This window comes from Haliotis asinina, chromosome 4 (assembly GCF_037392515.1).
Source record: "Haliotis asinina isolate JCU_RB_2024 chromosome 4, JCU_Hal_asi_v2, whole genome shotgun sequence".
Taxonomy (NCBI): Eukaryota; Metazoa; Mollusca; class Gastropoda; order Lepetellida; family Haliotidae; genus Haliotis; species Haliotis asinina.
The window spans coordinates 48,344,664-48,416,752 of NC_090283.1; the positions used below are offsets into that span (position 1 = coordinate 48,344,664).

The 72,089-nt window shown below is 39.4% G+C and overlaps 1 pseudogene; it reads left to right on the plus strand.

Moving 5' to 3' along the window:
- Nucleotides 1–23,121: 23,121 nt before the first annotated feature.
- On the plus strand, nt 23,122–30,376 carry LOC137280979 (putative nuclease HARBI1; annotated as a pseudogene).
- Nucleotides 30,377–72,089: the final 41,713 nt, after the last annotated feature.

The window sequence follows — 72,089 nt, forward strand, 5'->3', positions numbered from 1 at the left end:
GTCCCCATGTTCCTTATTGTGGTGATCCAACATCAGCTATGGCCAATTTCTACTCTCTCTTGTCATCTATAGTTAAAATATTCTAGATTTAATTAGTCGTTTTACATTTATATCTGTGATAGTCTTGCCGTATTGATTTACCTTTAATTATTACCATTATATACCTTGATTTAGTCACAACATGGTTGAAATATTGCTAACGTCACTTTCAATTTTGACCCATCGACTAAAGCTTTTTTGAATCGTTCATTTTCATGTCTCAATCTTGTTTGCACATGGTAAAGCAAAAACGTTTCATAGGCATGATTCACCGCTCATGTGAAAGCAGCACCTCTACATTTCTTGTGGTTTGTGTAGTTAGTAAGTGTTGTCTGTGTCATGTCGCACGTTTGGTTACTGTACTCGTTGTTCAGCTTGACCTGAGCTACTCTACATATGCATGACTCAGGAGGTCAAATGGCACAAATTGCTAATCGAATTAACTTCATTAAATAGGGGAGCAGAGAATGTTGTTGATACTGCGTTCCTGTGAAATATGCATACATGGACTCGTTAAAGAAAATAACTCTTCTGAGAAACCAATGATTTCATGTTTAAAGTAAATTGTTTTTAGTCATAAGCTATTAAGTTTGGTTTCCTACATTTGCAACGTAAAGTCAGTTACTTTCAGAATTCGATTCACTGCTTCAAACGGCGCCTAGTCTTTCGGACATGTCGACAATCAACTGACAAGGCGCACCCCTTCACAATAACAGATCCAAACCAGCTGTGACAAGGTTTCGCAGTGCATTAATATTCACTCGATCAGGTCACGCTGAACAACCTGTAAGCGTTGTCAGTAACTCTACTGGTTTATTTATAGGGAGAAGTGGTAACGCTCATTCCCGGAGAATATCTCATGTTCGTAAAAATTCAACTGACTGTGAAAATTATTTTGTTCCGTGTTATAGCGAGCACAAAAGCCCTCGGGCAATTAAAGAATCCGATAGCGATAGTGTTTATTCTACGGAAGCGTATTAGGGCCACGAGAAAATGAGTTTTAGTCTCATTATCTCCTAGGTAGGACTTACTCTCCTACGTAGGACTTGGTACTTAATATCTCCTACATAGGACTTATTATCACCTACGTAGGAGATGATTGATATATGTAAATATACGTTAATCTAAAATGGTCAACTTAATTCCCCCAGACACGAAAACCATTTCCATTTTCCCTGTTTCAGTCACTGTTAGAGTTTACAGCTAGGTGTTTCATTTACGTTTAGAGTCTACAGTTATGTGTTATATTTACCATTAGAGTCCACTATCATGTTTTTCATTTACTTTAAGAGTCTACTGTTTCCTTCACCATTAGACTCCAGTATTCCACTATACTACTCATCAAAAGTTCAGACACACTATTGTAAATGTAGCCGCATTCTTCACTCAACTGTTCTAAACTAGATTTTGAAGAATATTCCATACTGTTTAAAGGTTCTGTTTACACATGAACTGATGTATAGTAAAACAAGTAAGTAACGTTGACAAGATTATTGTCATGCGTTCAAGGAATGATGAAACTCGGTGAAAAATGGCAATTCTTATCAAAACACCAAAACGCAGTATTTCACATGCACGATATTTGCACACACTTTTCATCACGTTGATGAATCATCCTCCTGCAGTTTATCTGCATAAGGTTTGCAATTATTGTTTCCCCCAAGTAGGTGCAGAAATTCATCTATAACATATAGTGAGTGTTTTAAGTGTGTCTAGACTTATGAAGGGTAGTATAATTGTTGCACATTACTTTCATTTATCGGACCGACTGTTGTGCTTCACTGCCTCGCGTTCAGCTTGCTCTACTGTTAAGCGTTGCGGTTAGTTCACTGTTACATGTTGTACTTTGTTACATTTTTCTATTATACGCTGGATATTTCAGAGGTCGTTACACATTAGTCATAATGGAGGCGTGCCGTAGACCATCGGTGGCAATCTATGCATGCTTATTCCCTTATACTTTTACAAACAACTATAATGACAACCTTTTGCCTTTTGAAATTCCGTACTGCTTTACGCCGCATTCCCAACACTTTTCCACCCGAGTCCACTTTTAAACAATGACGAAAACACAAACCGCAAACGAGATTTATATGTGATCCAACCCAACCTCATAAAGACAAGCAAAACTTTCGGAGGAGTCATAGCGAGAATTTCATATAGGAAACTTTTCCCTCCTCCTCTGCCTGTGTGTGCGAGCGTGAGTGCGTGTGCGTGTGTGTGTGTGCGTGCGTGTGTGTGTGTGAGAGAGAGAGAGAGAGTGTGTGTGTGTGTGTGTGAGAGAGAGAGAGAGAGAGAGAGAGAGAATACCCATAACTGCGATTAGATCAAGGTCCACGCCATCCAAACGTAGCACACACAGTAACACTGCGTTAGTGTCATCAATATACATTGACCTGCATGTCTGCTGCCTAACGTCCTGCATAACTAGACATTTCTCAATTTAATAACCACACCTCATAATCCGAACATTTAAAAGGAGACAATCAGTACTATGTAGCAGATAGTATGTCCTACGTAGGACGTAGTATCTCCTTGTGACATCAAAAAAAGCAATTCACCGTGACCTTACAACACGCCCGTATTATACAGTAGTGGTATCCGTCTTTGAAAACCATAAAATGTAACAGCTGCGCTGGAAGGAGTACCTTTGAAAGTACTTTTGTTGAATGGCCTTCTGTTCCATACACATTTGTCACGACGTCGAGAAAAGATCAACTTAGACTTACTGTGTCTATACACACTGTAGTTTTATAACGACGTATATGGGAATGGTTTGTTGTCAAAAATGCATCTAACGTAGCGCACCTTGCTGGAACGTTTGTTAGTGTGAAATTATGTCTGCTGTTGTAATATGACTGAGATAAAAGTTGATTATTTCATTTTATTTCAATTTCTTGTAAATCCTGGAGCGAATTCCATTATGTTTGACAAGTGTTCCTATATACTATGTCCAATACTCTGATTATCAGCACCAGCTGTATATCCACCGGTATGTTGGTTGTCAATTGGCCAGATTTCCAGTAACTTTTAACATTTAGGGCGTGTGTGTGAGCGCACGCGAGTGTGTCTGTGTGCGTGCGTGCGTGCGTGTGCCATTGTACACCGTCATGGTGGCTTGTTACAGTTACAGTGCTGCGTTGTCGGAGTAAATGCAGTGACGCTTTATATTATCCTTCTCTATCTGATTGCCCATGTCGTCCTGGGAAAAACCAAGTAGTCAATATATTTGCATGGGTATCTGTACTTGTCCAAACCTTCGTCAGTTCTAGTGTTCAAGCCCATGCCGAAGTTTAACATGGGCACCCCACTGTCAGCACTTTTATTACAATGTCAGCCGAAGTCCTTTTATGTGTGCTTCTGTTTCGGTGCGGGTGTCATGTTCATCCGTTGGTGAAATGCTTCCGCATTTTCATTTGTGCTAAAACGGGCTCATCGAATTTGAATAAATTAAATCAGCAAAAGCATGTAAGCAATAAAAGTGCAAAACAATTACTGATATCAACTGTTCTCTGAGCAACGTATCCACGATATCTCCAGGGCACACGTTCCGACAACTCGCCAGTATATCCTAGATGCATCTACATCTCGGGTCGATGAATTTATTACCTCCCTTGGGTGGCATTTATCCAGTCAGGTGTTTATGCTGGAAAGTTGAGCGGCTTTTGTTCTGGTACTTTTTTCTTTGTTATGCAAAGAATGGGTCCTATGCACTGATGGGTCCTACATTAATCGGGTTCCAAATATCGTTTATACATCCTCGTATTAAGACCTATTTGCGCTTTCATGTTTTGGTCAAAACATGTATTTGTATGATTGTTTTGTTTATAAAGTTTGGACCCATGAAGGTCCCGGGGTAGAATAAGACTCCAGTAACCCCTGCTTGCCATTAAAGGCGACTGTGCGGGATCGGGTGGTCAGGCTCGCTGACTTGGTTGATGCATGTCGTCGGTTCCGAATTGTGCAGATCGATGCTCATGTTGTTCATCACTGGATTATCTGGCCCAGACTCCGCCATGTAGGGCACCCGTGGCCAGCCACCGCCTCGTGGTGGGTGCTGGGTAACGCCAAGAGCTCGAAGAAACCCCCGTTGTGGACCCGGGGGATATTTGGTCCACCAACCCGTTTGCCGTGGGTTGCGGCCCTGTGTCGGTGGAGGAGGGGATCCTGGTGGTTGAGGGCAATAGGGACCTGTAACCGTGTTCCTGTTGCTCAATACACCACTTTGGCCCTAACTTCGCCTAGACGGGTGGTCGAATGGGCCTGGGTCGACCAATCGGCTGGTCACGCCAAGCCTTGTGCATGGACGGTGTATGTGTCATTGCACAAATACTATTTGGAATTGTTTGAATTTTCTTGGCACTACTATTGATCTCTAACTTTTTGGATTGTGAAACATGATAATATGAACGTTGCCTAGAGTCTTATGCCAGAGGGCGGTGGCTCATGGGCCAATCTGGTGGATCAATTATTTATAATTCTTCTACTGGAGTATATCATCTGAGTATCCTTGGTGCTGCCAGTCGGAGGCCCACTTGTTTTTAGCATTGTCCTTGTGATACTCCATGGTGGGTGGGGAGCTCAGATGATGAACCATCTTAAAGTAACTATGGCTTACACAACTCCCATAAAAAGAAACAAGCGTCACCTTGACAATGATGATGATGAACTACGACTGTCTATTCCGACCGTTGAATACTGGCCACGATTTCTAGTGATCGAGACTCTTGACAAATCACCTTTCAAATTAAACCCATTTAAACCCATGAATCTAAAGGTATACATGGCATCGCAGGTGAGGTGCGAAATATCAGACGACTGCGTTCAGGTTCCCTACTTGTAGAATTTAGCAGGAAACAGCAATCAACCAACCTGTTGTCAACTGAGCTGTTTGTTGGAGTCCAGGTTTCAGTTACTCCACACAAGACTCTGAACACGAGCAAAGGGATTGTTAGAGATAGACTGAGTTTGACATCGTATCAGAAATGAAAGATCAAGGGGTGACTTTTGTTAAAAGATTTACAACTCGGATAAAATCAGAAACAAAACCTACCAACACATATCTCTTCCACTTCGCTTCTCCAAGTATTCCAAAATCAGTAAGAGCAGGATATTGTAACATCAGTGTTGATACTTACATCCCCAACCCGCTCAGGTGTTTTAAATGTCAGAAATATGGACACGGTGTAAATAGTTGCACATTGTCTGTTGTGTGTGCTCACTATGGTGAGAAAACACACACAACAGAAGATTGTGACAGTGACTTCAAAAAATGCACCAACTGCTAAGGCGATCATTCGTCATTTTCTAAACAGTGTCCAATTTGGAAAGAGAAAGAGCAAATGGAGATAAACAGACTAAAGTTTGCTCAAAATATCTCCTTTTCTGAGGCAATAAAAAATGGTAAAGAGATCTGATCTTCCAGAAAGTTATGCTACAGTAGCAAAAACATCATCTAGCTCTAAAAGAGCGAAATCATCCCCAGGTTGCCAAACTACCTTGACTTGGGTAAATTGCGATTCTCCTCAGCTTTTGTACCCTGCTATATCATCTCAGACTGAGGAATCACTTTCTAGTACATCAAAGTCTTCTTCTGATCACAAAGCATCATCATCTCAGTCACTCTCAAAGTCTCAATCGACAGCTGACAGTCAGCAACCTGTTAAAAGTAAACCTAAACCTAAGCCTGATGCTTCTAAATAACAAAGTGGCAGAGCTCCAAAAGGGTCACAGAATAGAATTCAATTGTTCAATATGGGTCTCTTGAAGACATGGACGTTTCTGAAAACGTCCATTCTAGGGCACATAGCTTGTCGCCCTCCAAAAGAGTGCGTGGTAGATCCCCAATAAATCCCCCGCCCCCCGCCAAAGATAGTTTATTCCAATAATATTGTACAGTGGAATTGCAGAGGATTGAGGACTAATTTACATGAATTACAGCTATTACATTTACATTACAGATACATTTGACCTTCGTCATTTTAATGCATATCATTGTTTTTCCCCTCCGGGTGATAGGGCCACTGGTGGATCATCCATTCTAGTCAGACAAAACGTTATTCAAAGCCCTGTTCCACTTAATACTAATATGCAGGCTGCTGCAGTGAGAATTACTTTACATGTAGCGTTTACACTATGCTCTCTTTATATTTCGCCGTCTTCGACGTTTGCCAAAACTGATCTTCAAGCTCTATATGACCAACTCCCGAAGCCCTGTATTATAATGGGAGATTTAAATGGGCACAACCCACTCTGGGGTAGTGTAACTACAAACACTAATGACAAATTGTTGGAGGACTTTTGTTCTGATAATGATTTATCTATTTATAATGATGGTTCCAACACATATTTACATCCTGGTACAGGGACCTATTCTGCTCTTGACTTGTCATTGACAAATTCTGAACTACTAAATGAATTCGAATGGTCAGTCCACGATGACCTCGGTGGAAGTGACCATTTACCTACTGTATTAGAAGCTGTAACTCCATCTGATGTTCCTCCATCCTCAAGGCGAAATTTTAAAAAGGCTAACTGGGCTTTATATGAAACACTGTGTGCTGAAAACCTGAAACCTGAACGTTTTGTTGACGTTCCTGATGCTATTAAATGCTTTTCTGATGAACTGAATTCCATAGCTGATGAGTGCATACCAAAGTCTTCTGCAGTTCCACACATAAGAAAACCATGGTTCTACGATGAGTGCAAACAAGCTAGAAAGGCAAGGAAAAAAACAGAACATTATTTCCGTCGCCATCCTACGGTGCATAATTTAAATAAATTTAAAATTTTAAATGCTAAAGCACGGCGTACTTCTAATCAGAACAAACGCCAATCTTGACAAAATTATGTCTCCGAACTAAATTCTCAGACACCCATGTCCAGGTTATGGAACATGATCCAGAAAAAATTAAAGGTAAAGGTACTAAATCTACTGTCCATCATCTTAAACATGGAGATCAGTTACTTACGGATAAATCAGATATCGCAAATAAACAGGGCGACACCCTCGCTAAACATTCTTCCTCTTCTAACTATTTACCTAAATTCCAGCAGTATCAAAATCAACAAGAAAAGAAAACTATTAATTTCTACTCCGATAATGGGGAAGATTATAACAAAACTTTTCTATTCATGAACTCCATACTGCTCTTGATCAAGCTCATGATACTGCTACAGGAGCTGATAACATACATTAACAACTCCTGAAGCATTTACCAGAGTCCTGCTTAGAGACTCTTCTAAATATTTTTGATGATATTTGGACATCGGGTAACTTTCCTCCCTCATGGCGTGACGCCATAGTAGTACCAATACCTAAACCTGGACGTGATCATACGAGTCCGTCCAATTATTGACCGATTTCACTAACTAGCTGTGTTTGCAAGACCATGGAACGCATGATGAATAATCGACTTGTTTGGTACTTGGAAACAAATAACCTTATCACAGACGTACAGTGTGGTTTGCGGAAAAACAGAAGTACTGTCGATCACTTAGTGCGACTGGAATCATTTGTTAAAAACACACTCATCAACAAACAACACGCTGTGTCTATCTTTTTTGATCTTGAAAAAGCATATGGCACTACTTGGAAATATGGCATTTTAAGAGATTTACATGACTTCGGGCTGCGACGTCGTTTCCCTGAATTTATAGTATTTAAATAACAGACAGTTCCAGGCCCGTGTGGGTTCTACCCTGTCTGATCATTACAATCAGGATCAGGGTGTTCCACAAGGACGTATTTTGTCAGTCACTCTTTTCAGCATCAAGATCAACAGTTTTAAACGATTCAATAGATGGATCTTTATTTGTGGATGATTTCAATATTTCTTGCCGTGGTAAAAATATGCATACTATTGAATGGCAACTGCAGCTGTGTTTAAACAAAATAGATAAATGGTGTCTTGAAAACGGCTTCAAATTTTCTAAATGAAAAACCAATTGTATACACTTCTGTCGTAAATACGAACCCCATAAAGACCCAGAACTATTTCTCAGTGGTACCCCAATCAACGTGGTCAAGGAGGCTAAATTCTTGGCACTTATTTTTGACTCACATTTGACCTTTTTGCCGCATATTAAATCCCTTAAAGCCAAATGCCTAAAAGGCACTCGATTTATTAAAGGTTGTTCCAAATTCAAAATGGGGAGGTAATCAATCTAGCCTCCTTCACTTAGAAAGATCACTGATCCGATCTAAACTTGATTACGGATCCATTGTATATGGTGGAGCTTGTCAAAGCAACCTAAAACTACTTGATCCTGTGCACCACCAAGGCCTAAGACTTTGTCTCGGTTCTTTTAGAACCTCTCCTATCGACAGTCTGTACGTCGAGGCTGATGAGCCTTCTCTCACGTTACGTCGTATCAAACTATCTTTACAATACATTACAAAATTAGCTTCTAATGAGTCTAATCCCGCATTTAATTGTGTCTTTAATACTCTCTATGAGGATTTGTATAACAAAACGTCTTCCCTTTTTCCGCCTCTTGGGCTCAGAATTAAGCCATTTCTTGCTGCTTCTAGCTTTGAGCTGGACAATATAGCTCCTTCCCGTCTTTTTTCTTCTCCTCCTTGGCAGTTGGTTAGGCCACAAGTGGACCATTGGACATTGGTTATACCCACTTGGGTTCTCAGTCAAGATTTGAAGAGGTCATACTACGACGATGTCGTATTGGCCACACGAGAAATACTCATGCATACCAGTTAAAAGGTGAGGATCTCCAATTTGGAACCCTGGTGATGAGAGAGTTACGGTCAAGCATATTCTCCTTGACTATGTTGAATTCTCCATCGCGAGGGATACGTTTTTTACAGTCAAAACAATGAAGGATCTTTTTACCAGCGTTAGTTTTCATTTGATTATTGGTTTTGTAAAAGAAACTGATTTTTTTTATTGAATTTTGGGCAATATGTTTCTGTAAAAAGATGTATTGTAATAATTGGTAGTTTGGATTCGTAACTAGAATTGTTAGTGGCTGTACTCTCAAAGGGGGTTGAAGTATTGTAAAAAATATTGTCCTCCTGAGAGGTTACGTAAGTCCGAAATCATTCAAAGTAAATTGAAGTCTACCACGTTTTCAACGTAGTATTCCTGTTGTTTAAATTCTGGCTAGCATATTGTACACTCGCCCGCAGCTGAAGGGATGATGTAAATCCAACTAGGGTCAATGCAGGTAGCAAAGGTACTGTAGGACCCCATGGTCCCTAGTATGGTGATCTACCTTCCGTTGTTGGCGATCTATAGCCTGTTTTTATATTGTGTTGTCTAAATATTGATCTTAATTTTAACTTTCCATGTTAGTTTTAATTCAAATTGTGATACTGTAGTTGTTTTACTGTCCTTTGTCGACAGGATTTTGTACCACACATATATTTCATTTCCGTGTTTTGTCCCCGTCACGATATGGCTGAAATATTGCCGATGTGACGTTAAATATTAACTCACTCACTCACTCACTCCGCCATGTAACTGGAATATTGCTGAGTGCGGTGTAAAACTAAAACTCACTTACTTATTTCATAAGGTTTGTGTTTGCTGTTCTTCACAGCACTGAGTGTCCAGTTACACGTTAAAGGAGACTTACACTGCACACAGTAAAGTCAAGCTTTATAAACTAGATGGTCTGATCAAGTCGATAGTCTGAAACAATGATAAGAATGAAGTACACACATACAAACATTTTTTTTCTGAAAAAGAGCCGATTGTGTGAACCTGACTAATTCAGAGGACTGTGTTAGAACTATTTTAATCTTAAAATAAGTAACATTTGTTGTAAATTCGAGTAATTTGACCCCTTTACAGAATGTTTTACGGTAGTGTACTTCTGTACCCATGTGCATTGATGCTTTGCAAGAGAGCACCATTTTCAAATCAATCTTGCTTGCATGGTAGACATCAAATTTTATTTTCTCCAGAAAGACACTTTTTCATACATCTAATCTTAACAACTGTAAGAATTCAATTTCCTAATGTCTGCCCTTATCGGGAGTCAAAGTTGAACGAGTGGTGAATGAAATCTTCAGTGTCCCTCTTGATTAACCGGTGTCTCCAGTACCTGTTGTCTCTGGAGCCGATTTTTATTCCTATTCAGTGTCAGTTATGTCCTGAAAATGGCAGTCACGACCACCAATACTGGAACAGGAACTAATCTGTAACCTTCAAAACCAGAGAACATGACTTCCTGTGATAATAAAGAAATATGTGGATGCGTGGCGGTGTGTGGCCATGTGCATAGAAACCATCAGAGTTAAGCATCGTTTGTTGCGGACAGTACTTGGAAGTCTTCCTTTGAAATGTGCGTTCTTTCAGATCCACTTCGTGCACGCCAGACGAAACACTATACGTCAGAACTATTGCAATATAAGTTGTTCACTGGTTACGAGGGGCCGGGCGCATGTGTTGTTGTATCCTCGATGTTTATTTATGTCCCCTTAGGCTGAGGGGTAAGGGGAACGTAACAAACAACTAGGATACGTCAGTCCGTGGACCCCGAATGACCAGTGAACAACGTATTTATCTTGGTGAACACCTCAATATTAACTTTGAACTGGTTAAAGCACGGGTATCAGATGGTACTCTTCAGTCAACCTGTGTGAATTCGAATCTTGCATCATGCTGTTTTAACGGTATTGTCTTAGTAAAGTCGTCGCGGTGTAATTCACCTTCTTTATATTCACATTCACGGTTTGTCAAACATTATTAATTGGAATGCGAGGCAAATCTTTTCGTAGCTGTCGCTAGATTTTGCAGACGACACACAAAAAACAGGTGTAGAGCTCTCTCCCTTCCATCGATTTGCATTCGCGAAACATCGGTAATTTCCGTTCATCCTCCGCGCTTAAATATTATTCGAGATAAAGAAGTACTGTCACGGAGTACCGAATGAACTGCCCTTGGCAGCGGGGTATATTCGTAGGTTCCTCGTTTGTAAGCGGGGTACATTGACAATAATAGGAGACCGCGTATCCAACCAGAAAACCACAATTTTTTTTGTGAGGTAAGATAAAGTACAATGTAACACAACCATTATAAGAAGGCACGCATTTCTATGTAAGCATCAACATCACTTACTCGTCATATCCAGATAGTTTGTTCTAAAAAGCTTGCATGGAAGTCATGGAAGTACTGTCAAGTCCGGCCTGAAGAAAGCTATACGATGTCAGTATTTGGAATTGAGCCTCAATCCAGTGAACCATGGGGCGTAAGGAACAATGCAGGTGTTACACTCATTACACCTGTTGATAAGTCGGGACCAGGAGACTCCTAATAAAGAACTAAATGTTACAGCAAATTCACACATGTACAGATATTTATGGTGATGATGAAACGTAGCATATTTGATATACTGTCATAATACGTACAACTGATTTCAGTCGTCTTATAAAGCAGTTCGTGTGCATACACGGTGCTCAGTTGTTGCAGGGCTGGTATTTTTACTTAAAATTAATAAAACGACAAAATATTTCAGATATTTAGTACACTGACTCAACAATATCTTTAACTTTCTTCTTATTCCACCTACCTGGTGTTCGACACTAAGGCGTCTTGCTTTCTCTGAGTTTGTACACAATGCCTTAGTGGGACAGCAAAGATATTCTGCAGCATGGTACTTAATCATCATCATAAAACATTTACATAACGCCAGTTCCACTGCGGCTCTGTGGCGCTCTCACAACAACTCCAGAAGGTATATCTTAGGTTTAGATTTGAAAATCTAATGAATTGTTGATTGTCCTTAAATCCAGTTGCAGTTTGTTCTGGATAGTATATGTTGCCACCTAAAATTATCGATCCCCAAACTTGGTATTGAACATAAAGTTTGGGACAACAAGGAGACCAAGTTTTTTTATAAAGGAGACGTCGATTAGGCTGATATCCGGTGACCAGGACATTTCGATACTTTGGAGTTTGATACAGTTGAAAACCAAAAAGGGTTGACTTTGTGTCTGATTCTGTCTGATATGGGAAGTCAGGGTAATGTTTGAAAAACCGGACTTATGTGAGAGTGTTTCTGTGATCTGGAGACATGTCTATCAGCAAACTGCTGTTAAAGAATAAGGGCAATGCGTACACTAGACGGATGCAGTAGCCCATCAGAGAAATATGAATAAACTAAGTCCTGGTTTACCATCCAACCCCGCTGCTATGTAACATCTTAAGGTGCATCACAGAAATGGTCGAAAACGAGACAATTACGCACACGTCTATCAATATATCCTATTTTAAAGGTCTCACAAGTATCGAAAGCTAGTGTCCACATTTCTGATGTGTGCAGGAGTCATATACACATGCTTTCCGTTGTCGGAGTTCATGTGTTGTTTTTCATTAAATCGCTGTGCCTGAAGTACGCAAAGTTAAGTCGACCATATTTCAGATGTGTGTAGGAGGCATTGTTCGATTTTCGATCACGTCACCATATTTGTCCGATGCATCTTTACATTTTATATACTAGGAATGATGGATAGTAAACCGGGACTCGGTTAATTCATTTTGTGCTCCGCAGTCGGGCCTATATTCCGTAGAATGCCTTTCTCCATACTGACTTAATATGATCATCCAGAAATAGTTGAGCGTCAAAAGTAACCCAAACGTTTCTTGCTTTAGGACTTGGGACAATGATATGACCGTCAATGTTGAAGTCTTTGGAGGAAGATGTTCAGCATCTCGCCTTGAGGTAATGATGAGAACGTCTCGATTCAGCTTCACCGGCCACAATCTGTGAAGCCCGTTTGTGATGTCCTCCGTCGTGATATTGCTGGAATAGTGCTGAAACGATATAAAACTCGTTGCCTCAAGGGCCAATATGCTTTCCTTCTAACTTATCATAGATGAATGTCATTATACATAAATAGCACAGCTGCAAAGCATATGACTGAGAACGCCAGTGATTTTTAGTATAGCCAGCCAGCAGTGCTAATCAAATCAAATATTTACTGTATATGAGGCATTCTGCCTATGTACAAAGGAATAGATTTTACAAATTCCGATGTACAATAAACTTTAACAGTCTGTTTCTTAGAGAAATTGCACTTTTATCATATGTAGCACTTTATATCACAGCTGAATAGAAATAAAAGCAGATACAGAAAAATTTGGGTATATACTTTTTTCTTTATATCACAACAAAGTGGGCTTAAACAGTTTATTCAAATTCCATGTACTAAATAGAAGATGGTCAGATACCTCTGGTGATTTTACCTGCATTGTCCCAGGTGTTTTAGTACGTCTGGCTACATATTTGTATTATCTTGCTTATGTTCAACTGTGACCCCAAAGCTATGTTAGCGTCTGCTCACCTTCCCTTGACAGTAGCCATTCAGCTTTTTCATGAACAGAATGTGATTTTTGTCTTCCTTTGTCACATTATCCAGATATACAGGACAAATTAAGTTTGGGGTATTGGTATTTTTATGAGTGATATTTTGTCGGTGTGTCAATGAATACGTAACTCTACAAAATTTCAAAATGTGCACATATCCCTAACTATCTTTTCAGTATAGGTTGATATATAAATGAAGACGTGAGCACGAAGAATATATCAATGAAATCAAATCAGACCCTGTAAGTAATTGTCTTTAATTCATGGAACATGTCTTTATCGATGATACTGATGCGGTTCTGCCTGGTAGATATATTACATTACAATGGAAGATCCACTGGGACCTAAAATGAACATCAGTCTCAGACACGAATGGTCAGTACTTACTATCTTCGTGTAGGACGAATAAATGAGTAAATGTACTACATATGAATATGATGTGTATATTTTATTGTAGCAAATATAGTCATTTAAATTAAAAAGGAGCACTGGGGAGAGGAGATATTGTAGACTTACTTTATTCAGGGCTTTGGAATTGCAGGGAGGACTGGGCAGTACTAAAATGTACGAGACAGACTAGAAGATGGGATACTATGAAAATTACCATCCGTAGTCGAGAAAAAAATTAGAGCTCGGCGCCGTAGTCATTTGCACATCTAACATTTGAGCGCAATAGTACAGTGATGTCTTCCTATCACGCTGAATGCCAGTGTTCGATCTCCGATGGAGGAAACTAGGTATGGGTCCCGAGGGGGGGCACATTTGAGAGTATCCTTGCACAAGATACATACATCCGCATTCTAAGATCATCCAGCTGTAAAATGGGTACCCGTGAGGATGTGCTGGCAATGTGAGTGATTAGTTGGTTGTGCCTGACAGCTGGCACCATGGCTGCATGATCCGTAGGAAGTTGAAAAAAAATATCGGAGAGTGCGATAGGGTCCTATAACCAAGGGTAGCATTGTGCGTGGTGCAGTGAGCTAGCAATGTGCCTGGACTTGAGCGGCATATACTCTAGGTATTACTAGATTTAACAACGAATTGGGTATGGAAGTAGCACATGTCATATTTTACACAAAAAAACGAGTATACAGTTACTGTGAGCGCAGGGGGTAGGGCTTATAAATTGCCGCGGCAGTTTTATGTGGTGTGTATGGTGAGTGCTATTTGGCTCATGTAATGTGTGGTGTGTGTAACATACAGTATTTGTAATGCCTGTCATGTGTGTATAGTGTGTGTTATGTGGTGTGTATTGTGTGTCATGTGGTGTGTGTAGTGTGTGGTACATGGTGTATGTGGTGTGCAGTGTGTCATGTGGCGTGCGAAGCGTGTTATATAGGGTGTGTGTATTGTGTGCTATCTTTAGTGTGTGTGGTCGCTGAGTCAGTCGTGTGCCATCTGTCATGATCCGTTTGGAGTGTTTACACGAGTGTATAATTGTGTCTGTACCTCTTTTACACAGGACCCCAGGAACCCTTCAGCACACAACTAAACTGATCTTCAACAACATGTTTCCGGTAATTTTCATGATTGTACCGTTCTAGTCTGTGGAGCCGAATCTATACCCTCTGTATGTTTCATATCACGTTGTATCAACATGATGTAGGGGAGTCATATAAGGGAGGCAACTCGTAAGGGAATACAGTTAATTGAACCCCGTTGACAGAATGCCTACAAACATGATGCTGACATGCTGACATGTTCAGCCGTTACAGTAGCTAATGTCCATCAGTGCACATTACTATAATTTTCCTAACCTCTAGAAACTTAAAACCTGCTTAGCTCAAAAAATGTGTCCGCATTAACAAAATGTCTAAATTTGTTGCAATATATGGCTGCATGTTAAGACGAATGTGTCGTTAACTGTCATGCCGATCATGTTATTTGCAATACTGATTTTGTAAATATATGCTCTTGTACCACCGCTGGTGGTTTGTGAGAATAAAAGCCTTGATCCCTGACATACCTAGTGTCTAGTGTCTAGTGTCTAATGCTGAATGTTATGTGGTATGTTTGGTTTGTGACGTGTGTGTGATGTCATGAGGTGTAATTGCTGCGTCGTATTTTCATGGCTTGGCATGGAGAGTGCGTGGTTTGTTATGTTGTATGTGCTACAGTCTGAGTAAGTTGTGCCATGGCATGTGGAGCGTGGCATCTGGCGTGCTTGATTTGGTGTTCGTGTGACTCACATTTGCCTGTGATTAAAATTATTTAAGTATGTGTCATTTTACTGATGAACCCACGCTGCGTAGTCGTTGTAGGGTATGCCAAGTAACTAAAACATATTACTGACAGTCGAGGTGAATTAGTTCAAATTGTCTACTTGCTCGGTATGCTATATATCACTTTGTGTCAACATGGCTTGGATGTATGATAGAAGGGAGGCAACTTGTACAGGTATACAGCTAAATATGTTCACAGAAATGTTGCTGAGAAGATGAGGTGAAATGGGGTTTAAAGCGAAGCAGAGCACTACCTCTGCTTCGCGTTTCTGTAAACATTTAGTGAACCGAGAGTATGTAGCTATATTCAAGTGTACAAGTTACCTCCCTTCTATCATACATCCAACTACATAATATATCGTTTATTCGTTAGTGACGATTATATATATTAGAGATATAGTGACTTCCAGTTACCCTGCAACCAAAACCACTCAATCGTCACTAACGAATAAACGAATAAGATGGCTTTTAAAAACAATCCAAATCTCGAATCAGTATCATAGTTTATTCCCACAGAGGGATAAAAGAAAATGAAAGACAGACAGGTGCACAATTCTTCAGTAATAATACCAGTGACATAACGAAACATGAGTGAGTGAGTGAGTGAGCTATAAGTTAACGTCACATCGGCAATATTTCAGCCATATCGTGACGAGAACAAACATGATTGTAAAACAAGTAGAGTACCACAATTCGAATTTAAAACCAGCACATGTAGTTAAAATTAGCAGCACAATTTCGACAAGACATAATATTAAAATGGGCTAAAGATCACCAACAGCTGAAGGTAGATCACCATTCTAGGGACCAAGGTCTTATGATTGTAAAGATACGAGTAACGATTTTGGTTAACACCGGCTGAAACGACAACCAAATTCCATAGGCCATTGTGTTAGGAATCAATATTTGAATCGAGTAACTAGAAATTAATCGAAGCATTTGAAAGAAACGAAAGAAATACTCGAAGTTACGAGAAAATTATTGAAATAACGAGGAAACACTCGAATCAACGCTTACATAATCGAGGTAACGAGAATTGTCTTTGAAAAATATATTTTACGCTACAAAAGTGGCAGCATTAGGCTTTCGTAAGAATGAACCCAAAACCTCTTGTTATTTTACTGTGATTTATCGATTTCATTTGTCATGCATGCTTATTCATGAGAGTTTGTATTGTATATTACTTCAGCAGTCCTTCGTTATAGAATCCCGAAACCACAATTATGTAATGACTGCAAAGGAGCAGAATCAAAGTTCCATTGCATTGAAACATCTATTATTCAACAGATAAAAAAAATATCACAAGAGCCATAATGTGTATGAAACCGTAATATGAAAACACAACATTTTGAAACCTGTTAATTGGTTCGGTATAATATTTTTTATGACGAACATGCTATAACAAATTGCTGTTTTGTAATAGACATAGGCTGTAAAGGCTTGAAATGCGCATGGCGAGATAAGCTTTGAGTTTGTTATAGCCGTATTTTACTGTCGAGTAAAACATTTCCTATTAACCATCTAATAGGAATGAATAATTCCTCATTAATACATTACTATGCATACATTATCGGGATGTGTGGAATGAATTAGAAAGGGCGTTTTCTTTGCACGTTATATATAGGCTTGTGACAGTGAAGGATTCTATGAAAATAGAGCGCGTGACAAGGTAATTGTTTAAGGGTTTGAAAATGTCTTCTCTTTTAATATCTGCAAACTACACACATATTTATATATGCGCTGACTCCAGTACATAAGGCACGCTCAAAGTTCAACAATATCAAGAACATACGAACAATTCAAACAGTTTTCATTGCATGAAATACTAGTATATTAGATTGTGCAATATTTTCAAAATGTTCTACAGCTTTGATATTACACACCTTAATACAGAGCAAGGGACTGGATAAAAAGACTGTTTGCTATAAAAGTCTAGTGATGTGCAAAAATGGGAATGTTGTCATGACGAAATAACATAAATACAACAGCAAAACATGAGAAAACACACATAGGCAACCTGGACCTTGAAAAATACTGAGATCGGGCTGTTTGCCTGTATCTCACAAGTTATCTAAAACTGAACAAAATCAAAATATGACCAACAAGTCTGACTGCAGTTCAAGAGTCTTTATTGAAAAAGGCAAGAATTGATAACGTCAATATATATAAATAATCAGTTGATTATTAATATCGTCTGTAACAGATATCAGAAATGATAACATCGTTGTAGATTACTTTTATGTCTGTATGTTTTACTATTATATAGATATAAGTACCTGAATAACATCAAGAGTAACATAATAGTAAGTTACATATACAATATAGGGTCTAATATTTCATATCATGACTTATAATAGAATAGGATATAACTTTATTAAGCGTACACGTTACATAAACGTTACCAGTGAATGTTTTAATCATACCTATTCAAGTAATACAATAAGAGTTATAAATTCAATCAGATATAAGTTCAAAATAATTCAAGTACAAATAGTAAGTACAACATCAACTTAGTAATGTTTCATAAATGAAACGTAAGTCAAGTAATACATACAAAAAATACAGAATGCAAGGTCTTACCTGAACAATATCAAAATATGACCAACAAGTCTGACTGCAGTTCAAGAGTGAAGATGAGGGGACGATACCCTGTATTTATGTGCAAGGAACATGCAGTCAAACCTGTTGAGGTGAGACCCGCGGCAATGTTTCACAATACCTGTTTTGGTTGAAGCTAAATGAACAATGCAGTAGTGTGGCATATTTACGCCGTAGACTTGTGTAATGTCACAGAGACTGGTAAAGGTAATTCAGAAACTTTAAACAATGGAGTGAGTCGTGCTCACGAGCTTAGCCAGAAGATAATGGGATACTGACCAGGAAGTGGGATACTGACCATGGCCGGAGGCTATACTGATGGGTATGCAGCGGTAGTTATTTTGACAAGCCGAGAGGGAAGCGATAGGGTTTAATTTATGGTTATTGAAAGGAGCTTATCTGAGGTGTGTATACCTTTGCAAGATGAATTTTCTAAAGTAACATTTAGTATACAGTAAATGAAATGTATGAATGGTCTTTATTTCAAACAATATAGAATGTAAAAACTGTACAAAACATATTCCACATTGTTACTCTATAACAATAACCCTCCATTTTGAGAAAGATCTTTCGTCCTCGAAAGAAATATTTGTTCAGTATACAAGGTAACTAGGTAACTAGGCATCTAGGTATAAGGACATTTCATACAATAGTGGCTTCAGAAAGCTCAATCGTTTGATACAGATCGTGGTGCTGTATTTCAATATTGGCATTGAAAGGTTGTGATATTATGGAGGTGATGCGTTTGGCAGTAATAGGAGAAATGTTTACAGTGCAAGGAATTCTAACGGGTTTATCAGTGAATTTGCTTATAATTTTGAAATCCGCCGAATCAACCGTTAAACGTGGAAACAGCCACCCAGAAACAGATACTTGATTGATTGACTGAGGCCTTTTTTATAAGAAAACAAGATGGACACTGATTCAAGCATAAAACTGGAACAAGCAGACATTCTGTCCCAGTGCTTAGTTCTAAATGTATGACAGTATTCACCCCAGTTGATTTACACAATTTGAAAAGGATTATGGCGAAAAAAACGAGAAACACTGCACACATAATAATTGGGAAATAATCGTAAAGATATGTTAGAAAATTGGTACTTATTGAAGTAGGAGTAGTACTTGGAGGTGTGGGGAAATGATACTCAAAAGGTGGTAGAGTCACAGCTTTCACGGGGTTTTGAAATAGGAGTAGGGCTGCTGTTATTGTTTTGAGTTTACAGATTAGCCAAATGATGATAAAAAAGGATAGGGTAGATAGGGTTAAGGAAACTATTGAAAGAATGGTTTTAACATCAAAAAGATTAGTTTTAATCTTAATTTGTCCATCTAAGAGTGATTCTGTTAGTGTTTTGAAGATAGTGTTGTTATTTTTGACACTTTGTACCATGCGTTTAAGCATTGTGGTCACTAGCAAGTATTGCCTGAAACTGGTGTGAGTACACATGAAACTTTGGAATTTTGACTCGAACAGTCTTTTGGTACAGAGTGTCTCCAGAAATAGCATCTAGGGAAGCACTTTTAAAGAAGTGTTGTAGAAGTGCAAGGTTGACAGGGTGGAGATAAGTGACCTTTTCAGTAGAGTTGCGGTGGCAGGTGCCTAAGTGTGCTGGTACTGTTAATGTTTGAGTGCTGAGGGAACAAAGGCAGGGTACCTGAATGATGCAAAATGTGCATCTTGTTACTACCTTTTGTCCTGACGGACAGTTTAGTGTTACAAGAGGTGTGCTGTGAACAAGTACCTTAAGGGGAGAGAGTTTAGTCAGTTGAGATTTTTGTTTATTAAGTAAAACACGAAAGTCACAATGAGAGAGAATATCGTTCTTGTTATTCATAAAGAGAGACAATTCACAGGCTGAAAGTTCAGTAGATGCTAAAGTAGGATGCAGATAACAGTGCAAATTGGTGTTACCGTAGCATTGAGATATTTGCTGAGAAGTGAGAGTTACATAATGAGTAGCAGTGTTATCTATAGCTATGTAGTGCGCAATGTTAAAGATTTGCGTAGCATGGGGAGCAGTTTCGTTAATAGGGACGGGAAGTGAAATAATCTTGTAAAGGCTAAAGGGGGTTTTGGAGGAAGCAATGGGAAACTTTATTGTGACATATAGATGATTGGAGTTACTTGAAAATATGAATTTGCCATGGCTGTAATAAAAATGTTGGACGAGAGTAAAGCCATGATACATAGACAAAGAAACAGTTTGACTATGGTTAATAGTTTGTCTAAGAATTTGGGAAGGGATAAGAAGTGGTGACAGTTTACCCTTCAATATGTCCAGAATACCTAGCCTATATTCTTCAATTTTATGTTCCAAAGTTGAAGCATGTAATGCTTAATGTGACTTGTTTAATTGCTTCATGGTTAAGTTTGATACCCTTAATGGCGTTTGTTAGCCTAGTATCAGTGTTTTTCACGAAAGATGAAAGTTTGTGTTCGTGCTCTATTACCGTGTTAGCAATAGAAATATCATGCTTTGTTAGCGCGTTGATGTGTTTAGCAAGAACATTGACATCTTCAGTAGTAGCTGTGCCAAATAAGCTTTTTGAGAAGTCGCCAATGAACCCTAGTAGTGCCCGTTTGGAACGTCTTCATGTAATGGGGCTCTGGGTAGTATCATGCTGTTGATTTGTTCCACAGTGTTGTTTAGTATTTGTTGAATTCGTGTTTTCAACGAGTTGAGTTGAGTGTGTAACATTCTAACAAGCTGACACGAGCCATTGTTGTTGGGACAGCCTGAGACTGTTTTCAGCTTGAAGCTTGATTTGGTATGTATGTAGCCAATACTCGTTTGAGAAGCGTACCTTAGCAGTAGGCTGGAATATGACGCCATAGTTCATGCGTTGTATGACGTCAGCATTGAGTGAGGAGGCAAGTGCACTGGATATAAGCATGAACCATGAGAATAAGAATGTCCAGAACGAAAGGGTGACTGTAAGGTAGGAGAAAACAACATGTTTGTAGGTTGAGATAAGTCTGAAAGTGAGTGGGCCCTACTCAACTTTCTAGCACTAGGAATACACAGTGTGCAGGGAGGCTTATCTCATCCTGTTGATATGTTACTATTGAGGGTAAAGATGGCAGATGGAAGAGTGATAAACAGTAGTGCAGTATAGGAGTGAATAGAGAGTGGGTCTTGTGATAGTGATAAGAGATTTTGTGCCTTAAGGCTTAAAAAATCTCTTTTTCTTCTTGCGTCCATTTGCATAGAAGTTTGCATTGAAGTTCTGACGATGCTGTTCTGGTATGTTGTCAGATGGTTCCCATGATGTGGAGCCATCAGACCATTTGATCTTGTACTGGGTTGTCTGTTGTCTTCTTCTTCGTTTGAGTATTTTCTCAAAGTTGTAAGTGTCCTGTGTGTTATCCGGTGTCGGAGAGTTGTGTTGGTTCATGGGTTGCTGTATGTTTTGAGGCAAGGTTATTTGAGGGGATGATGCTTGTCTGAGATGGTATGGTTTCAGTCTGTTGTGATGGACAAGATTTTTCCTCATAACCTGTGTTTCTATATTCCGAATCTTGTATGTAAAGTTTGGTCCAAGATCTTCTATGGTGAAGGGTCCTATGTACCTCTTGGTCAGTTTTGGCGTCAGGCCTTTCTGAACAACAGTAGTGTGAAGAAGTACGAGGTCTCCAACTTGGAAGTTGTTAGTATTCAACTTCTGATCGTATGTGCCTTTAGTCTTCTGCTGCTGTCTTGTAATATTGTCATCTGCAATTGCTCTGGCGGTCTTTAAGTTGTCCAGTAGTGTTGTCATATGAGTATGTACATTGTGTCCTAGGTTGTCTTTTGGAAGAATCGAAGTGTCGTATGGTAATGTCATTTCACGTCCAAAGAGTAGGTAGTGTGGTGAGAATCCGGTTGTCTGACATGGTGAGGTTCTAAGTCCCATCATAACAATGGGTAAGATGTTGTCCCAATTGTCCCGTTGTGGATTGCAGTAAGCTGTGATGATTTTGGCAATGTCCTTATTTCTTCTTTCACACACACCATTCGTCTGGGGATAATATGGAGTTGAGTAGTGATGCTTTACATTCATCAAATCACAGATGGCATTCACAAGGCTGGACGTAAATTGCCGGCCTCTGTCAGTGAGAAGGATCCTTGGTGCTCCATACCATGTGAAGACCTCCTTGACTAGAATGTCAGCAACTTCACTGGCTTCCATTGTTAACATGGGAAAGCTCTCCGTCCATTTTGTAAAGGAGTCTATGGCCAAAAGCAAGTACTTGTTTCCTTTCTTGGTCTTTGGCAGGGGGTCCTAAGATGTCGACATGTAGTCTCTCAAAGGTACCGACTGATGGCATTGGAACCATTGGCGCCTGACCAGGATGTTGACGTGTTTTGCTCTTCTGACATACATCACAGGATTTAACATAGTTTTCAACATCTTGGTACATATGTGGCCAGTAGTACTTCCTTCGGATTTTGCAAATGGTGGCATCTCTTCCCATGTGACACCCTCCGATTGGGGAATCATGATAAGCCTTGAGGAGTCCCTGTTTGCCTTGACACGGAACTGCCAGTTTTGGGGTCTATTGCTCAAGCTTTCTTGGGTCTGGGAAGTGAAAGAGTACTCGGTCTTTGATGTCAAACTCTATAGCATGTGCTTGGAGTCGTCGAATTTGGGCCTCTGTGTATTCTCCTGGAATGTCTTTGTTCAAAACGTAGTTGTAAATGACTCCTAACTTTGGACAAGCCTGCTGTCGCTCAGGAAGTCCTGGAGCCGTATTAATAAAGATTCTAAGAGTTAAAAAGAATTCTTAACTCAGTTTAATTCTTAGAAAAATTCATTTTTTAATCTTATATTTAAGTATTTTCTCAAATTAATAAAGTGATTTTACTCTTAGAAGTACTCTTAACTTTACAAAAAGTTAGGAGTCCTCAGCATGCACTCCTAGCAAGTTAAGAATTTTCCAACCTGAGAAAAGATGGCTGCCCAGCGTCACCACCTCAGAGTTTTTCGACCACGAAAAGACATATTTACGGTGTATAATGACACCGAATTGATATCTCGGTACCGCCTGGACAGTGGTGGCATGAAGTTTGTCACTGATTTGGTCAGAAATGAACTAACGTCTCCAACCAAGCGGAACATGGCCATAGACGCTGACAGCAAAGTTGCTATTACCCTTCGGTACTTAGCCACCGGAAAAATGCAACTTTGCAATGGAGATGATTTTGGAGTAAGCCAACCCACCGTTAGTAAGGTATCATTACAGATACCTTAAATGCTTTATGTACACCTCAACTTATTGCCCGATTCATTAGAATGCCCATAAACAGACAAGAAATACAGCACCATCAACGCCAATTTCATGCCATCGGTGGATTCCCGGGAGTTGTTGGGGTTATAGATGGCACCCATGTCCGGATAATTTCACCAACTGAGCATGAGAATGAATATGTTAATAGGAACAACTTCCATTCGTTGAATGTCCAAGTGGTTTTTGATTCCGACGACAGAATCTCGGACATAGCTGCGAAGTGGCCGGGCGCTACACACGACTCTCGCATCCTGAACGAAATTGGTGTCAGGTTATTGTTTGACCATGGAATCATACCTAATGGTTGCCATTTGCTTGGGGACAGTGGTTATCCATGTTGCAGGTGGCTTTTGACACCATTTATTAACCCGCAAGCTGGACAAGAGACAAGATGAAACAGGTAAATGACCGCTAAATATCATGCAAAGTGGTTGCATGAAGAATGAGAGTGACTTCCCTTGGTAATCGGGATAACCAAAAACATTAAATTTTACTGAAACGTAACAAATCCTTATAAATATAGTCCGGCACCCGTGGCGAGCCACCTCCTCGTGGTGGGTGCTGGGTAACGCCAAGAGCTCGCCGACACCCCCGTTGTGGACCCGGGGGTATATTTGGTCCACCAACCTGTTAGCCGTGGGTTGCGGCCCTGCGTCGGTGGAGGAGGGGATCCTGGTGGTTGAGGGCAATAGGGGCCTGGAACCTAACACACCACTTTGGCCCTGACTTCACCTAGACGGGTGGTAGAACGGGCCCGGTTCTATCAATCGGCTGGTCACGCCAAGCCCTGTGCATGGTGACTATTTTTGCACATTGTATTTGTTATTGGGTATTGGCACTTTTGACATCTATTGCATAAATTATAGTTTATATTATAATGCCTAGAGTCTTATGCCAGAAGGCGGTGGCTCATGGGCCAATCTGGTGATGTTGACCTCTGAATAATGTATGTCTTCAATTTCTTGTCAAGGTCCGGACCAGTCTGGCAACAAATTGGTTGACAAAATACAGCTATTCAAGTCATATTCTCCGGAGTATAACATCCCTGTATCCCTGGTGTCAGCACCTTGGATACCCGGTGCTTATTGACACCGTCCTTGTTGACGCTCCATGGCGGGTGGGGAGCAGGGGTGCCGAAACAATCCTTTTCACTATGTCTCAAAAACTCGCTGGTTCCAAGAGACGTCACTCAGATGCAAGTTCCTCAGATGATGACCATAACTCTACTGTAGATTCATGGGCTCGATTTATTGTAATTGAAGCTGCGGACCATACTCCCTTAAAATTGAACCCGTTCGCCATTTCTAAGGCTATTAATGGATGTTGTGGTGAGGTTAACAATGTTACTCGCCTCCGTTCTGGATCTTTGCTTGTTGAATGTTCTAGAAAGCAGCAATCTGTGAACCTTTTATCCATCAAGCAATTTGCCAATGTTCCAGTGGTGGTTACTGTACACAAAACACTGAATTCCTGTCGTGGAATCGTCCGTGATCGCGCTCGTTGTCTCTCCGACATGAGTGAAGACGAGATTGTCACTGAAATGAAACATCAAGGGGTCACGGCTGTGAAACGTTTCACTAGAAAACAAAATGATTCTATCATTAAGACCCACACTTATCTTTTTACGTTTTCTCTTTCCAAACTCCCTACATGTGTTAAAGCTGGATACTTCAATATCGGAGTGGACGTATATGTCCCAAACCCACTCCGATGTTATAACTGCCAAAAGTTCGGTCATGGAGTCAAGAACTGTCATCTCAATGTTACATGTTCTCGATGCAGTGGAGCTCATGAAAGTTCAGTGTGCACGAATGAGTCTCTGAAGTGTGCTAACTGCAGTGGTGACCATCTTGCTTCCTCAAAATCATGTCCCCGTTTCGTACATGAAGCCCAAATTCTTAAATACAAGTGTACTAACAATGTGTCCTATAATGAAGCCAAAAAACTAGTGTCATCACAGTCTCCCTGTTCAGCCAGAACATATTCAGCCGCAGTCTCGACCCCAACTTCAACTAAAGTTTCAGTATCATGTCAAACCGACATTTCATGGGTTAAAGGACATCTTACCCTTGAGGACTCTGATCTTCTTAATCACAGTGATTCACAAACATCAGCCTCTCAGACAGAAGTCCATCAGTCAAAAGCTTCGTCATCCAATGTTCAAAAGGACAATGATACAGTTCTGTGCACTGAGCATACAGGAAAAATTAAAAAACAATCAAAGAAGAAACACAGGTCCCTCCAACACTTGGAGGTTCCACCGTCCATCAAACCTACTGAGGTTCATAACACCTTTGAACTTCTTCAGATGGAAACCACTCCTACATTGCCTAACCTGGCGAGTGGAACTCCATCTCGATCTCGATCTCCCATTGAACCGCCATGAGTAGCTCAAATCATATCATTCAGTGGAACTGCAGAGGACTTCAGCATAATTTCCATGAACTCCAGTTATTAGCACAAGATCAACATCCATCAGCAGTTTGTTTACAAGAGACATACCTTAAACATACAGATAAGTGTGATATAAGACGTTATAGTCCTTTTCATTCTTTTTCACCACCGGGCGATAAAGCTACCGGTGGCGCATCTGTTCTTGTGCGACGGGACGTCATTCACAGTCCTGTTCCTCTTAACACTAACTTGCAAGCTGTAGCAGTCCGTCTCACACTACACATTACCTTCACACTCTGTTCCGTGTACCTTCCCCCGTCTTCCAATATTCAGAAGCCTGATCTTCAAAACTTGTGTGACCAGCTTCCAAAGCCCTTTATCATCATGGGCGATTTCAATGGACATAATCCTTTATGGGGAAGTTCAAGTATAAATCAGAAAGGCAGAATGATTGAGGATTTCATAGCTGACAATGACCTGTACATCTTTAATGATGATTCAGTAACATACCTGCATCCTGGTACAGGTACTTATTCATCCCTAGATCTGTCTCTTGCAGATTCAGCTATGTTGAGTGAATTCACATGGTCAGTTCACGATGACCTTTGTGGAAGTGACCACTTTCCTACAATTCTGAAACCTGTGTCACCATCTGATGTTCCCCCGTCATCACGATGGAATTTCAAAAAAGCTGACTGGCTTTTATATGAAACCCTGTGTCTTACCAAATTAAAACCTGCAATTTTCATGGACAGTCCTGATCCCATAAAATGTTTCTCTGAAGAATTAAATATAATAGCTGATGAATGTATCCCTAAGTCCTCTGTTGTTCCTCATATACGCAAACCATGGTTCAATGACAACTGCAAGCAAGCTAGGAAGGCAAGGAAAAAGGCTGAACGATATTTCCGTCGCCATCCAATGGTACATAATTTAAATAAATTTAAAATTTTAAATGCTAAAGCACAGCGTACTTTTAAACAGAACAAACGCCAATCTTGGCAAAATTATGTATCTAAAATAAATTCTCGGACACCCATGTCCAAGGTATGGAACATGGTCCAAAAAATTAAAGGTAAAGGTACTAAATCTAGTATCCATCATCTTAAACATGGAGATCAGTTACTTACTGATAAATCAGATATCGCAAATAAACTTGGCGAAATACTCGCTAAACACTCTTCCTCTTCTAATTATTTACCTAAATTCCAGCAGTATCAAGAACAACAAGAAATGAGAAATATTAATTTCAGCTCAGATAATGGGGAAGATTATAATGAAACTTTTTCTATTCATGAGCTCCATACTGCTCTTGAACAAGCTCATGATACTGCTACGGGAGCTGATAACATACATTATCAACTCCTGAAGCACTTACCAGAATCCTGTTTAGAGACGCTCTTAACAATTTTTGATGATATTTGGACTTCCGGGAAATTTCCTTCTTCATAGCGTGATGCCATAGTAGTACCAATACCTAAACCTGGACGTGATCATACGGATCCATCCAATTATCGTCCGATTTCATTAACTAGCTGTGTTTGCAAGACCATGGAACGCATGATAAATAATCGACTTGTTTGGTACTTGGAAACAAATAACCTCATAACAGATATCCAATGTGGTTTCCGTAAAAACAGAAGTACTGTCGATCACTTAGTGCGTTTAGAATCATTTGTTAAAAACGCGCTGATTAATAAACAACACGCTGTGTCTATCTTTTTTGATCTCGAGAAGGCATATGACACAACCTGGAAACATGGCATTTTGAGAGATTTACATGATTTCGGTTTGCGAGGTCGTTTGCCTGAATTCATAGGCAATTTTTTAAATAACAGACAATTTCAAGTCCGAGTGGGTTCTACCCTGTCTGATCATTACACTCAGGATCAGGGTGTTCCACAAGGCAGTATTTTGTCTGTCACACTTTTTAGTATAAACATAAATAGTTTATCAAAAGTTTTAAACGATTCAATTGATGGATCTTTATTTGTGGATGATTTTAATATTTCTTGTCGTGGGAAAAATATGCATACTATTCAACGGCAACTGCAGTTGTGTTTAAACAAAATAAATAAATGGTGTCTTGAAAACGGCTTCAAATTTTCTAAATCAAAAACCAATTGTATACATTTCTGCCGTAAATATAAACCTCATAAAGACCCAGAACTATTTCTAAGTGGCAACCCTATCAAGGTTGTTAAGGAGGCTAAATTCTTGGGACTGATTCACATTTGACCTATGAAATCCCTTAAAACCAAATGCTTGAAGGCACTCGATTTATTAAAGGTTGTTTCTAATTCAAAGTGGGGAGGGGATCAGACTACCCTCCTTCACTTGTATAGATCACTGATCCGGTCAAAACTTGATTATGGCTCCATCGTATATGGTGGAGCCTGTAAAAGCAACCTGAAACTATTAGATTCTGTCCATCACCAAGGTCTAAGACTTTGTCTTGGTTCCTTCAGAACTTCACCTATTGACAGTCTCTACGTTGAGGCTGATGAACCATCTCTTGAGCAGCGCCGTATTAAGTTAGCTTTACAATACATTACTAAAATATACTCTAATGAATCTAACCCTGCCTATAACTGCGTTTTCAATCCCCTTTGCAAGGATTTATACAATAAAAAATCTTCTCTTGTTCCACCTCTAGGACACAGAATTAAACCATTTCTTGCTGCTGCCGGCATTGAGCTGGAAAATATAGCTCCTTCCCGTCTTCTCTCTTCTCCTCCTTGGCAGTTGGTTAGGCCCCAAGTTGACCTAACACTGACCACATTTAAAAAAACAGAAACTAATGAATTACAGTATAAACAAGAATATAATCAATTAAAACATAAATATAGCAGTTATAAATCCTTATTTACAGATGGGTCCAAGGACGGTGGCGCAGTAGCTTGTGCCACTGTCATTGGATCCAGAACAATATCTTCTAGATTACCAGACAACAGTTCTATTTTTACCGCTGAGGCTTACGCCATATTAACAGCTCTTAAATATATTCAAAGACGCCATAAACATAAACAATATATAATCTATTCCGACTCTCTTTCTTGCCTTCAGGCTATTAAAAATCTTTCTTGTAAACATCCACTTTTAATAGAAATTATTGAATTATATAATGATCTTGCTACTGGCCAATACGACATCGTCTTCTGTTGGTTACCCAGCCACGTTGGCATTTCCGGTAACGCAATGGCCGATCTTGCTGCTAAGGCAGCACTTAACAAATCTGTGACACCACTTCGTATTCCTTATTCTGACTACAAAGCTAGCATTAGAGCTTACACTCGTGATCTGATGCAGAAGAAGTGGGACACCCAAGTAGGTATAAATAAACTACATGAAATAAAACCCTACATTGGTTATACATACTTGGGTTGTCAGTCCAGATTTGAAGAAGTCATTTTGCGACGATGTCGTATTGGCCATACAAGATACACTCATGCATACCTTTTAAAAGGTGAGGATCCTCCGTTTTGTATCCCTTGTGATGAGAGAGTCACGGTCAAGCATATTCTGCTTGACTGTGTTGAATTCTCCATCACAAGGGATAAATTTTTCAATGTCAAAACTATCAAGGACCTTTTTAGCACTGTTAGTTGTCATTTAATCATTGGTTTTTTAAAAGAAATTGATTTTTTGGTAGAATTTTGAAAATTATGTTGTGTAAATAGATGCATTTTAATGATTGGTAGTTTGAATTAGTAACTTGAATCGTTGGTGGCTGTACCCTCAAAGGGGGTTGAAGTATTGTAAAATTATTGTCCTCCTGAGAGGGTACGTAAGTCCACAAACATTCACAGTAAATTTAAATCTACCAGGATTTTAATCGTAGCATTCATGTTCTTTTAATTTCGGCTAACTTTTCATACAATCGCCAGCAGCTGAAGGGATGGTGTAAATCCAACTAGGGACCATGCAGGTAGCAAAGGTACTGTAAGTCCCCATGGTTCCTAGTGTGGTGATCTACCTTCTGTTGTTGGCGATCTATAGTCTGTTTTTATATTGTATTGTCTAAATAGTGCTATTAGTTTTAACTTTCCATGCTAGTTTTAATTGAAATGGTGATATTCTAGTTGTTTTACTGTCCTTCGTTGACGGGTTTTTGTGATTTATATATGCTCTTTTTCATTGTTGAATGTTCTCGTCACGATATGGCTGAGATATTGCCGATGTGACGTTAAGTATTAACTCACTCACTCACTATAAATATAGTCCAAATATATATCACGTATATACAGTAAATAATATTATAATATACAGTAAATAATATTAGAATAATAGCCCTGTAACATCTTTAAGTGTGAGATGTCACATACTTTTCAAGTAATGTGTATTACAGCTACTGATATTACAAAATGTTTTCAGTGCACACAAGGCCACCAGGTGTGTTGTTGAAAGAGGAATAAGGCAATTGAAAAGAAGATTTCATGTTCTTCACGGTGAAATTCGTCTCAAACCCCAAAAGGCAGCAAAGGTTTATAAAAGCTTTTTATGTCGTATCATGCATTCCCATTGATGAAAATTGATATTGTTACTCATGAAATGTTTGTAATCAACAGTTATACAGTAAATGTTATCACGTTACACAAAGATGACTGTGAAATGTATGTATTGAGATATTGAGATGTATTTCTCCAACTGCAGAATTCATTGTCATGTTAATCAAAAATAAGTAGGCAATTTTGATTTCCTTGTATTCCCCCTCAGACTGTAAACTACTATATCAAATGTAATATAATACATTAACATTCTGCAAGGACAGAAACATTGGCCTGCCTCCAGGGAATCCACCAGTAGTACCAGGCAACAATGGCTTCAACTTGCCTATCGTCCAACCAGCTGGGAATGGTCTCCGATATAGGCAGCAGTTTGTCAGCACTCACTTCTAAATTCCAAAGGTAAAATCTTACATGCAATGAAAGAGACAGTATGATATTTCAACAAACAATTTTATTGTATTCAGTTCAACAGACAACAGATAAATACATACCAGTTAATGGCTAAACCTATAGAGATCTTCAACATGTATCAATTAAATAAGTTACTTTTTACAATTCCTGATAACTAAAACGTAGCAGCATTTCACCAAGTGCTCCATTGGTAAAAGTGTATTAGTCTAATATAGGAAATATGAATATTGAGGCTTCCACATTCAAACAGTCGGAATATGTTAAAATCCTCCAAAATTGAACAGACTACTAGACTGATGTGAGACAATTCTACATGTATAGAAAATGCATCCCTGTGTGATCCAAACGGTCACATACCGTGGCTTGCAGATAGTGTTTATATTAACATATACATTTTACCCACAGTTTCAAATAGATATCAGCACCCGTGGCGAGCCACCTCCTCGTGGTGGGTGCTGGGTAACGCCAAGAGCTCGCCGACACTCCCGTAGTGGACCCGGGGGGATATTTGGTCCACCAACCCGTTTGCCGTGGGTTGCGGCCCTGTGTCGGTGGAGGAGGGGATCCTGGTGGTTGAGGGCAATGGGAGCAAGACCAGTGTTCCTATTGCTCAACACACCACTTCGGCCCTGACTTCACCTGGACGGGAGGTTGAATGGGCCCGGTTCAACCAATCGGCTGGTCAAGCCAAGCCCTGAGCATTACTGTATGTAATGTTACACCAAATTTTGAGAATCGTAAGATGTATATTATTAGGTCTTGGCCGATTTTTGGATCTTCTGAATTTCAAATTTTACTAATTCATATTTTTGCCTAGAGTCGTATGCCCAGAAGGCGGTGGCTCATGGGCCAATCTGGTGGAATTATTAATGTTTTAATTCTTCTGCTGGAGTATGTCATCCGAGTATCCTTGGTGCTGTAAGCTGGAGGCCCGCTTACTTTAGCATTGTCCTTGTGATACTCCGTGGTAGGTGGGGAGCTCGGATGATGAACCATTTAAACTAACCATGGCTTATGAAAATCCAACAAAAAAAACAGAACGTCCACTTGATATTGACCCTGTTGATACTGACCATAGACCGTCTGCATCGATTGAGTATTGGCCGCGTTTCATTGTTATTGAGACTCCTGACAAGACACCATTAAAGTTGAACCCCTTTGCTGTATTCAAGGGTATTCAAGGTATTGCAGGGGATGTGAAGAACATAAGACGCTTACGTTCAGGTGCCCTGTTAGTAGAGTGCGGAAAAAAGCAACAAGCAACTAATTTGCTAAACATGAAATCTTTCGTGGGTATTCCGGTCACGGTTTCTGCACACAAAACCTTGAATTCAAGCAAAGGTATCGTTAGAGATCGAGACCGATTGTTTGATGAAATGTCGGAACTTGATATAGGATCTGAAATGAAGGATCAAGGTGTACTCTACGTCAAGCGCTTTTCAACTCGGAGAAACAGTGAAACCATTAAAACGAACACCTATCTGTTTACTTTTTCATGTCCTAATGCTCCCAAATCAGTGAAGGCAGGCTACTGTAACATTCCAGTTGATACCTACATCCCCAACCCGCTAAGGTGTTTTAAATGCCAGAAATATGGACACGGCGTAAATACTTGCACATTGTCTGTTGTGTGTGCTCACTGTGGTGAGAAGACACACACAACAGAAGATTGTGACAGTGATTATAAAAAATGTACCAATTGCTCAGGCGACCATTCGTCATTTTCTAAACAGTGTCCTATTTGGAAAGAGCAAATGGAGATCAATAAAATAAAATTTACACAAAATATCTCTTTTTCTGAGGCCAAAAAACTGGTAAAGAGATCTGAACTTTCGGAAAGTTATACTACAGTAACAAAAACATCATCGGGGTGTAGCTCTAAAACAACATCATCCACAGGGTGCCAAACTACCTTCACTTGGGTCAATTGTGATTCTCCACAGCCTTTGTGCACTGCTATATCATCACAGACTGAGGAATCACTTCCTACTACATCAAAGGCTTCTTCTGATCACAGATCATCATCTCAATCGACAGCTGATAGTCAACACACTGTGAAAAGTAAACCGAAGCCAAAGCCTGATGCTTCAAAACAACAAAGTGGCAGAGCTCCTAAAGGGTCACAGAACAAAATTCAACTGTTTAATAAATACGGGTCTCTTGAAGACATGGACGTTTATGAAAACGTCCATTCTAGGGCACATAGCTTGTCGCCCTCCAAAAGAGTGCGGGGTAGATCCCCAATAAATCCCCCCAAAAGATAGTTTATTCCAATAATATTGTACAGTGGAACTGCAGAGGATTGATGACTAAGTTACATGAATTACAGCTATTAGTCCAAGATTTCACACCTTCAGCGTTATGTCTCCAAGAGACATATTTAAAACAAACAGATACATTTGACCTTCGTCATTTTAATGCATATCATTCTTTTTCACCTCCGGGTGATAGAGCCACTGGCGGGTCATCCGTTTTAGTCAGACAAAACGTTATTCAAAGCCCTGTTTCACTTAATACTAATATGCAGACTGTTGCAGTGAGAATTACCTTACACGTAGCGTTTACGCTATGCTCTCTTTATATTTCGCCGTCTTCGACGTTCACTAAAACTGATCTTCAAGCTCTATATGACCAACTCTCGAAGCCCTGTATTATAATGGGAGATTTAAATGGGCACAACCCACTCTGGGGTAGTGTAAATACAAACCCTAGAGGTAAATTGTTGGAGGACTTTTGTTCTGACAATGACTTATGTATTTATAATGATGGTTCCAACACATATTTACACCCTGGTACAGGGACGTATTCTGCTCTAGACTTGTCATTGACAAATTCCGAACTATTAAATGAATTCGAATGGTCAGTCCACGATGACGTCTGTGGAAGTGACCATTTTCCTACTATATTAAAAGCTGTAACTCCATCTGATGTTCCTCCATCATCAAGACGAAATTTTTAAAAGGCTAACTGGGCTTTATATGAAACACTGTGTGCTGAAAAACTTAAACCCGAACGTTTTATTGACGTTCCTGATGCTATCAAATCTTTTTCTGATGAACTGAATTCCATAGCTGATGAGTGTATGCCAAAGTCCTCTGCAGTTCCACACATAAGAAAATCATGGTTCAACGATGAGTGCAAACAAGCTAGGAAGGCAAGGAAAAAAGCAGAACATTATTTCCGTCACCATCCTATGGTGCATAATTTAAATAAATTTAAGATTTTAAATGCTAAAGCGAGGCGTACTTTTAAACAGAACAAACGCCAATCTTGGCAAAATTATGTGTCCAAAATAAATTCTCGGACACCCATGTCCAAGGTATGGAACATGGTCCAGAAAATCAAAGGTAAACGTACTAAATCTACTGTCCATCATCTTAAACATGGAGATCAATTCCTTACTGATAAATCAGATATTGCTAATAAACTGGGTGAAACCTTTGCTAAACACTCTTCCCCTTCAAATTATGTACCTAAATTTCAGCAATATCAAAAACAAGAAGAAAAGAAAACTATTAATTTCAATTCTGATAATGGGGAAGATTATAATGAAACGTTTTCTATTCATGAACTCCATACTGCTCTTGATCAAGCTCATGACACTGCTACAGGAGCTGATAACATACATTATCAACTCCTGAAGCACTTACCAGAATCCTGCCTAGAAACGCTTCTCAATATTTTTGATGATATTTGGACATCGGGTAACTTTCCTCCGTCATGGCGTGACGCCATAGTAGTACCAATACCTAAACCTGGACGTGATCATACGGATCCGTCCAATTATCGACCTTTTTCACTAACTAGCTGTGTTTGTAAGACCATGGAACCCATGATAAATAATCGACTTGTTTGGTACTTGGAAACAAATAATCTTATCACAGATATACAGTGTGGTTTCCGTAAAAACAGAAGTACTCTCGATCACTTAGTGCGACTGGAATCATTTGTTAAAAACGCACTAATTAATAAACAACATGCTGTGTCTATCTTTTTTGATCTTGAAAAAGCATATGACACAACCTGGAAAAATGGTATTTTGAGGGATTTACATGACTTTGGTTTGCGAGGTCGTTTGCCTCAATTTTACTGCCAACTTTTTAAATGACAGACAATTCCAGGTCCGTGTGGGCTCTACCCTGTCTGATCATTACAATCAGGATCAGGGTGTTCCACAAGGCAGTATTTTATCTGTCACTCTTTTTAGCATCAAGATCAACAGTTTATCAAAAGTTTTAAACGATTCAATTGATGGATCGCTTTTCGTGGATGATTTTAATATTTCTTGCCGAGGTAAAAATATGCATACTATTGAACGGCAACTGCAGTTGTGTTTAAACAAAATAAATAAATGGTGTCTTGAAAACGGCTTCAAATTTTCGAAGTCCAAAACTAATTGTATACATTTTTGCAGAACATATAAGCCACATAAGGACCCAGAACTATCTCTAGATGGCACTCCCATCAAAGTTGTAAAGGAGGCCAAGTTCTTGGGATTAATTTTTGACTCACATTTAACGTTTCTACCACATATCAAATCCCTCAAAACTAAATGCCTGAAGGCACTTGACTTGTTGAAAGTCGTTTCAAATTCTAAATGGGGAGGGGACCAAGCTACCCTCCTGCAACTTTATCGATCACTGATCCGGTCAAAACTTGATTATGGCTCCATTGTATATGGTGGAGCCTGTAAAAGCAACCTGAAACGTTTAGATTCTGTTCACCATCAAGGTCTAAGACTTTGTCTTGGCTCCTTTCGAACTTCACCTGTTGACAGCCTGTACGTCGAGGCCGATGAGCCATCTCTTGAACAGCGACGTATCAAATTAGCTTTACAGTATGTAACAAAATTATATTCCAGTGAGTCAAACCCTGCATATAACTGTGTTTTCAGTCCTCAGTGTGAGGACTTATACAATATGAAATCTTCGCTTGTACCGCCTCTTGGTTTAAGAATTAAACCATTTCTTGCTGCTGCCGGCATTGAGCTGGAAAATATAGCTCCTTCCCGTCTTCTCTCTTCTCCTCCTTGGCAGTTGGTTAGGCCCCAAGTGGACCTAACACTGACCACATTTAAAAAATCAGAAACTAATGAATTACAGTATAAACAAGATTATAATGAATTGAAACATAAATATAGCAGTTATAAATCCTCATTTACAGATGGGTCCAAGGACGGTGGCGCAGTAGCTTGTGCCACTGTCATTGAATCCAGAACAATATCTTCTAGATTACCAGACAACAGTTCTATTTTTACCGCTGAGGCTAACGCCATATTAACAGCTCTTAAATATATTCAAAGACGCCATAAACATAAACAATATATAATCTATTCCGACTCTCTTTCTTGCCTTCAGGCTATTAAAAATCTTTCTTGTAAACATCCACTTTTAATAGAAATTATTGAATTATATAATGATCTTGCTACTGGCCAATACGACATCGTCTTCTGTTGGTTACCCAGCCACGTTGGCATTTCCGGTAACGCAATGGCCGATCTTGCTGCTAAGGCAGCACTTAACAAATTTGTGACACCAGTTCGTATTCCTTATTCTGACTAGAAAGCTAGCATTAGGGCTTACACTCGTGATCTGATGCAGAAGAAGTGGGACACCCAAGTAGGTATAAATAAACTACATGAAATAAAACCCTACATTGGTTATACATACTTGGGTTGTCAGTCCAGATTTGAAGAAGTCATTTTGCGACGATGTCGTATTGGCCATACAAGATACACTCATGCATACCTTTTAAAAGGTGAGGATCCTCCGTTTTGTATCCCTTGTGATGAGAGAGTCACGGTCAAGCATATTCTGCTTGACTGTGTTGAATTCTCCATCACAAGGGATATATTTTTCAATGTCAAAACTATCAAGGACCTTTTTAGCACTGTTTGTTGTCATTTAATCATTGGCTTTTTAAAAGAAATTGATTTTTGGGTAGAATTTTGAAAATTATGTTGTGTAAATAGATGCATTTTAATGATTGGTAGTTTGAATTAGTAACTTGAATCGTTGGTGACTGTACCCTCAAAGGGGGTTGAAGTATTGTAAAATTATTGTCCTCCTGAGAGGGTACGTAAGTCCACAAACATTCACAGTAAATTTAAGTCTACCAGGATTTTAATCGTAGTATTCATGTTCTTTTAATTTCGGCTAACTTTTCATACAATCGCCAGCAGCTGAAGGGATGGTGTAAATCCAACTAGGGACCATGCAGGTAGCAAAGGTACTGTAAGTCCCCATGGTTCCTAGTGTGGTGATCTACCTTCTGTTGTTGGCGATCTATAGTCTGTTTTTATATTGTATTGTCTAAATAGTGCTATTAGTTTTAACTTTCCATGCTAGTTTTAATTGAAATGGTGATATTCTAGTTGTTTTACTGTCCTTCGTTGACGGGTTTTTATTATTTATATATGCTCTTTTTCATTGTTGAATGTTCTCGTCACGATATGGCTGAGATATTGCCGATGTGACGTTAAGTATTAACTCACTCACTCACTCACTTCAAATAGATATCGGAGAGATTTGGTGAGGCATGACCTAACCCTCTAACAATTTGCTAACAGAATGAAACTTATAGTACAGAGGTCATAAATCCATCCCTCTTGCACAAAAAACAACATTTTGTTTGGCGGCAGAAGAGCCTTATGACAGAAAATCATTGAATGTATATAAGGGAGCAATTTCTTTGGTAAACATGGGGAAAACATTCATGTCTTCCTTGTTATCATGAAATAATAATTCATACCAAAATTCATCATTACATATAACCAGCATTAGCATTCAGATGTTTGGAAAATATAAGTACAGAATATTAGTTTCATCATGTACCAGTGAAATCTTAGAGAAAGACACCACCTATGAGAAGTAAATCTCATCTCACCGACATTCTGTTGAAAAAATTATGACCACACAATCTCACGGATGTTCTAGTTAAAATCCTAGCCTGAGCTAATCAGAACTCCACTGTAAGAAAAACCATTCACTAAGACAAGGGTTATGTCTAGACAGTTTAATAAACTGCTTTGATGAGGTAAACATGCCATATACAATTAAACAACATTATTCTAACACCAATTAAGGGTTGTTAAGATTCAGCCCAGAGTAAGCAATCAACCATCCAATATATGTGCCAACAAGAATAATGCCACTTAGAATAAGATTAAACGATTAAGTGCTCTCGTGGTCTTTAAAGTTGTTCTCTGAGGACACACCCCATTTTGTTTATTGTGCATCTCATTAGCTATTGTAGGTTACTCCCGTTTTTATATAAAGCAACAATTCATAATCTTTGTATTGTTTCAAATTTAATGTAAAAGTCTCAAACTACTTTTGTCCATCAGTAGGGTTTAGACTCCCTAAACAGGTCAGCTCTAGCTCTCAGCCCAGCTTCTTGTGGCTTCGGACTCTTAACTGAGATAATTCCTCCAAGCAGACCATCACACCAGTTAGATTTCAGGGATTTCACTGGAACCCTCACTTGGACCCAAGACCGTTATCATAACACTATGTTACCTTATGCCCTATTTCTGCCCTAAGGCCTAATACAGTGACCAAACAATACTTGCACCTGCCTAATCCGGCACACTGTCCAAACTGTCATTAAAGTTTGGTCTCACCTTTATTCAACGATGCCTGAGAGTGTTATACGTTTAATATGTCATTGCACCTGTTAAAGCAAAGTGTAGAGAGAATTAGCTAAATGAGTTTTGGAAAGTTGGAAAGCTGAATGATTTAATGTATCTACGCCTACCTATGAACATTTAAACACCTTTTAAGGACAAGTGGGTAATGAAAAAATGACTACCACCTTGCATGTTATCTGATGCAGTCAAACCTTCTAATGCCATATTTCATATACAATATGAAATGCTGTTATGTGTTTACACATAGTTATGAATACCAACACATCTGCCAAGAAACACATAACAAATTCTAACACCCGACCCCATCCCATCCCACTAGCATGAATATATCGTATGATGGAAATTTATATGTGACATGCTCAAAGTTCATTCTTAATTTTTTTTATCTTCAGTGTGTAATATTGGAGCTGCGCTTCAAGGACATCTAGCTCCAGCTGACGTTTCCTGGCCTGATGGTTCTTGTCATCATCATGGCAAGGCAGTGGATGGAGTTGTGCAGTCCTTTGTCTGGATATTGTATGTGAGCTGCACTGTCTGTACTTGAGGCACTGTTGCAAGCGGGCTATCCTTGTCCAGTGAACTGTATAGATAAAGAGTGGAAGTAATGAGTGCACATGTTATTGTACAGTAAGGTGCAATGCTGTTTACTTTGTACATATGTTTTGGTGTGTGTTTTCATTATATCAACTAATTACGATATGGAAAGTTTCAAGGTGTCAAATACCACTTCGTATATCACATCAATAACTGTCCTAAACACACCAGCAAGTTTTCTTCCTGTGTGTTATGCGTTCATCCAGGATACATCTATATTCTAACAAGATGTATTTACATGTACATATTTTTTATAAACATCAACCAGGCAACAATTTCACACATTTAGTACAAACAGTTATTCATCACTGTATTAATATTTGGTTCCATTTTTATGTATTTGCAATTTCAATAGGAATTTTACCTTGTCATGTCAATGACTTGAAGAAAGGAGGTGTCTATACCTTCATTGAGTCCAGAAATTTAAACATTAGTTTCTCCTAGTATATCCTGGACTGTCTGGTCTACAGCTGACAAATTAGCTGTACTTTGACCTCCCCCTGTGAATATATAACATGAAAATTACAAATAATAAATATAACATTAAAAATTCATATATGACATAATTTCATCATCGACAAAATATTTATATTCCATATCTTTGCATCTCAATTTTTTTACTATTGTTAGAGAAATGTCATCATTCCAATAATATTCTTAATGTTTCCTCCCTTTTGTTCTTCATAATTAGATGTTGTGTTATATTGTTATGTTCTGCTACTTGAACATGTTAATTTAAGTGTACAAGAAATTGTTGCATGTGAAATATTTTTAAAACAGTTTTCTTTTCAAAAGTTTCTTTATCCACTGATATTTGAATGTACATAAGAGGAACAAAATTACATGATGCAATGTAAGTCAGTGAACTTTTTGTGAGTGTTGGATTTAGAATATCTTATGCATTCTAGATATGTAACTGAAGACAATTTCCTGTATAATCATTAATGGGAAAAACATTACAAGATCTGACTATAAAAAAACATAATTTTTGAACATAATTTTCACCTATAAAAACATTAAAATTGTCACACTGATAACATCTTTTGTTGGGCTAAATTTTCAATACTGGAATTTTACGTTTACCTGTTCCAGTGATTTGTCTCCTGTATCCAGCAATTTGTTGACGAGACTTTGATAATATATTGTACCATTTCTTTTCGCATTCATCAGAGGTTCTGACAACGTGTGGAAAGGCCACGGAGAGCTGGGTGGAAATTGCTTGCCATGTAGATTTCTTTGTGCTGACCGAGACTTTTTGAGAGAATTTCCCTCTCAAAACACTCTTATTTTCATCTATCAGCTGGACGAGAAAAAGATTTTCGTCTGCTGACCAGTTTGGTTTTCTTTTTTCTGCAGTCCCTTTCTTGCAGGGCATAGCTTCTGGTTCACTGACAGTATTCGTTGACATTTTGCTAATCTAGTATCTTGCCAAACGATCGTCTGTTTCAATCAGCGCGTGTAACCACTTACCAGAACAACAAGTATATAGTTCGTAAATCATTTCCAATATGTATAGCCCATGCAGTACACTCACCTCAATTATATTGAGTTCCTCTCTCGTAGATACACTGCAATCAGCATCTTGTATCCAGGGTAAACAAACACGCTTAATAAACGGAAGCGGAATTCCTACATTTTACTCCACTCCAACTGGGCCGTTTCTCGCTGTACGATTACGCCATTGCGCTATTAATAAACATGGGTTTCCCCAGGTATGCGGGATTCCGCATTCTGTCGCAGTATTATATGATTATCTGTTTGTTGGAAACATGTGAAAATACGATTGAAAAATCGAAAGTGAAAGTAATACCATTGACAAAGTATGTCCCATGTACTTTATATCTTCAATTGTTTTGGATTTCCTTATCCATTTGTACATTTGTGATATACAAAAAAGGCTTTGACGTACAATGTGAATGAACATTGAGTAAAAATTGTAAAGCTATCACATGACTATCACATGATAAAACATACAATCTCAGAGACAGAAGAGTTCTATTGTTACTATAATTAGTTGTTAAGTCCTTGGTTACAACACTTAAGAATTTTCTAAGAGTTGTCTGACAGACTTAGCTAAAAGTTACTCTAAGAACGATTTTAGATACACTCCTAGGAGTAACTTTTATCTAAGTGTGACTTTTAGGATTCTTAAATTGTTTTTAAGAACATTCTCAGAATCTTTATTAATACGGCCCCTGGTCTATGGTTAGGATCCTGAACTTGAACTGGCAGAACTTCTGGTATGGCGTTGTACTGGAAAGTTGTCTACAGGTACTCTTCAGGTGAAGTTGTGGCCGGAATGACAGAGGGAAGATCATCAGTGTCTGGTTGGTGATTTTGTTTTGGATATGTTCTCCTGGACAGAGCATCGGCGTTGATATGCAGTTTCCCTGCCCTGTGGAAAATCTCATAATCATAGTCTTGAAGAAATAGTGCCCAACGAGCAAGACGTCCTGTTCCGCTGTGCTTGATGATTGCCTGTGAGCCAAGTATGGGCGGAAGGTCTTTACACCTTCAATTACAGCTAGTCCCTCTTGTTCGGTGACAGACCATTTCTTCTCAAAGTAATGCAGAGATCTCCCTCCATAGGCGATGACATGTTCTTGTCCCTTGTCATCCAGTTGTCCTAAGATGTATCCTAAGGCGCCTCCACTTGCATCTGTTGTCAAGATGAATGGCTTGTCGAAGTCAGGATACACCAGAATTGGTGCAGTGATCAGCTTCTGTTTTATGTTGTCAAATGAGTCTTGACAAGCAGGTGTCCAGTCAAATTTCACTTCCTTTTGAAGAAGTCTTGTCAAAGGAAGTGTAATTTTAGAGTAGTTATTTGTGGTAATAGTTTGCAAGCCCAAGAAACTGTCGAATCTGTTGATTTTGGGGAACAGGGAACAATTTGACAGCCTCAATTTTGTCAGGGTCAACTTGGATGCCTTCCCTGGTGCATATATGACTTAAATACATAACCTTTTTGGCTGCAAATCTGCATTTAGGTGGTTTGAGAGTCAAACCAGCTTCCCGTAATTTAGAAAATACTGTTTTGAGATGTTTTAAATGTTCAGGAAAAGATTTGGAATGGATAATGATGTCGTCGATATATATCAACACATACTTCCAATTCATTTCCTGGAGTGCTTTGGCCAAGGTTGATTGAAAAGCCATTGGTGCATTTTTTCAACCCAAACGGTAGTCTGTTAAACTCAAGGAGACCTTCTTGAGTAATAAATGCAGATTTGTGCTTAGAATTTGGATCTAGAGGAATCTGCCAAAATCCACTAGCACAATCGAGAACAGAGAATATTTTGGCATGGGATTGGCCTATGGAATCAATTACATCTTCTAGTTGAGGAAGAGGATAAAAAATGGGCTTGGTTATGGCATTAACCTTCCTGTAGTCGACTGCAAATCTGTAAGAATTATCCTTTTTTTCTTACCATAACCACAGGAGACTCCACTGTGAGTCACTAGGCTGGATTATACCTGCTTCTAACATCTCCTGAATCTGTTTCGCGCACTCCTGTCTGACTGGGATTGACTGGCGATAGAGTGGCATCCTCACAGGATCAGCACTGCCAGTGTCAATGTGATGATAGTATAGAGATGTCTGTCCCAGTTCCTTCTAGTTAGTGGCAAAGACATTGTGATGATGTTTCAGGAATGTCTGAAGCTGGTTCTTCTCCGTCCGTGAGGTCAGAGTCAGAAAGGTCAAATGTTATGTCCTCATCAGGTACCTGAGCACTATCATTTTCATGCTGTTCGGTCAAGGTGAAGACTGTATCTTTCTGTATGTGTGAGACATGTGCAAGCACTTTGTTCTTGGGGATATATACAGGTTCGTTTGTATGGTTCAAGATGCGGATGTGTGTCCTGCGGTTCTGTAATGTTACAAGACACCTAGCACCTAGCACTTTGCTTGAGGGATGTACAATGGGCTCTAACAAATAGACACCTGTGGGGTTAGCTCGTGAAAGAGTTACCGGAATGTCACATTCCTGGTTAGGGGGAATTTTGCAACTGTGTGAAGATCTAACAAGACCTGCATTGGTTTCTAGTAAAGCCAGGTGTAGTAAGCCTTTGTTGAAAGTGACAGAGCGAGTGGGAAAGTCAATATTAACATCATACTTACTGAGAAAATCTATGCCAAGTATAAGGGAGTGGTGCAAAGATGAAAAGACATGAAAGGTTTGTGAGAAACATAAGTGACCTATGCGCACAGAGAGATTAACAGTTCCTAAACCATGATGAGTTTCACTTCCAACACCTACAATATTTTGAATCTTGCTGGAGCCAAAATGTTTTGGTTGACCTATCTTCTTGAGATAATTCAAGCTAATACATGAGATGGAAGCACCAGTGTCCAACAAAGCATTTGTTTTAGCACCTTTGATAGAAATTAAAATCGTATTTTTGACTAAAGGAGCCACTAAACACATTGTTTTGACATTGTGCCTGACCTCATGTACATGAGAATCAGGCGCCTTATCCTATGCATTATATTTGGGATTTCTACACAAATGAAAGTAATGAGCCTTTCCACCGCATCTGTAACAGGTTATATTGTACATTTGACAGGTAGAGATAGGTTTACAACGAGTAGACTTACCACAGTTCCAGCATGTGTCCCTGGAGCATTGTCTTGTCTGTTGTGTCTGAGTGTTGTTGTTCCGTCTTTGTGGTTTGTCCTTTTGATGTCCTGTTGTGTCCAAAATTGGTTTGGTCCTGGCTTTGAGGTCATCATCGCTGCTACATGTTGCTCCAGTTGAGAAACAGATTTCTCGTGTTTCTCCTGTTGTGCCTGTAGGGCATTAGTGATGACCAGATGTACATCATCGTCTTTGCTAATGGTGCTGTCTACTTGGTGCTCAACAGTTTTTGCTACCCTCCTTAATTCTTGTAGTGATTGAGGATTGTGATGTTGTACCCATGGTTTGATGTGGGGAGTGAGTCCATTTATGATGCATGACACAAGTATTGTGTCATGAATTGGCTGACCTTTCACACCAAGTAGGAATCTGTCAACGAACTCATCCACAGATTCCATACTTGTCTGATGAAGAGACAGAGAGGACGCATCAAATGTCCTGATCCCACAGAATCTCTCATTCAGAGCATCGGGCATTTTCTAAAGGGGAGTTTGCAGTATTGGGTAGTCTAATAGTTTAAAGTAAGACTATGCCGTCCCTGTTAAAGAGTTGATTAGATATAGCTTTCTCTGGTGCTCCGTGTACTTGGTACCTTCAAACACAGCATCAAAGATGTTCTTCCACTGCTCAAATGGTTGGCTGGCATCTCCACTCAACTTGGGAAGGAGATTGTGCGGAAGTAGATCTGCCATTTCTGTAACAGGTTCTGTCTCTTGTTCTGATTGGTCGTGGTCCTCTTGAATGCTGTCAGTTGTTGCCGTCTGTGCAGCATGTGATGGCGTCCTGTTGTCTCTGAGTTCGTATTCCCGGTAGAGAGACGGGGTTCCCGCTTTTCCTGGCATTCGAGAGGTAGGGATCTTCTTTTTCCACCGAGATCGTGCTGTTTGCCTGTATCTCACAAGTTATCTAAAACTGAACAATATCAAAATATGACCAACAAGTCTGACTGCAGTTCAAGAGTCTTTATTGAAAAAGGCAAGAATTGATAATGTCAATATATATTAATAATCAATGGAAGTAAGTCAAATAATACATACAAAAAATACAGAATGCAAGGTCTTACCTGAACAATATCAAAATATGACCAACAAGTCTGACTGCAGTTCAAGAGTGAAGATGAGGGGACGATACCCTGTATTTATGTGCAAGGAACATGCAGTCAAACCTGTTGAGGTAAGAGCCGCGGCAATGTTTCACAATACCTGTTTTGGTTGAAGCTAAATGAACAATGCAGTAGTGTGGCATATTTACGCCTTAGGCTTGTGTAATGTCACAGAGACTGCTAAAGGTAATTCAGAAACTTTAAACAATGGAGAGAGCTGTGCTCACGAGCTTAGCCAGAAGATAATGGGATACTGACCAGGAAGTCATGGCCAGAGGCTATACTGATGGGTATGCAGTGGTAGTTGTTTTGACAAGCCGAGAGGGAAGCAGTAGGGTTTAATTTATGGTTATTGAAAGGAGCTTATCTGAGGTGTGTTTACCTTTGCCAGATGGATTTTCTAAAGTAACATTTAGTATACAGTAAATGAAATGTATGAATGGTCTTTATTTCAAACAATATAGAATGTACAAAACATATTCCACATTGTTACTCTATAACACCTCATTAACCTCGATTTTAATCTTTTCTAATTTCGCATCAGTACGCATGTCAAACTGTGGCGAACAAGTGGTATCTGCGCCATTTAAATTTGATATAGACTCAAAATATTGATTTAACATATTAGCTTTATCAAAATCTGAAAGAGCTGATGGACCATCTTCGTCAGCATTTCTTTTCAGGGCGGGAATGAAGGAAGCAGAACCTGACGTCTTGATCAAATTGCTTAACATTTTACAGTATGATGATTTATTTTCACCATAAAGTGCGAATAAAAATTGATCAAGGTTTGAATAAAAGTGCTCTTTTGCATAACTTTTCTTATTATGTTATTGACTTTATTACGCTGTTTTCTGTATTTCATAACATCAGTTTTATTCTGTGTTCTCTTGGCTTTTTTCTTCAGTCGATTCCGCTTCCTACTTTCCCGTCGAATATTTGAGTCATACCATGGTTTCTCTTTAGGCTTTTTCATCACGACTCTAGAAGGAATACATTGTTTGTTGTAATCATTGAATCGTTCATAAAAAGTACAGCAAGCATCTTCAGCATTAGAACAGTTAGTAAACAGTGACACCCAATCAGTAGTGCGTTCAATTTTTCATAATCACCTTTAATGTAACATCAAACCTTTCTAGGATAGGCAACTTTGGTTGATACATGTACATGAACGTAAACAAGCGTGCCTTTGTGATCTCTTATACTTCTATCAAAATCAACAACACCACATTCAGCAACATCAACGTCACCACTAACAACTTTTTGATCAAGTAGACTGCTGGTTGTCTTGGTGAAACGTGTGGGTTCAGTTATGATATTACGTAAGGTGTTTCTGAATAAGATATCTGTTAGGTTCAGTTTGGCTGTGGAAAGTACATTTTGATTCAAGTCACCGACAAAAGTAACTTTACTTGAAATGTCTAAAGCATTTTCAGTACTATTGTCAAATCTGCTCCAAAAGTTGGCAGTATTACTTTCATGCTTCTAGACTGTGCACATGATTAATGGTTTTTGAGGAAGATATATTCTAACACATACAGATTCATCGTACATATTTTTAAGATTTGGAAGTCTGTCAAAAGTTAAATGCCCAGAAATATACATCATAACCCCACCCCTAAAAGCATTTCTACCTCTACGTATCAGGCCATGAAAGTTTTCCTAGGCTAATGTTTTATTATCTATAGTTGTGTGAAAATGGGTCCCAGTGAAACAAACATATGTTGACAAATAAACTTGCTTATTCCGATTGCTTCTAGCATTCAAGTGAAATATTGACAAATTGTGTGTCTGAACGATAGGATTAGATTCAGTGTCACCAGCAAGCTGTAGTAACAATAGTAAAATCAGGATGATATCATCATTTGTAGCATGTGATTGAAGCAGGCACAGGAACAAAAACACACAAGAAGCTTTAATAACTTCGTAAAGTGTGCATCTTTTTCAAGTTGATGATATGAAACAATGATACGCATTAACCTTATAAACAGGAGACGTCAAAACTCTTCCCATATTAAATAATTTCAATCCTCCTGAAAACAGAGCAGACTGTGACTGTGACTAAATCAAAATTAGAACATAAGTAATATGTGTTACAGTTATTACTTTTGGTCCTTTGCAGACTATTTTATGGTAGTGTTATAGTGTCTACTTCAGGACAGCCATGTCCTAATATTTCTACAGACCAAAAACTATGTAGCCAGGCTATATTATATTTAGTTATTATTATTCAATCAGCAATCTTGATCTCTATCAAGATCAAGATCTCTATCATGTATGCTTGTGTGTCATGTCTTGTGAAACCAACTAAAGAAGTTTGAACAGCTAAACTATGCCTTCGTCTTCATCACGGTATTCATTCATCATTTCGTCAAAATATTGCATGTATGTAATCACGTCGATCACGTACTACGCGTTGACAACTGGTGTTAGAATCCGGATGGAGTAACTTTTTAGTTTACTCCCGATCTTGAAACCTCTCTATGTGCCTACCATTAACGCCATGTATCAAGGATGATTCCCCAAGTTCTACGTCAAGACAAAGAGATTGAAAGCAAACATGGTCCCTCAACACTGCCATCTTTAATGGAGCAGCAACCACCTCATGGTCAACCTACAAGTCAAGGATGGAACAGCAAGATATGACAGACCAAGCAAGTAGGTGCGTCTCTCCCATAGAGATCTTATCACAGCCATCAACGTGATCGTGTATTCATCCAGAAGCCACCTTATGAACATCTTCAACATGGACATTATGTACAAGACAGATCATTAGGACTTACTTATCTGTGTGTACTTAAATGAAGTACTTAATGTACTTAAGTGCAGGATATACAATGTGTTATTGTTGATAAGTGCAACCAGGTATGTGTGATCATAGACCAGTACATTACTACCTTCTTATGTCTATACCATATTGTATTTCGTGCATGTGAACATTGATTACTTATATAGATACAGAATAAAGTCAGACTAGGAATATTCTTTTGTCCACATACCCATAACCACATTTTTATCATGTGTCAATATTAAGGCATTAATAGCAAAGCAATATTCAGCATTTTAGAATTTTGAAGTCAGAGTAGGGTTGGTATTCATACTTCTTTATTGGACATAGCACCCACAATATATGGGCAAGCTCTGTCAACGACACAGGAATAGCCCCCGTTGTAGGAGTATTATTTTTTTTATTGGGCATAGCACCCACAATATATGGGCAAGCTCTGTCAACGACACAGGAATAGCCCCCGTTGTAGGAGTATTATTTTTTTTATTGGGCATAGCACCCTCACTATATGGGTAAACCCCGTCACAGACACGGGAAGAGCACCAATCATACTTAAAAGGGCAACAGTACCCACAAGTACCGTCTGAGTCACGCGGTAACGTATGACTCCTGGTTTCAACTTTCTTAACGTGAAATATTTGCTGAGATGCTAATGTATATTTTTTATGACACTAATCATTATCACTATTTGGTACTGCGTCTCACTGCAAAGGGCACCCGTGGCGAGCCACCTCCTCGTGGTGGGTGCTGGGTAACGCCAAGAGCTCGCCGACACCCCCGTAGTGGACCCGGGGGGATATTTGGTCCACCAACCCGTTTGCCGTGGGTTGCGGCCCTGTGTCGGCGGAGAAAGGGATCCTGGTGGATGAGAGCAATAGGGGCCTGTAACCGTGTTCCTGTTGCTCAATACACCACTTTGGCCCTGACTTCGCGTAGACGGGTGGTTGAATGGGCCCGGTTCAACCAATCGGCTGGTCATGCCAAGCCCTGAGTATCTATATTCTCCTTCATAAATTTCCGAAACTTGTTAAAGTTTATCAGATGTCTTGACCTAATCATTATGTATTTTAATTTCGAATGAGTGACTTCAATTTTGTAATTTGCCTAGAGTCTTATGCCCAGAAGGCGGTGGCTCATGGGCCAATCTGGTTTATCCTCCGGATTAACTGGAGTATATCATTTCTGTAACCCTTAGGTGTCAGTTTGCTGGAACACCGCTTAAATATGACATTGCCCTTGTTGGCGCTCCGTGGTGGGCAGGGAACAGATTTGATGAACCAATCTACAATTCACTATGGGTAAGCAAAATCCAAAAAAACCAAAACGGCAACTTTCAGAATCTGATTCTGAGCTTGACTCTGATGAAGATGATATTGTTACTAAATTGTTATATTCTGAACGGGATACGTGGCCACGCTTTCTTGTTCTGGAAGCAAAGGGTGAACGAGCCCTTTCTTCTTACTCACCATTTTTGTTAGAAAAGGGACTGCAGGGCAAAGCTGGTGAGTTGAAAAATGTTACCAAGTTACGGTCTGGAGGTCTTTTGGTTGAATGTTTCAGGAAGTCCCAAGCCATTAACCTTATGACGTCAACCAAATTAGCTGATATTCCAGTTACATGTTCAGCACACAAGACCCTTAACTTTTCCAAAGGACTAATCCGTGACAGAGACCGAAGTCTCGCAGATGAATCTGTTGAAGACATTGTATCTCAGCTTCGAAGTCAAGGTGTCATTGAGGCCAAACGATTTACATATCGTAAAGATGACCGTGTGTTCCCATCAAACACATATCTGTTGACATTTGACACCCCGGTTTTACCTCATTCTATTAAGGTTGGATGTTTTTCCATGACAGTTGATCTCTTTATCCCACGCCCGACTCGTTGTTTTAACTGTCAGAAGTTTGGCCACGGGCAAAATTCCTGTAGGTTAGCTTGCTTCCGATGTGGAGAACCTGATCATGATGGTAAAATATGTACAAACACCATCAATTGTTTACATTGCAAAGGTGACCACATGGCATCTTCTATAAACTGTCCTGTGTGGAAATATGAGGCCACGGTACAGAAACTAAAAAGTGAGAAACGTCTCAGTTACTCCGATGCCAGGAAACAAGCCTGACTTCTTACACCTGATTCAGCACGTTCATCATATGCATCAACGGTCAAAAAGATAACTACATCTATTCTTTGTCAGACAGACCTTACTTGGGTAAAATCTGAACATCCAAAATCCCTCTCAGAAACTGCACTAAATACAGAAAGTTCCAAATCGGCCACAGATCCAGATCAGTTACCAGTAAAACAAAGAGGAACGTCTACACAAACAGAGTCACATCAAATCAATTTGTCAAAAGCTACCAAAGTGGATACAAAGAAGAAACAAATTCAGCCTGACAGATTGCCAAAAGCATTGAAAAATACAGTGCAGATCCATAATAAATATAGACTGCTCGAAGACATGGATACAGAAGTATCACCCCGTGTGAGCACTGGTGGCCATACAAGTGGTCACTCTCCAAAAAAGAAAGGTAGAGCAGTCTCTCCTGTTACCGCTCCTTAGATAATTAAAACACTATGAGTCATTCACCTAATCTAGTACAATGGAACTGCAGAGGCCTCAAGAATAACTTTAATGAACTACAGCTGTTAGTTCAAGACTTTAAACCGTCAGCACTATGTCTCCAAGAGACTTATCTCAAGTATACTGATACATTCGATTTACGGCAATACACTTGTTATCACTCTTTTTCTCCTCCAGGGGATAAAGCGACTGGAGGTTCAACTATATTAGTTAGACGTAACATCATTCACAGCGATATTCATTTAAATACCAATCTCCAAGCCGTAGCTATTCGCCTCAGCCTGCACATTGCGTTTACTCTGTGCTCTTTGTACATTCCACCTTCATCTGTTCTCCGACAAACTGATCTCCAAAATCTCTATGATCAGTTACCAAAGCCCTGTATCATCATGGGCGATTTGAACGGGCACAACCCTCTATGGGGAAGTACAAGTACAAACCATAAAGGCCAGATTATTGAGGATTTTATATCTGATAATAGCTTGTGTGTTTTTAATGACGAATCATACACCTATTTACATCCTGGAACTGGAACCTATTCTATACTTGATCTGTCTCTTGCTGATTCGAATATTTACAACGAATTTGACTGGTCTGTTCATGACGAGTGAGTGAGTGAGTGAGTTAATATTTAACGTCACATCGGCAATATTTCAGCCATATCGTGACGAGAACATTAAACAGGAAATGGAATACATTTATATCATAAAAACCTGTCAACAAAGGACAGTAAAACAACTAGAATATCACAGAGAATGTAAAACTAGTAATTAGATCTAAAACAGTTCAACTATAAGAGGACAATACAATATAAAAATGGGCTATGGATTGCCAACAACTGAAGGTAGATCACCATACTAGGGACCATGGGGACTTACATTACTTTTGCTACCTACATGGACCCTAGCTGGATTTGCACCATCCCTTCAGTCAGTGGCATCTATGAATTGGCCATACATTAAAATGACAAAAATACTGCGATTAAAAACCTGGAAACCTTAAATTTACATCAAATGTTTCGGGACTTACGTACCCTCTTAGGAGGACAATAATTTTACAGTACTTTAACCCCCTTTGAGGGTACAGCCACTAACATATTGAGTTACTAATTTAAACTTCCAGTTATAAAATATATATCTATTTACAAATCAGTTAACAGATCTAACTCTTTTAAAAATGCTATGATTAAATGAGCACTAGTATTGTTAAAAAGATCCTTCATTGTTCTTGATTTGAAATAAGTGTCCCTTGTGATGGAATACTCAACACAGTCAAGCAAGATATGCTTGACTGTGATTCTTTCATCACAAGGGATACAAAACGGAGGATCCTCACCTTTTAGTATATATTCGTGCGTGTATCTTGTGTGGCCAATGCGACATCGTCGCATAATGACCTCTTCAAATCTCGTCTGACAACCCAAGTAGGTGTAACCAATAGAGGGTTTTATCGCATGTAATTTGTTTATACCTACTTGGGTGTCCCACTTCTTTTGCATCAGATCACGGATGTAATATCTAATGGTGGCTTTGTAATCGCTTTAAGGAATAAGAAGTGGTGTCACAGATTTGTTGAGTGCTGCTTTAGCAGCAAGATCGGCCATTGTGTTATCAGAAATGCCCACGTGGCTGGGTAACCAACAGAAGACGATGTCGTATTGGCCAGTAGCAAGATCATTATGCAATTCAATAATTTCAATTAAAAGTGGATGTTTGCAAGAAATATTTTAATAGCCTGAAGGCAAGAAAGAGAGTCCGAATGGATTACATACTGTTTATGCTTGGGGTGTCTTTGAACATATTTAAGAGCCATTAGTATGCAGCTCCATTTTCACAGCTGAAGCAAACGCCAATCTGGTAATCTAGCAGATATTGTTCTGGATCCAATGACAGTGGCACAAGCTACTGCGCCATCGTCCTTGGACCCATCGGTAAATATGGGTTTGCAATTGCTATATTTATGTTTTAATTGATTATATTCTTGTTTATATTGTAATTGATTAGTTTCTGACTTCTTAAACTGTGTAAGAGTTAAATCAACTTTTGGCCGCACTAGTTGCCAAGGAGGAGAAGAAAGTAAACGCGAAGGATGTATAATCTCCAGCTCAATGCCACCATCAGAAAGGAATGGTTTAACTCTATGCCCAAGAGGTGGAACAAGGGAAGATTTCTTAGTATATAAATCCCCATAGAGGGGATTAAAGACACAGTTAAAGGCAGGGTTAGACTTGTTTGAAAAAAGTTTTGTAATATATTGTACGGATAATTTTATACGGCGTTGTGAAAGAGATGGTTCATCTGCTTCGACGTAAAGACTGTCCACAGGAGAAGTTCTGAAGGATCCGAGACAAAGTCTAAGACCTTGGTGGTGGACAGAATCCAGTAGTCTTAAGCTGCTTTTACAGGCTCCCCCATATACGATAGACCCATAATCAAGCTTCGAACGGACAAGTGAACGGTATAGGTGCAGGAGAGTAGCTTGATCCCCTCCCCATTTTGAGTTTGACACAACTTTCAATAGATCAAGTGCCTTCAGGCATTTAGTTTTCAGGGATTTGATATGCGGAAGAAAAGTTAAATGAGAGTCGAAAATCAAACCTAAGAACTTGGCCTCCTTAACGACTTTGATAGGAGTGTCATTTAAAAATAATTCTGGGTCCTTATGTGGTTTATACTTACGGCAGAAATGGATGCAATTTGTTTTTGTCTTAGAAAATTTAAAACCATTCTCAAGACACCATTTATTTATTTTGTTTAAACATAATTGCAGTTGCCGTTCAATAGTATGCATATTCTTACCGCGACAGGAAATATTAAAATCATCCACGAAAAGTGATCCATCTATTGAATCGTTTCAAACCTTGGATAAACTGTTGATCTTGATACTAAATAAGGTCACAGACAAAATGCTGCCTTGCGGAACACCCTGATCCTCATTGTAATGATCAGACAGGGTAGAACCTACTCGGACTTGAAATTGTCTGCCTTGTAAAAACTGCGATATAAAAAGAGGTAAACGACCCGTTAAACCGAAACCATGTAAATCCTTTAAAATGCCATGCTTCCAGGTGGTATCGTATGCTTTCTCAAGATCAAAAAAGATCGATACAGCATGTTGCTTATTGATAAATGCATTTTTTACAAAGGATTCTAAACGTACCAAATGATCAATGGTACTACGATTCTTCCTGAAACCACATTGAATATTTGTTATAAGGTGATTGGTTTCAAGATACCATGTTAATCTATTGTTTACCATTCGTTCCATGGTTTTGCAGACACAACTCGTCAAAGAGATTGGTCTGTAATTCGACGGATCAGTATGATCCCGGCCAGGCTTCGGTATAGGAACTACAATGGCATTACGCCATGAAGTTGGGAAATCTCCTGTAGTCCATATCTTATCAAATATATTTAGCAATGTTTCCAGGCATGTTTCAGGTAAATGTTTCAGGAGCTGATAGTGAATATCATCAGGCCCTGTTGCTGTATCATGAGCTTGCTCACGTGCTGTATAGAGCTCATGTAGTGAAAATAATTCATTGTAATCTTCACCATTGTCTGAGGTAAAATTGATCATTTTCTTCTCCTGTTGTTTCTGGTATTTCTGAAACTCCGGGACATAGTTTGATGACGAAGAATGTTTGGCAAGAGTTTCACCAATTTTATTAGCTATGTCAGTTTTGTTAGTTAAGAGATTAGCACCATCCTTAAGATGGCATATAGTAGATTTAGAACCTTTGCCCTTTATTCTTTGGACCATGTTCCACACCTTAGACATTGGTGTACGTGAATTTATTCTGGAAACATAATTCTTCCAAGACTGACGCTTATTCTGTTTAAATGCGCGTCGAGCCTTGGCATTCAAAATTTTAAGTTTATCTAAATTATGGACTGTAGGGTGTTTCCGAAAATATTTTTCTGCTTTCTTCCTGCACTTTCTGGCCTTTTTACATTCATTATTAAACCATGGTTTACGAATGTGTGGAATTGCAGAGGAATGTGGAATTGCCCTGTCAGCAATGTCATTTAAAATATCTGAAAAAGACTGTATGGGATCTTCATTGTCCCTAAGAAGATCATGCGTCAAGTGTTCAACACACAGAGTCGTATATAATGACCAATCAGCCCTGGCAAAGTTCCTTCTTGACACAGGTGGATCATCACTAGGGTTAACTGTTTTGAGAATGGTGGGGAAGTGATCACTCCCACACAGGTCATCATGAACCATCCATTCGAATTCATTATATAAGGTTGAATCGGTGAGTGATAAATCCAGGGAAGAATATGTTCCCGTAGCTGGATGTAGGTAAGTGGCTGAGTCGTCATTAAAAATGCATAAGTTATTGTTGGAAATGAATTCCTCAAGGATTGCACCTTTAGTATTAGTGTGAGCACTTCCCAAAAGTGGGTTGTGTCCGTTAAGATCGCCCATGATGAGGCATGGTTTTGGAAGTTGATCATATAGGGTTTGAAGATCTGCCCGTTGAATGGTAGAAGAGGGAGGTATATACAAACTGCAGAGTGTTAACGCAATGCTCAAGGTCAGACGAACAGCAACCGCCTGGAGATTGGTACGGAGAGAAACAGGGCTATGGATAGTACCCTGCCGTATCAAAATTGAAGCACCTCCAGTTGCTCTATCTCCTTGGGGAGAGAAACAGTGATAGCCATTATACTGCCGTAAATTAATAGCGTCTGTAGATTTTATATACGTCTTCTGGAGACATAACGCTACCGGGCGAACATCCTGTATTAGTAAATGTATTTCATTGAAATTATTTTTCATACCTCTGCAATTCCACTGAATTAAAGAACTAGGACTCAAGGTGATGGTGGAAGTACTGGGGATATACGTTTGCCAACCCGTGGCGACTTACTGTTGTCGCGTACACGTGGGTGAGGAGACACATCCATATCTTCAAGTGTCTCATATGAATTGTGAACCTCAAGAGAGGAAACTGGAGTGCTCTGATTTTTCTTAGTCTCTTTTTCTCTTTTGCAGATAACTTTACTGTATCAGGTTCAGTTTCTGGTTCAGTCTGAGATGAAGCTGTGGAAACTGATTGATTTCGCTGAGGTGAGACATCAAGGATAACCTGTTTATCCTTGACCCACGAGATGTCAGTCTGGCAAGATATTGAAGAGGTAATAATTCTAGAGGTAGGAGGTGGGGAAGAAATTGTTGCCGAGTACGTTTTTACTGAAGAAGACAGAGCTGTTGTAGATTGGACAAGTTGTTTTGCTTCTGAGTAAGTGATGTTTTTGGTATGCTTTAGTTTCAAGATTTTTGACTCAAATTCAAAAGTTGGACAAATTTTGGAGGAAGCCATATGCCCCTCTTTGCAGTTGGCACATTTCAAATCATGTGTGCACTCAGAGCTGTTATGTGCTCCACTGCAACGGCAACATACTATCTGCTTGCTACGACAGAACTTCGCCCCATGACCAAATTTTTGGCAGTTGAAACATCGAAGTGGCTGTGGTACATAAACATCAACCATGATATTGAAGTAACCTGCTTTGATACATTTTGGTATAACTGGGAGAGAAAAGGTAAACAGGTAAGTATGCGTTTTAACAATATTGCCATCTTGAGTTTTCCTTGTGAAACGTTTAACATGTGTTACTCCTTGCTTTTTCAGTTCTGCAGCAATCTCTTCCTCGCTCATGTCAGACAGACAATGAGCTAAATCTCTTACAATGCCTCTGCTTGAGTTCAATGTCTTGTGAACTGACACAACAACCTGAGTGTTGACAAACTGATGTAAACCCAGCAGATTGATCGACTGCTGTCTCCTTACACATTCTACTAGAATGGAGCCATTTCGAAGACGTGTCACGTTTTTCACGTCACCACAGGCACTTTGAATGCCTTTGGAGATAGCAAATGGATTTAATTTTAGTGGCTGTCCATCCGAAGATGATATCACAATAAACCGAGGCCAAGCATCTGTAATTTCAGGAGAAACATCTTCATCCGATGAAGTAGAGTCTACATGTCGGCGTTTAATTGTCTTGCCAGAACCAGAAGAATTTGTTTGAGACATGTTGTGATAATATAATTCAGCATCCCTGCTCCCCACCCGCCATGGAGTGTCAACAAGGACGATGTCGAAGTGGAAGCCGACTACAAACACCAGGGCTACAGAGATGCTATACTCCAGCAAAAGAGACACAGGTAGCTACAATTGCCAAACAGAGAAAATGCAAGGCTGGTTCCGCCCTAGACACTTACCTGAAGACAAATAGAACCCGGAGGTCAATAATGCCAGATTGGCCCATGAGCCACCGCCTTTTGGCATAGGACTCTAGGCAGAATGATTACCAACAGAATACATCCGCTAGAACATTTCATGATAGAAACACATCATAAATCAGTGGAATACTTGGAATAATAATATTTCCCATGCAAAGGGCATGGCGTGACCACCCGTCTAGGTGAAGTAAGGGCCAAAGTGGTGTGTTGAGCAGATAGGAACACGGTTCAGGCTCCTACTGCCCTCAACCACCAGGATCCCGTCCTCCACTGATACGGGACGCAACCCACGGCAAACGGGTTGCCCAATTCGACCGCTCCTTGCGGCCAGCAGTGGGGTGCTATGGACATTGCTGACCTGGGTCCACACTGGGGTTGGCGAGCTCTTGGCGTTACCCAGCACCCACCACGAGGAGGTGGCTCGCCACGGGTGCCTGTTCATGACGACCTTTGTGGAAGTGACCACTTCCCAACTGTCCTAAAAGCTATCAAACCTGATGATGATCCACCTTTGTCACGGTGGAATTTTAATAAGGCCAATTGGTCTTTATATGAAATGTTGTGTATGGAAAAAATAATACCGGAAAACTTTATGAATGTATCAGATCTGATAGAGTTGTTTTCAGCTGTGTTGAATGAAATCGCTGACGAATCAATTCCTAAGTCCTCTACAATTCCTCACCTTCGTAAACCATGGTTCAACAATGAATGTAAACAAGCAAGAAAGTGTAGGAAGAAAGCAGAAAAATACTTTCGTAGACATCCTACAGTTCATAACTTAAATAGTGTCAAAATTACGTGTGCCAAGGCACGACGAACTTATAAACAAAACAAGCGCCAGTCTTGGAGGCAATACGTTTCCAACATCAATTCGCGCACACCTATGTCTAAGGTGTGGAATGTGGTCCATAGAATAAAAGGCAAAGGTTCCAAATCCTCTGTTAAACATCTTAAAGAAGGTGATACACTGATAACTCGTAAGGGTGATATTGCTAATAAAATCGGTGAAACTCTTTCCAGAAATTCATCATCATCAAATTATATACCTGAATTTCAGAAATATAAAAATCGACAAGAAAAACAAAGAATTAATTTTGACTCTAATAACGGTGAAGATTATAATGAAGTATTTTCATTTCATGAGCTACATACTGCTCTCGAGCAAGCTCATGACACTGCCGCTGGTGATGACAACATTCATTACCAATTACTGAAACATTTACCTGAGACATGTCTTTTGACACTTTTGGAAATATTTGACCATATTTGGATTTCAGGAAACTTTCCTCGGTCGTGGCACAATGTCATTGTAGTCCCCATACCAAAGCCTGGCCGGGATCATACAGATCCATCAAATTACCGCCCTATATCGTTAACCAGTTGCGTTTGTAAAACCATGGATGGTGAACAATAGATTAGTCTGGTATTTGGAAACGAATAATCTTATCACAGATATTCAATGTGGTTTCCGGAAAAACCGAAGTACTTTTGATCATTTGGTACGATTAGAATCCTATGTTAAGAATGCTATTCTAAATAAACAACACGTTGTATCAATTTTCTTCGATCTGGAGAAAGCATATGATACTACTTGGAAGTATGGCATTTTGAAGGATTTACGTGATTTTGGTTTGAGAGGTCGTTTACTTCATTTTATCTCACAATTTTTAAAAGACAGGCAATTTCAAGTCCGAGTGGGTTCAACTCTGTCTGAGCATTACGATCAGGATCAGGGTGTCCCACAAGGGAGTATTTTGTCTGTTACTTTATTTAGTATTAAAATAAATAGTCTTTCTAAAGTTTTAAATGATGCAATTAATGGATCACTTTTTGTGGATGATTTTAATGTTTCTTGTCGTGGTAAAAATATGCATGCCATAGAGAGGCAGTTACAATTATGCCTTAATAAAATCCATAAATGGTGTCTTGAAAATGGTTTTAAATTTTCTAAGTCCAAAACAAACTGTATACATTTCTGTAGAAAATATAAACCGCATAGAGACCCAGAATTATGTTCAAATGGCACACCCATTAAAGTTGTAAAGGAAGCCAAGTTCTTGGGACTTATTTTTTATTCTCATCTGACTTTCCTACCACACATTAAGTACTTAAAAAATAAATGCCTGAAGGCACTTGACTTACTGAAAGTAGTTTCGAAGTCTAAGTGGGGAGGAGACCAAACTACCCTCTTGCACTTATACAGATCTCTCGTCCGCTCGAAACTTGATTATGGCTCCATTGTATATGGTGGAGCATGTAACAGCAATCTCAAACTATTAGATGTTGTCCACCACCAAGGTCTAAGACTTTGTCTTGGAACTTTCAGAACTTCCCTCCGATGAGCCATCTCTTAACCAACGACGTATCAAATTATCTTTGCAGTATCTCACTAAACTATATTCGAATAAGTCCAACCCTGCATTTTTCTGTGTTTTCAATCCTCTTTATGAGGCTCAATACAATAAAAAGTCTTCTCTTGTTCCGCCTCTTGGTATAAGAGTGAAACCTTTCCTCTCTGCTGCTGGAATTGAGCTAGAAAATATATCTCCCTCCCGTCTGCTTTCGTCTCCTCCTTGGCAGTTAGTGAGACCAGATGTTGACCTAACACTGACAGCATTTAAAAAATCAGAAACAAATGATTTACAATATAAACAAAAATATAATCAATTAAAAAGTAAATACTCCAGTTACAAATCCTTATTTACAGATGGGTCCAAGGATGGTGGCACTGTGGCTTGTGCCACCGTCATTGGATCCAGAATATTATCTTCCCGATTAACCGACAATAGCTCTATTTTTACTGCAGAAGCAAACGCAATACTAACGGCTCTAAAATATATTCAAAAACACCCTAAGCATCAACAATATATAATCTATTCAGACTCTCTTTCTTGCCTTCAGGCGATTAAAAATGTATCATGTAAACATCCACTTTTAATAGAAATTATTGAGTTACATAATGATCTTGCTACTGACCAATGCGACATCGTCTTTTGTTGGTTACCCAGCCACGTTGGTATTTCTGGGAACACAATGGCCGATCGTGCTGCGAAGGCAGCGCTGAACAAATCTGTGACACCACTTCTTATTCCCTATTCCGATTATAAAGCTGTTATCAGGTCTTACATCCGGGATATAATGCAGAAGAGGTGGGACACTCAAGTAGGTATCAATAAATTACATGAAATAACACCCAATATTGGTTACACCTACTTGGGCTGTCAGTCAAGATTTGAGGAGGTCATCTTAAGACGATGCCGTATTGGCCACACCAGGTATACACATCAATATCTATTGAAAGGTGAAGATCCTCCGTTTTGTATCCCTTGTGATGAACGAATCACAGTCAAGCATGTCTTGCTTGACTGTGTGGAATATTCCATCACAAGGGATAAATATTTTAATTCACGAACTTTGAAGGATCTTTTTTTAAATAATAGTTCTCATTTAATTATTGCTTTTTTAAAAGATTTAGATTTGTTGTCTGAGTTGTAAATAGGTAAATATTTTACGAATGGAAGTTTCAATTAGTAACTGAGATTGTTAGTGGCAGTATCCTCGAGGGGGGTTAAAGTACAGTAAAATTATTGTCCTCCCGAGAGGGTACGTAAGTCCCATAACATTCTAAGTCAATTAAAGCTTTCCACGGTTTTAATCGTAGCATACGTGTAGTTTTAATGTATGGTTAGATGTGACGAAATTGCTATTGGCTGAAGGGATGATGTAAATCCAGCTAGGCTCCATGCAGGTAGCGAAAGTACTGTAAGTCCCCATGGTCCCTAGTATGGTGATCTACCTTCAGTTGTTGGCAATCTATAGCCTGTTTTTATATTGTATTGTCCTCAGTAATGAAACTGTTTTAGATATCATTACTAGTTTTAAATGAATGTCTGTGATATACTAGTGATTTTGCTGTTCTTTGTCAACTGTTTTTAGATTGTTTCAAGTATTATTGATATATATCATGGATTATTTGTAGTGTTCTCGTCACGATATGGCTGCGATATTGCCGATGTGACGATAAATATTAACTCACTCACTCACTCACTCACTCACTGCAAAGCCAAATTCCTGATTTGAAGATACTTTCTCTGTGTCCGAAGTAGCCAATAAGTGAAAGTGAAATGTACATTGCAACGATCCTTTGGTTATTTTAGTGATGTCACATTGACAAGATGATCATTCTCTGACCGTCACTTCATAGATATATTTGCTGCACGGCATGTCAACGACATGAAGAATTGTTTTACTGTGAATATGTACTGATTCGCACTTTTGGTATTTACACAGCTTCACTCCTATCAGTTTGGACTCAATTTATTTAAGCTTGGGAGCCACGCTTTATGGAACAGGGGGAAGTTGTTACACTGTCTACTTCAGGACAGCCCTGTCCAAATATACTGAACATCATTGAAAACGCACCACCCCTAAAATTGTGGATTTCTAAGAGCAGAAGTGAGCAATCTATGTAAATTTTACATATTTGTGTAGACCAATGTTTGACAAAGAAAAGAAACAAAAAACAATCAAGCAAAACAGTGAAGATTTAATGCAGCTGACAATGAAATAAAGATGGGGTCAAAATGGAAAGTCAGTAGCGTGTATGACCCCCGTTAGCAGCAACACAAGCTGTGCAACGTCTCCTCATTGAACGGAAAAGTCTCTGAATAAAGTCCTGAGGCACTGCATTCCACTCTTGCTGCAAGGCATTGTCGAGTTCCCCAAGGTTGTTGATCTGCGGACGACGTGCGAGGCGTTGGCCGATGTAATCCCACAAGTGTTCGATGGGTGACAAATCTGGTGACAATGCAGGCCAATGAAGTAGAGGAATGTTGTTGTTAGCCAGATACTGTATCGAAACACGTGCAGTGTGGGCTCGTGCATTGTCATGTTGAAATGTGTGCAGATCTTGATGCTGGTGAAAGAAGGGAACGACGTTGTTCTGAAGAATGTTGTCACGGTAGTAAACGGCATTCACTCTGCCACGACAAACAATCAGAGCGGTTCTGTGGTGATAACTTATCCCTCCCCACACCATAATGCTGTCTCCACCCCACCGATCGGTTTGCACAACACAATCCTGATGATAACGTTCACCCCGTCGACGCCATACCCGTAGACGCCCGTCAGCATTTCGCAAGTGAAAACGCGACTCGTCGGAGAACACCACACCATGCCAACGTCGTAACAACCACACACGATGCTGTTCAGCCCATTGTCGGCGTTCACGGCGATGCCTGTCAGTCAGGATGGGTCCAACGTAAGGGCGTCGACAACGTAACCCTGCCGCACGGAGACGGCGTCGGACGGTGGAAGCGCTGATCAAACCACGTCGACCCTGGACAGCGTTGGCGGTTCTGGCAGCGGGCAAGGTTCGATCCCGAATATGGCGCCGTACAATGTCTCGATCTTGACGAGGGGTGGTAACACGTGCCTGACCTGGGCGTTGCCGGTCCCTGCTGGTTCCTGTTTGTTGGTATCTGTTAGCAAGCCTCAGAATGGTCGAATGATGACACCCAAATCAGCGTGCAATGTTTTTGCTTGAAGCGCCGACCTGCAACATACCCAAGGCCTGTTCTCCTTCCTCTGGTGACAATCTTGGCATGGCGAAAAAACTTTACTTACGAAAGTACTGCGAAAATGAGAACGGTTTTGTGCCGAAGGTCATTTATACCCCTGAACAGCATGCTTTCTGCATGCAATTTGTGCCCTTCGTGTGTGATGTGCATGAATTTTGTTGTTTTTATGTGATGTGTTCGATGATGTGTTCGAACGATCCGTTTTTTTTACTGTAGAGCGTTATTTACGATCTAGTGTGTTATTATCAAAATTCCCACCATTAATTTTCCATTTCCAAAAGATTCTATTGCCTTATTTCAAAATTTACAGGTGGTGCGTTTTCAATGATGTTCAGTATATGATATTTAGTTATTATTATTCAATTTGCAATCTTGATCTTTATCATTACGACAGAGTACATTGTTTTGTCAGTTACCTTGTTCCACTTTGTCACTTCCATTAATTACTGTATATGACATTTATGGCCTCTGTTGGTCATCCTCCTTAGCTGTGTCTGTCATCACATCAACTGTAGAAGGAAGTGCTATTGTTTCTCTATCTCTCCATTATTGCATCTTTGCCTGTCTATTGTTGTTAAAAACTATATATATGTATGCTCACAACAATACTGTACGTGAGATTGGAGTGTGGAGACCGGCATTCCGACTGTCTTTGTAGGGACAACCGCTAGGATTATGCCGCTCGCAGGAAAGGCGCTGGGGTTGAGCTGGAAGTCCGCTCACTTCATTCATGTATACTTGTGTGTCATGTCTTGTGAAACCAACTAAAGAAGTTTGAACAACTAAACTATGCCTTCGTCTTTATCAAAGTATTCATTTGTCTTCGTCAACGTAATGTTCATCCTATCCATGAGCCGATCCCCAGTCGACGCACCAACCATATATGAACCCGTTGCCAGTAGATTACACATTGCAAGAGAGCACCTCATGGCAGACTGCCAGTGCCGTTTTGAAGTAGTGAATTGGAGTTTACTTTTGGTGACTGATATCACGAGAAATACAATACTGACATACTGACGGGCTACCTGGGGCTTTATTCACACTAAGACGCGCTAATTTTGCGTTAATTGTTCTCACAGTCATAGTCACTACGCGCTTCTTCGTTGTCAACCAGATGTTTTTCTTCGTTTTCAAAAAGGCACGGCGGTCCAAAGGAGATAACATTTGTTTCCATATGCTCATAGCATACCTCTACATACCAATACAGATAAACAAGTCTCTTCACAATCTTCACAAGTATCCAACATGATCGTATGCACATTTTTAAATTTGCAAGTTCACATTCCTAGATACTTTTGTTGGCGTTACAGATATATGTTGAACCTTGGCCATCTAGTCTCCAAATGACACTGTGGGCTGCCATCTTCCAAACTGTAAACTGTTAGGTCAGACACCGTGTAAATAGGACAGGGCTTCAAGGCCAGTAAATATGCCTGTCACGTATACCGTTATGTGATGGTTGTATGATGTGACTTTTAATTGATAATCAGCCTCAATCCAGATTTTATGCATCTCTGAATCAATGGTCCCCCTGGAGCTCCTTGTTAATTTAAAGGGGTCGGTTTGTTACTATCTCAATTACATATATACTACAGATATAAAGTATGGGAACACCATAAAATCGATACTACAATACTGTCAGTAGCTTCTCTTTAAAGGCACGATGCAATAAGCTGCATGAGAACTCTATCTTCACATGCACCAGTCTGTTGTGTTTGGGCGTCTGAATCCAACACGGTGCTGGTGAGTTTCAGTACCCTTGTTTTTCGCTGAATCAACTACATCACTGCAAGCTCAAAAATGTCGTTCAAAGTGTCCATTACGAACACAAAAAGTTGCATTTACCTAAGAGTATAAATGACCTCACCACTTTGAAGTATATATGTGACTATCAAATGTTTGTAGTACATATACGCCAGTGTTTTGAAGGTTGTGATGTGAATGTATCTACACGTAATCAGCTAAACGTGATAACACTTATTGTCTGTGAAAAACTATACGTGATAACAATTATTTCATATGAGCAAGTGAAGAACTAAATATGATAACACCTTTGCGTAAAAACAAATGTGTGAAGTACTAATTAAATATTCAAACTTTTCGTTGATGGATTTCTAATAATTTTACTAAATCACTAACTCCTAATATCTAAATGCTAACTCTGTTAATGTTCGAAACCCGACTAATACTAAACTAAACTAATCTAACCTCGAAATATCTAACTTCTAACTTTCTTTACTATAAAAACCCAACTGATTGTCTAAACTAAACTATAAACCTGACCTAACGCAAAACGTCTGTAGTCTGCGATGTAGAAAAAAACAACTATAAATGTATGGAAAATGCAAAATGGTTGTGTTCTTACGATTGCATGTTATTCCATAAACACTAACTGAACGAGATGTGTTTTTGTGAGTGAGTGAGTGAGTTAATATTTAACGTCACATCGGCAATATTGCAGCCATATTGTGACGAGAAAGAGTAATTATGAAAATACAAATGAACTAATAGCACATACATTGTGGAAACCCTGTCTACGAAGGACAGTAAAACCAACTAGGATATGACAGAGTAGACTGTAAAACTATTGAATAGACCTAAACAATGTATCTATAGAGGACAGTACAATATAAAAATTAGCTATAGGTTGCCAACAACTGAAGGTAGATCACAATACTACTGACCATGGGGACTTACGGTACATTTGCTTCCTGCATGGACCCTAGTTGGATTTACATCATCCCTTCAGCTGTTAGCACTTTAGAGAAATCTAGCCATAAAGTAAAAGCACACTTATTCTACGATTAAAAAGCTGGAAAACTGAAATTTACTTCAAATGTTTTTGGACTTACGAACCCTCTCAGGAGGACAATTATTTTATGGTACTTCAACCCCCTTTGAGGGTATAGCCACTAACGACTTGAGTTACTAATTTAATCTTCCTATTTTAAAATATTTATCTATGTACAATTCATTTAACAAATCTAATTCCTTTAAAAATGCAATAATTAAATGAGGACTAATACTGTTAAATTCATAGTCTGTGAATTAAAATACTGATCCCTTGTGATTGAATACTCAACAGTCAAGCAAGATATGCTTGACTGTGATTCTTTCATCACAAAGGATGCAGAACGGAGGATCCTCACCTTTCAAAAGGTATTCATGAGTATATGTCGTATGGCCAATGCGACATCGCTGCATAATGACCTTCTCAAATCTGGACTGACAACCCAAGTGGGTATAACCAAAGTAAGGTTTTATCTCATGTAATTTATTGATGCCCACCTGGGTGTCCCACTTCTTTTGCATCAGATCACGGATATAAGATTTAATGGTGGCTTTATAATCACTGTAAGGAATAAGAAGTGGTGTCACAGATGTAGCAGCAAGGTCAGCCAATGTGTTACCAGAGATTCCTACATGGCTGGTTAACCAACAGGAGACGATGTCGCATGGGCCAGTAGCAAGATTATTATACAATTCAATAATTTCAATTGAAAGTGGATGTTTGCAAGAAATATTTTTAATAGCCTGAAGGCAAGAAAGAGAGTCGGAATAGATTATATATTGTTTATGTTGAGGGTGTCTTTGAATATATCTATAAATCTATATTTAATCTATATTCTATAAATAGAACTGTTATCTGGTAGTCTAGAAGATGTTCTGGATCCAATGACAGTGGCACAAGCCACTGCGCCACCGCCTTTGTAACCATCTGTAAATAAGGGTTTGCAATTGCTATATATAGTTTTTAATTGATTATATTCTTGTTTGTATTGTAATTCATTAGTTTCCGAATTTTTAATGAAGTTAATGTTAGATCAACTTGTGGCCTAACCAGCCAACTTATTTCTGTGTCATAGAGGTGGAATAAGAGAATGGGTGAGTGAGTGAGTGAGTTAATATTTAACGTCACATCGGCAATATTGCAGCCATATTGTGACGTGAACATGTTACATATTGAAATGAAGACGTGCATATAGTAAAAACCTGTCAACTAAGGACAGTAAAATGACTAGATTATCACATTGAGAATATAAAACTAGCGTCGAAATCTAAAAAATAATAGAACAATACAAACCAATTTGGACATCACAATGTAAAATTGGGCTATAGATTGCCAACAACTGAAGGTAGATCACCACACTAGGGACCATGGGGACTTACAGTACCTCAGCTTCCTGCATGGACCGTAGCTGGATTTACACCATCCCTTCAGCCATTAGCAATTTGGACAATGCTAGCCATACATTAAAATAACAAATATACTATGATTAAAAACTATTGGTATGATTAAAAACTATTAAAAACTATACTATGATTAAAACTATTGACAATGAAAGTATCGGGATTTACGTACCTTCTCCGGGGGACAAAAATTTTACACTACTTCAACCCCCTTCGAGGGTACAGCCACAAACAATCAAAGTTACTAACATACACTACCAAGCATTAAAATACAACTATATACAGAACATATTAATCAAAATTCAACAAGAAAATCTATTTCTTTTAAAAAACCATTGATTAAAGGACAATTAACTGTGCTAAAAAGATCATGAAGTGTTTTCACATTGAAATATTTCTGAGGATCTTCACCTTTTAACAGGTACGCATGGGTATACCTTGTGTGGCCAATACGACATCGGCACATGATGACCTGTTCAAACCTCGACTGACAACCCAAGTGGGTATATCCAATATACGGTTTTATGGCGTGTAATTTATTTCTTCCCACTTGGGTGTCCCACTTCTTCGGCATCAGATCACGGATGTAAGTTCTAATGCAAGCTTTGAAATCAGAGTAAGGGATAAGAAGTGGTGTAATAGATTTGTTGAGTGCTGCCTTGGCAGCAAGATCGGCCATTCTATTTCCAGAAATGCCCATGTGGCTGGGCAACCAACAAAAGACGATGTTGCATTGGCCAGTAGCAAGATCATTATACAATTCAATAATCTCAATTAAAAGTGGATGTTTACAAGACACATTTTTAATAGCCTGAAGGCAAGAAAGAGAATCAGAATAGATTACATACTGTTTATGTTTAGGATGTCGTTGAATATACTTAAGAGCCGTTAATATCGCGTTTACTTCTGCAGTAAAAATAGAGCTTTTATCTGGTATTCTAGAAGATATTGTCCTGGATCCAATGACAGTGGCACAAGCCACTGTGCCACCGTCCTTGGGTCCATCTGTAAATATGAATTTGTAATTGGTATAATTTTTTTTAAGTTGATAATATTCTTGTTTATATTGTAAGCCATTGGTTTCTGATTTTTTAAATGAGGTCGACTTGTGGTCTCACCAACTGCCATGGAGAAGAAAGAAGTCGGGAAGGAGCTATAATGTCCAGCTCAATACCAGCAGCAGCAATAAATGGCTTAATTCTGAGCCCAAGAGGCGGGACAAGAGAAGATTTTTTGTTATACAAATCCTCATAAAGAGGGTTAAAGACACAGTCAAATGCAGGATTTGACTCAGTAGAAAATAATTTGGTAATATATTGTAAAGAGAGGTTTATACGGCGGTGGTTAAGAGAAGGTTCATCGGCCTCAACGTACAGACTGTCAACAGGAGAAGTTCGAAAAGACCCAAGACAAAGTTTTAGGCCCTGGTGGTGGACGGAATCAAGTAATTATAGGTTGCTCTGACAGGCTCTACCATAGACGATCGAGCCATAATCAAGTTTCGATCGTACCAACGATCTATATAAGTGAAGGAGGGTCGTTTGATCCCCTCCCCATTTTGAATTAGAAACAACCTTTAACAAGTCTAGTGCCTTCAGGCATTTAGCTTTAAGGGATTTAATGTGTGGTAAGAACGTTAAATGAGAATCGAAAATTAAACCCAAAAACTTGGCCTCCTTTACAACTTTGATGGGAGTGCCATTTAAAAATAGTTCAGGGTCCTTATGTGGCTTACATTTTCTACAAAAGTGTATGCAGTTAGTTTTGGATTTAGAGAATTTAAGGCCGTTTTCAACACACCATTTATTTATTTTGTTTAAACACAACTGCAGTTGTCGTTCAATAGCATGCATATTTCTACCACAACAAGAAATATTAAAATCATCCACAAATAATGATCCATCAATGGAATCATTTAAAACCTTGGATAAACTGTTGATCTTAATACTAAATAACGTGACAGACAAAATACTACCTTGAGGGACACCCTGATCCTGATTGTAATGATCAGACAGGGTTGAACCCACTCGGACTTGAAATTGCCGGTCTTTTAAAAACTGTGATATAAAAAGAGGCAAACGGCCTCTCAAACCCAAATCCTGTAAATCCTTTAAAATACCATGCTTCCAGGTCGTATCATAAGCTTTCTCGAGATCAAAGAAAATTGATACAGCATGTTGTTTATTGACGATAGCATTTTTGACAAAGGATTCTAAACGTTCTAAGCAGCATGTGGGCTGGTCGCTGTCAGAACAGTTGGAAAATGATCGCTGCCACAAAGGTCGTCATGAACGGACCATTCAAATTCAGTTAATATGTTCGCATCTGTAAGAGAAACGTCCAGTGCTGAATACGTTCCAGTGGCAGGATGTAAGTACGTGTTTGAATCGTCATTAAATATGCACAGATTTTTGTCATTTATGAATTCCTCGAGTATTCTCCCTTTGGTTTTTGTAGTTATGCTTCCCCAAAGAGGGTTGTGTCCATTCAGGTCCCCCATGATAATACACGGCCTAGGAAGCTGATCGTATAGCTTTTGAAGATCAGATTGTTGCAGTGTCGTAGATGGAGGGATATACAGTGAACACAGAGTAAATAAAATGTGCATAGTCAGCCGTACAGCAACAGCTTGGAGATTTGTCTTAAGAGGAATGGAGCTGTTTATGGCATCCTGACGAATCAAAATAGAAGATCCTCCTGAAGCCTTATCTCCGGGTGGAGAGAAGGAATGGTAACAGTTGTATCTTCTTAAAGCAAAGTCGTCAGTAGATTTAAGATACGTCTCTTGGAGACAAACTGCTATGGGCTGAATATCTTGGACTAATAATTGTATCTCATTGAAATTTTTCCTGAGTCCTCTGCAATTCCACTGAATGAGATTTGAGCCACTCATGGGGGCTGAACTGGGGATCTAGGACATGTAGAAGGACCACTCCCAGGCACGATACAGTGCGAGGAAGTGATATCCATCTCAAGCGGTTCAAATGAGTTCTGAACCGTCACAGGGGTTTCCAAAGTGGAAGGCAGCTCCAAATGCATTAGCGTTTTACCCATTTTTTTTTTAATGTTTCTTTTTATTTCTTGATAGTTGACTTTTCTCATGTTCTTGGTCACTTGTAGAATGAAGCGTATGGACAGATAGCGGTTCAGGGAGATCGTCCATCTGAGAGGCTGATGAACATTTCTGCAAAGTTGGAGATGAGATAAAGTTACCAAGGCTGATCTGCTTATCTGTCACCCAAGACAAATCTGTTTGACTTGAGACTGATTGTCTTGTGACAACATGTGAAAATTGAGTTTGCTGAGTTAAAGAAACTGCAGCGGAGTAAGTAGAAGCAGTAGACTGTGTGACAGTGGAAACTAATTTTCTTGCTTCACTGAAAGAGATATTGTTTGTGTACTTAATTTTGAGGATTTTAGATTGGGTTTCAAAACTGGGACATGATTTGGATGATGCTAAGTGCTGTCCGTGACAGTTAGCACACTTGATTTCATTATTGCAGTCAGAGCTCTCATGCGCCCCGCTGCAACGGACACAGATAACCTTGTGATTGCAAGTCTTGGTACCATGACCAAATCTTTGGCATTTAAAACATCTCAGTGGTGTTGGTATATACACTTCCACAGCAATGTTATAATACCCGGCCTTTATAGATTTGGGCAAAGAGGACAAGGCAAAGGTAAGGAGGTAAGTGTGTGTTTTGACAATAGTGTTATCCTGTTTCCTAGTGAACCGTTTTACAGATGTAACACCTTGACTTTTTAAAGCAGCTGATATTTCATCATCTGTCATGTCAGACAGACACTTTGCATAATCCCGCACTATTCCTCTACATGGATTGAGTGACTTGTGCACCGTGACAACAACCTTGGTGTTAACAAATTGCTGAAGTTTCAGCAAATTGACAGATTGTTGCCTCCGTGCACATTCAACAAGCAGTGAACCACTTCGGAGAACAGTGACATTTTTCACCTCTCCACATACACTTTGAATGCCTTTGGACACAGCGAAAGGATTAAGTTTCAGTGGGTTTCCCTCAAAAGAAGAGATAACAATGAACTTTGGCCAAGAATTAGCTACATCTGAAGAAACTTCTTCATCAGAGGATAAAGATTCTACGTGGCGACGTTTATTTGCCTTCAATGATTGGGGTTTTGAGACATGGCGTGTGAGTAATATTCAGCACCCTTGACCCCCACCCGCCATCGAGTGTCAACAAGGACGATGTTGCAGAGGCAACCAGGGCTTCAAGAGTGGTATACTCCAGCAAATACAACGTGAATAGCCATATTTGCCTACCAAAAAGCACAGTCAGGCTGGTTCAGCCCTAAACAGGTAATTGGAGGCATACAGAATTCAGAGGTTGACATTACCAGATTGGCCCGTGAGCCACCGCCTTCTGGCATAGGACTCTAGGCAATTTAAAATCAGGAATAATTTGAAAACATTTGGATAACAGATATCAAAGACACCAATATCCAATAGACTAACTGTGCAAAAAATAGTTCTACGCACAGGGCATGGCGTGACCAGCCGATTGGTTGAATCGCGCCCATTCAACCTCCCGTCTAGGTGAAGTAAGGGTCGAAGGGGTGTGTTGAGCAAAGGGAACGCAGTCACAGGCCCCCAGTGCCCTCAACCCCCAGACTCCCGTCCTCCACCGACACAGGGCCGCAACCCACGGCAAACGGGTTGGTGGACCAAATATCCCCCCGGGTCCACAACGGGGGTGTCGGCGAGCTCTTGGCGTTACCCAGCACCCACCACGAGGAGGTGGCTCGCCACGGGTGCCGGAATAAGAGAAGACTTCTTGTTCTATAAATCTTTATAAAGAGTGTTAAAGACAAAATTAAATGCAGGCTTACATTTGTCACAGCATAGTTTTGTAGCATATTGTAAGGATAATTTTATACGTCGCTGAGTGAGAGATGGCTCATATGCCTCCACATAGAGACTGTCAACGGGAGAAGTTCGAAAAGATCAAAGACATAATCTTAGACCTTGATGATGGATAGAATCTAACATTTTCAGGCTGCTTTTACAGGCTCCACCATATACAATGGAACCGTAGGCAAGTTTGGAGCGAGTGAGTGATCTGTATAAGTGAAGTAGGGTGGTTTGATCACCTCCCCATGTTGAGTTGGAAACAACTTTTAACAAGTCGAGTGCCTTCAAACATTTAACCTTGAGGGATTTAATATGCGGCAAGAACGTCAAGGGGGAGTCAAATATAAGACCCAGAAACTTGGCCTCCTTTACAACTTTAATAGGTGAGCCGTTTAGATACAGTTCAAGGTCCTTGTATGGTTTGTATTTATGGCAGAAATGTATACAGTTAGTTTCAAACTTAGAAATTTAAAGCCGTTTTCCAAACACCATTCATGTATTTTGATTAGACACAACTGCATTTGCCGTTCAATAGCATGCATGTTTTTACCCCGACATGAAATGTTAAAATCAACCACAAAAAGTGATCCATGAATTGAGTCTTTTAAAACCTTGGATAAACTGTTTATCTTGATACTAAAAAGTGTTACAGACAAAATGCTGCCTTGTGGAACATCCTGATCCTGATTATAATGATCACACAGGGTTGAACCCACTCGAACTTGAAACTGCCTGTCTTGTAAAATTATGATATAAAAAGGCGCAAACGACCCTTTAAACCGAAGTCATGTAAATCCTTCAAAATGCCATGCTTCCAGGTCGTATCATAAGCTTTCTCAAGATCACAGAAAATTGATACAGCATGTTGTTTATGTACTAGAGCATTTTTCACAAAGGATTCTAAACGTACCAAATGATCAATGGTACTACGATTTTTTCTGAACCCACATTGAATATTTGTGATCAGGTTATTGGTTTCAAGATACCAAGTTAATCATGTTATTCACCATACGCTCCATGGTTTTACAGACGCAGCTAGTTAGAGAA